The sequence below is a fragment of the Eulemur rufifrons genome, chromosome 19 (genome assembly GCF_041146395.1).
Source record: "Eulemur rufifrons isolate Redbay chromosome 19, OSU_ERuf_1, whole genome shotgun sequence".
NCBI lineage: Eukaryota > Metazoa > Chordata > Mammalia > Primates > Lemuridae > Eulemur > Eulemur rufifrons.
This window is the reverse complement of record NC_091001.1, coordinates 10,089,503-10,161,591: the sequence shown is the minus strand read 5'-3', so window position 1 is coordinate 10,161,591 and position 72,089 is coordinate 10,089,503. Positions and strand designations below refer to the sequence as shown.

The following is a 72,089-nucleotide window of genomic DNA, read 5'->3' as shown; positions in this document are numbered from 1 at the left end:
ATAAGCCCCAGCAAACATTACCAGGTGTCCCTGGTGGCATGTCCATCTCTGGACACAAACATTTTCTCTCATTCCATAGGTTTCCTTTTCCTCTGTTGATTGTTTTCTTTACAGTTCAGAAGCTTTTTAGTTTGATGTAGTCCCACTTGTCTGTTTTTGCTTTTGCTGCCTGTGCTTTTGTGGTCATATCCAAGAAGTCATTGCCCAGACCAATGCCATGGAATTTGGGGTGTGTTTTCTTCTGATAATTTTACAGTTTCAGGTCTTACATTTAAGTTTTTAATCCATTTTTAGTTGATTTTTGTATATGGTGAAGTGTCGGGGTCTAATTTCACTCTTCTGCATATTTGTATCCAGTTTTCCCAACAACATTTGTTGAAGAGATTGTCCTTTTCCATTGTGTATTCTTGGTACCCTTGTTGAAGATCAGATGACCATGTATGGGTGGATTTATTTCTGGGCTCTATTCTGTTCCACCAGTCTAAATGTCTGTCTTTAGCTAGTACCACACTGTTTTCACTACTGCAGCTTTGCAATATGTTTTGAATGAGGAAATATGAGGCCTGTAGCTTTGTTCTTCTTTCTCAAGATTGTTTTGCTATTCTCAGTCTTTTCTGATTCCATATGAATTCACTCATTGATCTTATGCTTGGTAATTATAATTAGAAATCAAAATATTATTTGAAAAATGCATGCTATAGAAGAATTATAATGATTGTAATGCTTATTACTAACAGAGCATTCCTCAAAAATAATAAAACATACACAACACTTCTCGAAGCATACATCAAATGTCTGTGGTGTATAGATTTGAAAGAAAATCTATGAAAATTCTTCAAGGAGGTACGTGCCAAGCTTTAGTTGGGGCACTTATTCTACCACTTATATAAACTGCCCATGTCCGTATTCTCCTTCCTCTGTTCTGCTTTGTGCACTTATCAAAGTGCCTAGACTCAATTAGGCACTCAACAAGTACCTTATATATTTAATATCTTAGAGGGAATTCAATATCACCATGCATTTAGAAACATCCCCCTCCACATTTTGATAATACCAGAATAAATATTATTGGTTTATGATTAATAAAACAGACATGCTACATTTTAAAATTCAACTTGTTTTAAAAGTTTTTTTAATGATACATAAAGATTCTGCCTTACTTATTGTTCTAGGGCAAAATCTAGAAAAATATCATTAGTGACTCTAGAAGTTAACTTTAGCACAACTAACAATTTTGAATAGAATTATGACAAATTCTTTCTTATACCTCCACTTAGCATTCACACTCTGCCAACAGTGGGCATTAAGAGGTTTATTTTTAAAATGTTTTTTAAAGCTCAATTCTGTTGTCAGAAACGTTTAGAAATTGGCCTGGATTGGCAAAAACTTTGTTGGCTGGCCTTCTTTAAATTCTTTAACCCAGTCATATTTATCATTTAGAAATGGCAGAATAGACTAAATAAATGAACATTTTAAAGCATTTCTTCCAGATATAGCTAGCTCAGTTCTGAAGTACAGGAAAAAGAGCCGTTCAAGGAGAGATGAGAGTCTTTCACAGCAAGACGAAGGAAGAAAAAAGTTGCAAGCTGATGTGGATAATGGGGCAGATTACTGAAGAAGGTGGAAAGGTGGAGAGAGAATTTTGAACAGAGCAGACGTGTGAAAATAGAACAGCTGTGTCCTGAAATTTTCAGGAAGAGAAAAATAATGAGGACATATTTAAAGAAAAGTAAATGATAAATTTAGATCTTTCTTATTTCAAAGTTTTCTCTTTTGCTAACTCTTCAAGTAAAATCAACAGCAAATAGATAAAAACTACATGACTGGAGGGAAAATATTGGAAGCAGTTATTTGTATATTATGCTAGTTATTAGTATATACGTCTCAAAAGGCGTAGATGCTTCTTTCAATTTCCTTTACTCGCTGTGCTCGGCTGAGAAATTGCTGTAGAGCCTTCAATACACAGAATGCAATGAACGAGGAAAAGGATAAACCCACTGCGTCTTGATGCACCGAAGGGTAACAGTGTTGCCCTCTCCAAGGAGGTCCTGTGCTTGAACCCCAGCTGGACTTCTCTTTTCAGAGCAGAATTGCATTTGCTGGGATAGGACAGTACTCAGCAGCCTGTACTCTCCTTGGTGAGGGAGAACGTGACACTCACCACAAGTAAGGAATAGCCTTTTCTTTCTATGGAACAAATGCAAGCTTAACAGCTGATGGTAAATTGCTGCCATGCTCTTTAGGAAGGACAGCTCTTGGCTTATTTGTTCCTTTAATTCATTTATTGAGTTTTTTCTGGGGAAGAAAACAGAGCTAGCCCAAGTGTTAATGTCAGATAATGACATTTGTCAGGTTAGAGCCTACTCAGGCATTATTTGGCCAGTGATTTGACTCTGGTATTGGCAAAAAATTTCCAGTTAACAAGGATTTATTGAACATCTACTTTGCACCATGAAAACGAAACAAAACAAAACTGTTTTAAAAGGCAATATATGTAACCTAAACATTTGTATTCCCGTAATATGCTGAAATTTAAAAAAAAGTATATACTATCCAGAGACAAACATATATCTTAAAATAAAATTTCATTTCTTTGGGATATGGTTCATAATACAAACATGAAGAGACTTCTATAGAAACAAAAAAGGCAAAGTTTTCTTCTTTCCTATCAAATTCAAAATAAAATCATTTTAATTAATTTGTCACAAGAACCTTCTCTGCTTCCCCTCCAAATTGTCCAAAGTATAATTTTTTTTATTACACCACCTACTCTATGAGGTAGATATTATTCTTATTTTAAAGATGAGCAAACTGAGGCATAGTTAAGTTAGTGAATTTCCAAAGTCTACACAGCCTGTTAGTGGCAGAGCCAGTTTTGGAAGTCAGGCTGACAGGTTCAGATTCTTGGCTTACCCAGTAATGACGAGACTTCCCTCAAAGTCCTGCCTTCAGGTGACAAAGCAGAGCAGACATGTGCCAGTTTTGGCTACTTCTTGGCTTTCCATTGCAGGTCACTGTTCTGCACGGTCACTCCGTAAAACCTAAACCTTACAGTGGGTGTGGTGCTCAGCTAGTGATTTATTATTTCTGGTATCACAATTAATCCTTAAATCTACTCTGCAAGTTACATATTATTTTCTCATCAACAAATGAGAAAATAAAAGTAGTTGTAAATCATTAATTTGCTTCAGCCATTCACTCTAACTTTATGCTTATTGTACTTTTTCCTTCCTCAAAAGGTTAACATTTCTGAACATGTTTTCTCTCTTATGTATCCATTTATTAAGTCATCAGGTATTTTTTTGAGAACATTATAGTCCCAACTGAGCCCTGAGAACATAAATATGAACAAGGCAGGTGTGGCTCCTACCCTCATAGAGGCAGTAAGAAAATAAACCAAAATATAGATTATTATCATACACATTAGGAAGCCCAGTTCCAAGTAGCTGCTATGACCTTTCCATCAATTTTCCCTCCCTTTATTTGTTGCATTTTCAATGTATATTTCCATTGTTTCTATTTTCTGTAAACTATTTACTGTAGCTTATAAATGCATCCAGGTCTCTCTTTACTATAAAGACAAACAAACATGCACAAAACTTTCTATCAATTCTGCTCCAATGCTGAGCCCTTTCCCCTGTCTCTCTCCCCTTTTTACCACCAAATATTCTAAAGAATACAATGACTTCCTTAACTTATCACTCAATCACTCTTGAATTCTCAGAAGATTTGGCTGCCATTATAACTATTAACGTTTCAGGATGATTCTGCGTTTTTACAAGGCTCTTGAAAACATTATCGTATGCTATTCAATTTACTTTTTGTGAGTATATGTGCAATATATGTTTTCCATGGTATAGGACTCACCAAAAAAAGCTCATATTTCCCAAGGATCAATTATACTTCTTTTCATCAGGTCATAAAAAGTCTATCATTGCTCATTCATTTACATCTTTTGCTATTCAAATTACAGAGTTAAGTGCACTAGTTTGTTAAAATAACAAGAGCGTCCTATGTCTCAGGCATAATTTTCTAATCTGTTTTACTGTTCATTATTGCCATTTAAGCCTCTTTTCAATGTTTTCAATTTTCAGTGTTTATTCTCTATATGTATTCATGTGTACTTTATGCATTTCATCCATGTATTCCAGCCCCCAAGAGAAGAAGCCCTAGGAAATTTCGCCCTAGCTGACCTTCCCCCGCACCAGACAGTCCAGGACCTTGGTTACATCCTGTCATCAGTGGGTCCCAGCCATTGCTCGGCTCAGGCAGGACGAGAAGCTTGGTGTTGGGAGCAGAGGAAAAGGGAGCCAGGTTTCCAGAATTCTCTTCTTCAGGCAAGTTGTTTCCAGTGTCAACACCGCATTACCTATATATTTAAACTAGCATTTATTGGGTTGTGTGATAACCGTATGTCCCGCCCGCTATCTTATGTATATTGTCACATTTGAGTCTCCTAATAAGTAGGTGTATATTTTCCTTCTAACAACTAAGAAAATCAAGGTTTAGAGAACCTAAGAATTTGTTCAATTGCATACACCTAAAAAGGGGCATCCATGGTATTTAAACCATTTTGGTCTCATCCCAATTGCCATTACTTAGCTGTTACGCTATTTTGTTTCCCCATTTGTGGGAAAAAGTGCAAATAGAGAGAAGGAATGGAGTGGAATAATAAGGACATGAAATTGACCTCTTGCAGGACATCACTGCCCTCATCACAAAATAGACAGCTGCCTTCGTCACCACCCTTCTGACCTCTGTGGTAGTCGTCATCGAGAGCAGTTCACTCTTCATCTAGTCACCATGTGGACCTTATTCCTCACACTCATCTGCCTCGTGCCGTCCCACGGACTGTGCCTGAGGTCGTGTCCCGCCTGTATGAGTGCAGTATCTCCTCAGCTGTTTCTGATCTCCGCACCAGCCAGACTGTCTTATACTAGAGACGCTAGCGTTCCTGCTTCCTGAATAGTCTACTTATGCCATTTCTGTGATTAAAAATTGTCATTAAATTTCTATTATCTGTGGGATAAAGTCTGAACTTTTTCCCAGCTATGTAACTTTCTTTGTGATCTGTGCGCTCCACAATTCTGCCTCACTGCTCACTTCCCTGCATGAGTCCCACCAAACACAGCTGTTCATGATTCTACAAAGACATCCTGTAGTTTCCTGTTCCTCTGCCTTCTCTTATTCTATTTCTTTTACCTTCATTCACACATTTCCTTCAAAGCTGATTCTCAAATATGACATTATCTAGGAAGACATCTCTGCTTCCCCATCCCTCACTTCCAGCCAACGGTGACCTTGTCCATCAGTTTGTACCTACCTGCTTGCTGCCCAGCACTGCAAAATTACATAAACCCACTTGTCCTGGTGTTGGCAGATAATTGCTTCATGACTTTCTTACACAAAAAATAACATATATGAATGAAAATCATATACTTCAAATGAAATCATATGGTCTTAGACACCACTGTAAATCCCTGCCTTTTGCTGCTCATGGAAATTCATATTTCCTAGATAACAAAAATTATACATATTAAACATAGCTTGTTGGAGAAATTAAAGTCTAGGGAAAAATTGGATTTAATTTCTTTGTGCATCTTGCTACATTAGATTGTCTTTATATATTTCATATTCAGCAAGTCAGCATAATTTGCACAAAATTATTTGACGCACCAGCCATCAAAGATTCAGCAGGGTCCACCTCAGAAAACTGAGGATGAGGTGAATACTGTTGATTGGATTTTAGTCTATTATGTTCATATTTTATGAGCACTGTACAAATGAACACAAAAACATCACATAGACTACAAATACACCTTCACATCTAGCAACACAAAAGACAGTCATATATTGTTATGTTGAAGTGTCACAAGGCAATTGGGAAACACTCAGAGTTTATTAACATAATGGATTTTCTTCATTTTGAATTAATATAATTCCTTAGTTTTTAAATGCTTCTGCTGTTATCCATTTATACAATAGTCTGGTGAAGTGAGTGAAGTGTTATTAACTACCTAGGAAAAAATGAGAAAATGCAAATCCAAGCTTATTAAAATTCTCTTAAGTCAGCATGAAAATGAACACCTAATGTCCGTAATAACCATTTGACGACAGTCTCGATTAATGAATGCACTTGTCAATGTGGTCATAAGGAGGTCTCAGTTGTGTCACTGCGCTTCTAAGTGATGAGATCTGTTCAAAAACAGAGATATATTGAGTTGAATGTTTTAGGGCTTTTAAGACTGAAAATTTCTTTGAGTTGAAAAGTGAACTTAACATGCAATAAAAATCTCTATTTTTACCTCAATTTCCTACTTTTTTCCATCTCATATTAATAAATGTCTTCTATGTTAATTCAAAGGATTTAAATTTTTAAAAATTCTTGCAAGATAAATTATGGATATTTTAACAATTTTGTCTTCAAATAGTCCTGAAACATTAAATAGTTGAACAGACAGGTAACAGAAAAGAATTTTTTTTGTTGTATCACAAAGGGAAAACTATTGTGAAATGGCACACAAGTCTGTCTTATGTGTGGTCTAAGTGACCATTTAAGTCTATCATCAGAATATTTCCAGTGTCAATAATCTAAAAATTAGAAATCTAGCTTTTTTCCAGTGTAAACTTTTATTTAATTGTTTAGTGAATGTATTATACTTTATTTATAAAGTTTTATATGAGAAGTAGGTGTAGTAGAAAATAAAGTAAAATTAGTTTTGTCATATTCCACTCCTGGTCTTTCAAAAGACCACCATCTCTGGTTTTTCAAAATCCTTTATGAATTGTGTTTAACTGAATATTAGTTCAAGCTAACACCGAGGCCAGAGACAGCCACTGGGAAGACAAATATAAGGGATTTTGTTTACGTATTCTTAAAAATAAATATTAATTCATTACAATTGAGATTTATGGAAGTTAGGGATGATTTATGTGCGTGAATGGACTAAACTCTGAATATCAAATGTCATTCCTGTACCTTCTATGTACTTGCATCAGAGATACGTGAGGCACAGAAAATATCTTTGTGTTTCCGCATAGTTACAGCTTTTCTTTTTTTAACTAAAATTTTACTGAAATTTTGAATCCTAGACTAAAAGCAAGCCCTGAAAATAATTTACAACCGTATAGATAGTGAGAACTCCAGAGAGAACTAACAATTCTGGAGCTGGGTGTTTACATTTTAAAGGGGATGTTAAGGCCTCAGAGTTTGGAAATATCTCTAGGTTACAAAATTAAAGAAATTGGGATTATTTGGCCCGTAAATTTATTTATACTCCAAAGGTTAGAATGAGAATATAAAATCCTTTTCATCCCATCTCTGAAGAGCAAAGGTTTAATTTCTTTTTATTTTCTTTTATTTTTTAAGTAGAGAAGGTGGAACAGCTGCTTCTCTCTTCTGTATAAATAATAAATACCCAGCTTCATTTTTTCTCAGCATTTGTTTATGTATAGGACACTTGGCCTAACTTTATTGCATCTCCTCAAGGGTGAGAACTGTGATGTGGGGAACCACATGATTAATACCTGCTTTTAATCAAATGGTGACAATCTATCTCTGATTCAAAAACCTTATGCATGCACTCAGGACAAAATTAATAAAGATAAAATTCTAAGTGAACTATAACCCTAGACATAACACATTTCATATATACCACAATCCATAAGTATAGATATTTACTATGAGAATCTAAATGGTGGGGAGATCGGGGGAAGATACTGGATCTAAGACCATAAAGTCGAAAACCACAGGCAGTAGATTTAGGAGACTATTTAAGAAAAGCCACATTTCCAATCATCCCTTCATTCAAATAAACAGAGATTATTATTTTTGGGACAAAAATGAGAATTGGTAGAGAAGCTAGAACTTAGAATTTTCTCTGCCCTTAATAAGAGGCTCCTTCATGGGATGGATTAGAATTAATGAAGCTACAAATAGGTTAAGAGCTCAGGCAGCAGAGAACGCTGGTGCTTTGCTTTCTTGGGTGCAGCTGAGAAGGCAGCAAGTCTCACAGCAGGCTGCGGTGAAAGCATAGTCACGCACAGTGTCCAGGCAGATTAATCAGACAGCTTCACAGAGGGCCTGCTAGCGTATAAATGTGTGTCACAAAGTTCATGTGTTGAAACTTAGTGGCCAATGTGAAAGTTTTAAGAGGCAGGCCTTTAGGAGGTGATTAAGCTATCACCTTCATAGTTGGTATGACGCTCCACCTTCATAGTTCTGAGGAGGGCCCTTAAAAAAGAGCTTGAGGAAGGGAGTTTGCTGTCTTCTGCTCGTTTGCCATGTGAAGACATAGGATTTGTCCTGTTTTTGTCTTCTGTCCTTTCACCATGTGAGGACACAGAAACAAGGTACCATCTTGGAAGGGGAAACACTGGGCCCTCACCAGTCACTGAATATGACAGTGCCTTGATCTTGGACTTCCCAGCTCTAGAACTGTAAGAAATAAATTTCTGCTCTTTATAAATTACCCAATCTGTGGTGTTTTGTCGTATCATTGCACACAAACTAAGACGGCCTCCATCTACTCTAGGACAGGCACAGAAATAGCAGCATGCTTTACTAAGTTTCTGAGAGGGAAGAGGCTCTCATACAAAGTAGCTAGTGGGACCAAGAAACCTTGAGGTAAGATCAAAGATATGTTGGCAATCTGTCTCTACCAATCACCAAGAGCATATGGGACAAGATGTCTTACTAGGTGGCAATGCAGAGAGATGACAATCAAGGACCCCTCACGTGACACCATGGCACTATATAAAGCTCTCATCTTCTGACCACTAATTTAAACACAAGGGAAAGACAAGGGAAAACCATAAAGGAGATTACTCTGAATAGGCTAAAATGACCAGAACTGGCTAGGATTTAATTTCTGTCTTCTGGAAGAATGGGGCCCAAGGTAGAAAGTAAACTGAATAACAGAAAAATTAATACAAGCTATTATTTTTATCATTATTGCACCTTGAGATGGCCTGAATATCAGATCACCAAATTTACACAATTATGTATCTTCCCCACTAGACTACATTCTCTTCCTGAATAAGAATCAGTCACTGTGTATTTTTCTTGCCTTTCCCCCTGTGGAATCTACTTGTTAAATGAATGAATAAGGCAACAATGAGGGGAGACTAAGAATTAAGAAATTAGATGGCACGGTAGGGAATACATATTTAGGTACAATATATCTTTTCCATCATAATGTTCTATAAAACTTAGAACTTCTTTTTGTTTCCACATTTCTCAAAACATGTAGAATTGAGAAATTAGATGATATGATAGGTAATACATGTTTATCTACAACATCTCTTTTCTGTCATAATATTCTACAAAACTTAGAACTTTGTTTTTTCTTCACATTTCTCAAAATATGTAGTGTTAACATGACCCTCTGTCCTGAAATTTTTGTTTAAAATGATTAATGATGGTAATACTACAAGCTGTTCTCCAATTAAAACAAAATTTTCGCTTCAGGAAATATTTCTAGAGTTAATATTTTTCAGTTCCTTTAGTCACTGTTGTGAAAATATGAAAAGAAATTCAGAAAACTGTATTTTCTGTAATACTTCCTTACTGTTTCAATTTAAGTTGGAATCTTAGGCCCTTTCAAAAGTTTCAGCCACAATGTACCAGTTTTCTAGCTTGTTGCAGGAATAGGTTCTTCTTGTGCCCCTATGGACGTAGCTAGGACTCTCCAAATGACACTAACCTGAGGCTCACTGAACGTGGGTATGTGGTGTGGGTGTGTGGAGGGAAAGGAGGCGCATGCACACGCATGTAGTAAAGACGGGTGTGCACAGCAACAGAACTCTATTAAAAATGTAATAAAATAACTTTGAAAGAGCAAGTCTTTTCACAAATACAATATTGGTTTCCATATGCAGCACAGTAGAACTTGTGACAATTTTGTTGAATGCATTACTTCCCACACTTAGAGTATTTCTTAACTAATGGAAATTTTCATCAGAATAAGAACAAATAAAAACACCATGAAATCAAATGTGGGAATTTTTTTTTTTTTTTTTTTTTTTGCTGTTTGGAATTAAAATTAACCATTTATGACTCATTATAGCTAATAAGTAAGAATGTGAATAGCAATTGATTGAAAATCAGTGAAGCAAAAATAGCTCATTTAAATCAGTGCTATTGAATCAATCAGAGTTAATCACATTTCAACCAACATCAGAGAACAGCGTCAGAAATGTCCCATTGTGAAGAAGGACAGATTCAGAATCTTCCTACTGTCTCAATATCAAATCATGATAAATGACTTTTATTTGCTATACTGGAATTTAGGGCCTTATTAGGGGACCAAGTCATAAAAGTGTTGCTGAAGTAGTGAGGTGACACCTGGTTCACTGAATAACTCAACCACAACAAGACACAATCTCCAGATCATCAATACTACAAGAACTTATTCTGGGAATAATACAAAGGTCAACTCTTCCATTAAAAATGTGTATGGGGCCGGGCGCGGTGGCTCACGCCTGTAATCCTAGCACTCTGGGAGGCCGAGGTGGGCGGATCGTTTGAGCTCAGGAGTTCGAGACCAGCCTGAGCAAGAGCGAGACCCCATCTCTACTAAAAATAGAAAGAAATTATATGGACAGCTAAAAATATATATAGAAAAAATTAGCCGGGCATGGTGGTGCATGCCTGTAGTCCCAGCTACTCGGGAGGCTGAGACAGGAGGATCGCTTGAGCTCAGGAGTTTGAGGTTGCTGTGAGCTAGGCTGACGCCACGGCACTCACTCTAGCCTGGGCAACAGAGTGAGACTCTGTCTCAAGAAAAAAAAAAAAAAAAAAAAAACAAAAAAAAAAAACAAAAAAAAAAAATGTGTATGGGAGCGGGGGGGGCGGGTGGGAGATGGTAGACTAGAAGCACCCTGCACAGCACGACTCTCGTGGAGAGGATCAAAAGTGTCTAGTAGATGTCCACCTTTTGATTGATCATCCGAGCGAAGCACTGGGAATCCAAGGAGAGGCAGCGGGAGTAAAGTGAAGAAGGTAGAAGTGGGACAACCTGCTCAGGAGGCCTGGGAGGTAATTAGGGAAGATGCCCACACATGGAACAGGGACAGAGGGAGAATACTGGGCTCCACACTTCCCCTAAGGATACTGCAGCTGGAGTGATGGGAGGGCCCCTCCACTGCAGCAGGCCCCCAGACTGATACAGAGAATGGACCGGAGGCTGTGCAGCTGTGTAGCTCTGGAGAGAAGGGGTGGCTGGCTTGTGAACCCTGTGTGCTGTGGCTAGTGCTTTGTAATGTCCCAACCTCGGAATGCTATATCTGCCCAGGAGTCAGATCTGCGACTGCTGCCTCCCCCTTGCCCCTGTCAGGTGTGGACAGAGTAGGGAATCTCAGTGCCTGTGTGTGTCCTGTGGGTAGGTGATGTGCACTCTTGCTTCTGCTGGGGGACCTAGGCAGAACAGAAGCCCGTGAGCCCGGTGCCCGCTGCTAAGGCCTGGGCACTCCCATTCAACCACACTTCCTGCAGGACTTGAGCAGAGAATGTGCCCATAGCTCTCAGTGCCCAGTGCTCACTCTCAGGGCAACTGGACTGCTGCCACCACCACTACCCCCCGGGGGACGCTGAGCCGCCACCATTGAATCTGGGTAGACTGCATGCCATGCACCAGTGCTACACCCTCTATGTGATGTCTTGCCCTGTCTGTGTGCCCTGTCTCGCTGTTACCTTGGCCCATATGTGTGAATGCTGCACACCGTGGACCTGCTCCATCACATGTGGGTGCCCTGCCCCACTGGCCCACTCTACCCCATGGCCCACTGAAGCCTGTGTACCCACTATACCTTGTGCATGTGTCATGCCCTGCAAGTGCTTCGTCTGGCCCATGTGCCTGGCAGCTTGTCTGCCCAGGATGACACATCAGTGTACCATGCCCAGCAGACCTCCTCTATCCTGCATACAAGCTCTGCCCAACTGGGACAAGCCCCACCTTGCATGCACACCTTGCACCAGGGGCTGGCACTGCCACAGTGGCCCAATGACAACCACAGGGGAACACGGAAGGCTCACTGTGCATCTGCCCTCCTTCTGCCTGTTCAAGCTTCTGAAGTAGGACCCAAACACACCATCCAGAGACCCATCTCTATCGTCACCAAGCAACAGAAGTTCCAGTAGAAGAACAGGTGTACTGCATCTGATGTGAGCTAAAAGAAGAGGCCCCAGGTGAGAAGGAACCAGCATAAATACTCTGGTACCATGAAAAAACAGGCTATCTCGACACCCGCAAATGATCACAATAGCTCTTCAGTGTTGATCTCCAACCAAAAGGAAATTGCTGACATGACAGATATGAAATTCAGATTGTGGATGGCAAGTAAGATGAATGGAATTGAGGAGATAGTAGAAAACTGTCTCAAAGAAACTAAAAACGTAATTCAGAACATGAATGAAAAATTCACTAAAGAGATAGATAACATTAGAAAAGAGATAATAGAACATAAAGAACTGAAAGAGTTATATAGGGAATTTCAAAATACAGCAGAAATCTTTAACAACAGACTAGATCAAGTAGAAGGAAGAATTTCTGAGCTTGAAGACAAGGATTTTGAAGTAATCCAGTCAGTAAAAAATGTAGAAAAAACAATAAGGAATAATGAACAATCACTGCAAGAAACATGGGATTATACAAAACAAACTAATGTAAGAATTATAAGTATCCTTGAGAGAGAAGAAGAAAAAGCAATAAACAAAGAAAACCTAGTTGAGAGAATAACAGGAAAAACTAACTGGTATCACTGGAGGCTTAGATATCCAGATACAAGATGGTCAACGAACACCTGGAAGATTCATAGCAAATAGGACATCACCAAGACATACAATCATCAACCTGACCAAAGTCAAAGTGAAGGAGAAAATCTCACAAGCTGTGATATGAAAGAAACTAGTTACTTATAAAGGAAAACCATCAGAATACCAGCAGATCTCTCAGAAGAGATCTTCCAAGCCAGAAGGGATTGGGGTCCCATTTGTAGTCTTCTTAAACAGAATATAAGCCAGCCAAGAATTTTGTATCCTGGAAAGTAAGTTTCATAAATGAAGGAGAAATAGAGTCTTTCCCAGGTATGCAAACACTAAGAGAATTTGTCACCACTAGATCTGCCTTACAGGAAATGCTTAGAAGTGCTCTATACATGGAACAAAGCAATCAATACCCAGCAGTGCAAAAACACCTGAAAGTTAAAGCTCTTAACTCTTATAAAACAATAATACAAGGGAGAAAAAAAAAGCAACTAGGTATCATTCAACATGATGAATAGAACAGTATCTCACACATCACTACTTATATTGAACATAAACAGTCTTTTTTTTTTTTTTTTTGACTGAAATACAATATTTATTAGATCACAGTAGAGGCTGGCTTATTCTAGACAAAAAGCAAATTGTTTGATAAATAAGTACACTATCCATATCCTTAGTGTTGACAAAAAAAATTAATCAAAAAGGATTCATTGTTGAAAGAAGATACTTTTAAAATTCTGATGTTAGAAAAGCATCCTTTAAGTGCATGAGGGAGTTGGAACTTTTTTTTTTTTTTTTTTAGCATTTTCTCATTTGATTTTTTTTTTTCCCTCTTTTTTTTTTTTTTTTTTTCATCTTGATATGGGGGATACAGAATTTCAGGTTACATACGTTGCTCCTGTTCCGCCTTTCCATTATGGAGGTATCTTAAACAGATTCAAGTAGACCTGCCATTTGACCCAGCAATCCCATTACTGGGCATATACCCAAAGGAAAAAAGGTCATTCTTTAACAAAGACACATGTACCCGAATGTTTATAGCAGCACAATTCACAATAGCAAAGATGTGGAAGCAACCCAAAAGCACATCAATACATGATTGGATTAGTAAGCTGTGGTATATGTATACCATGGAATATTACTCAGCTATAAGGAATGATGAAGATACGACATCTCTATGGTTCTTCTGGAGAGAATTGGAACCCATTATATTAAGTGAAGTATCCCAAGAATGGAAAAACAAGCATCACATGTACTCACCAGAAAATTGGTTCCCCTGATCATCACCTAAATACACATCTGGGAACAACACCAATTGGATGTCAGACTGAGGTGGGGGGTGGGGGAGGGGATAGGGGTATGCCTACACAATGAGTGCATTGCGCACCGTTTGGGGAGTGGTAACACTTGAAGGTGCTGACTCGGGAAGGGGGGGTGGGGAAGGGAGGGATATATACCTACATGATGGGTGCAATGTGCACGACCTGGGGAACAGACATAAACAGTCTTAATGCTTCATTTAAAAGACAAAGACTGGCTGAATGGATGAAAAAACATATCTCAAGTATGTGTGTACTCTCCAAAAACTCATCTAAGCCACAAGGATACTCATAGACTAATGGTAAAAAGTACTCCAAACTAATAGAAACCAAAAGTGAGCAGGAGTAGCTATTCTGATATCAGATAAAATAGACTTTAAATCAACAATGATATAGACAAAGATGGTCATTATGTAAGGATAAAGGGTGTAATTCAGCAAGAAGATATAACAATCCTAAACATATATATGCACCTAACACAAGAGCTCCCAGATTCATAAAACAAATTCTACCAGAGCTAAACAAAGAAAGAAACAGCAACATCATAATTTGCTGGGGACTTCAACCCGCCACTGACAGAAGTGGACAGATCATTGAGGGAGAATATCAACAAAGAAACACTGGACTTAACCAGGACTCTAGAACAAATGGACCTAACAGATATCTACAGGACATGTTACCCACAAATTTCAGAATGTACAGTCTTCTCATCAGCATATGAGACATTTTCCAAAATTTATCATATGTTAACCCACAAAACAAGTCTCAGAAAATTTAGAAAAATTAAATCATTCTATGATATCAATCTTTCTCAAATCACAGTGGAATAAAACAAGAAATCCCCTCCAAGAGGGACTCTCAAATCTACACAAACTCATGGAAATTAAATAATCTGCTGCTGAATGATACTTGGGTCCATGATGAAATTAAGATGAAAATCAAAATATTTTTTGAACTGAATGACAAACATGACCCAAGCATTCAAAATCTAAGGGATACAGAAAAAGAAGTTTTAAGAGGGAAGTTCATAGCCTTAAATGCTTACATCAAAAAGACAGAAAGATCACAACATTAACAACCTAATCTCACACCTCAGGGAACTAGAAATAGAAGAACAAACCAAACTCAAAGCCAGAAGAAGAAAAGAAATAACAAAGATCAGAGCAGAACTAAGCAAAATGGAAAACAAAAACAAAATTACAAAGGATCAATTAAACAAAAAATTGCTTCTTTGAAAAGACAAAGAAAGTTGATAGACATCTAGCTCCATTAACCAGAAAGAGAAGAGAAAGGACTTGTAAGGTTTTTTGGATTGGCCGACACCAGAGAAAGAAAGACGAGCAGAGTTGAAAGGAGTAACAACAAGGCTTTATTGGGGTGCTCCTGGGTGAGGGCAATAGGTCCCAAGAGATGGGGGCCCGGGCGAGATTCTCGGGTCCCAGAAGAGAGAGAGAGACCTGAGAAGTCAAATCGCCCAGAAGTCTGAGTGGGTTTATATATGTTTTTAGGGCTGGGGATAGGGGTTTCTTTGGCAGGAAGATTTATGGTAGGGAGATCAAGGAATTGTCCCTTGCAGTTTTAGGACAGGTATGTGGTATGTGTGGACTCTAGGAACTGAGACTCTTATCCGGGTAACCATCCAGGTGTGGCTGTCCTTTAACTTAGCTGGGCCTTACAGGCATTGTCCTTGAGGTCTTGTGGGCTTCTTCTTTTTCCATTAGGGAGGGGAGGGGTGCCCACCACCAGCCTTACATTCCGGCCTTTTAGTGATAATGGGGTGCCACCATCTTTCTGGCTACTTCCTGCTTTTGAGGGGTGTAGTGGGGGCTATGACTGGAGTCAGCTTGTGGAGGGGTGACTGGAAGGGGAGAGTAGGGATGAAGAAGTATCTGATTTACTGTCACTCTGGATAATTTTTGCAGGTGGCGTTGGAGAAACTGAGCCAGAGAAGTCAGTTGTCTCTGCAGGAAAGCTAGTGACATGGACATGGTTTCCAGGGATAGCTGTAGGCGATCTGCAAAGTCTTGGGCAGAAATGACACTGAGGGTCTATGAGTTTAGGTGGGAGGGAGTACTTGTAAGAGAGAGTTGCGAAGTTTTAGGAACCCATGGCAGACAGCCTGAGGGTTTAAGAGAGGGCCAGCGGAGGCATCACGTGCCGCCTCATACAGGGGTTTGGCAAGCAGAGAAAAGCTGGGGATCCAGTGTCAGAAGAAACCAATGAACCTGAGGAAGGATAGAATTTGTTCAGCAGTGGTGGGAGGCTGGAGATCGTGAAGGGCCTGTTGGCGATTAACAGTGAGAGGACAGGAAGTGGGGGGTGAGACTAAGTCCAAGGTATGTGACCGTAGGCTTAGGCAGCTGAACTTTGGAGGGGGCCTGTCATAGACATAGTAGCAGCATTCCTCCTGAAGGAAGATGCAGGTCCCTCCTTTTTCGGCTCAGTAGATCTAGAATCAAAACACTTTTGCAGTTTTATTAAGAGCAAACCAGTATTTCAAGAATATCTTGTGATTTTAACTAAACTTTTCTTTCTTTAATTATAGCTGACTCAACTATACACAAAATTTTTTCGTAAATTCTTTTTACGAACTCCATCACAACCTACACAGACCATCTACGACATATCTGGGGTTTATTTTTGTCTTAAATTTCCTCTTGCTCATATAACCAGCCATTCTGTTCCAGGAGAAAAAGTCACTACACAAGATTCTTCTCCACACAAATTATTCTCTCGCTGATTTTTCTTAACAAAAACACATTTCTGCGCTCATAGCCTTTCTACATCTTTTTTCTCCTTACTAGTTATCTTCTATCTTGGTTTTATTTTTCCTCCAAATCCATGCTTTGAACTAATCTCTAAACAACCTCTGAATTAGACAAAATTATACACATAATTTTTTTAACGTAAACTTGGGGGTCTACCAGTTCAGACAGGAGAGGGTATGTAGGGCTTGGTGAGGCGAGAGAGGCTATGGGCGGAGCTGAGGAATCTGGAGAGAGAGAGAGAGAGAGAGGAAGAAGGGCGGAGGCCCTGGAGGAAAAGTGGAGGGTGGTGTTCACTTTGGTTAATAGGTCCTTTCCCAATAGCGGAGCAGGACAGGAGGGCATGATAAGGAAGGAATTGGTGATGGGACGGTCACCTATCAGGCAGGTTAGGGGACCGGTGAGGGGGGTGCTGAGAGGGATTGCCGTCAATACCCATGACCGACACCTGGGAAGGATAAGTAGGGCCTGAAAAGGAAGGCAGGACAGAGTAGGTAGCCCCCGTGTCAATCAGAAAGGGCACTGCCTTACCGGCTACCTTGACTGTTACCCTGAGCTCGGGGAGGATGGTCAGGGATCACCGAGTCGGGGCCTCTTCAGTCTTTGGCAGCCAGACCCAAAGCTGCCATCGGCAGGTCTAGGGATGGAAGGACTGACTCTCCGGACTTCTGTCCCAAGGGGCAGTCACTTTTCCAGTGTCTCTCTTGACCACAGCCAGGCAAGGCTTGGTGGGTGAACATGGCTGTGGGCACCGCTTGGCCCAGTGGCCTTCCTTACCGCAGTTGAAGCAGGTGCCTGGTGGAGCGCGGCTGGTCGCTTTAGACAAGGTCGATGGCTTCGCGGCCCCACTGGTCGCAGGGCTGCAAGGCTTGGGCCTGCAGGTGTGACTTTTGGTGGTCACGGGCCTCCTCTTGGGCCTCTGCCTGTTCATCTCGGGAATTAAAGACTTTAAATGTCATGTTTGCCAGGTCTCGGATAGGGGGCTGAGGGCCCTCCCCTGTCTTTTTGAGTTTTTTTCCTGATGTCAAGGGAGGACTGAGTAATAAAGTGGGTTGTAAGGACAGTAGTCCCCGCAGGGGAGGTAGGATCTAGGCGGGTATATTGGATAAGGGCGTTTGTAAGGCGGCTGAGAAAGGCCGTGGGGTTTTCATCTGCCCTTTGAGGGATTTCCCTGAGTTTGTCATAATTTACAGCATGGTGGGCAGTGGCCTGGAGGCCGGCAAGGACACACTGCAACATGCAGTCCCACCGTTTCCTGCCTTTCCTGTGTCTGGTGGAGAGTTAGAGGGAGAAGAGGCAGAGGGCGGTGGGGGATCCAGCACAAGGAGGACTTGTGCGGGGTGGCAGGTCAGACAGAGAGAAGGCCGGGAGCGCAAACAGAAAAAGGCTTGGACATATGGGTTCTCCGACCATTTGCCATTCCTGCGACAAAAGTTATCAAGGTCTTACAGAATATTGAAACTGAAAGTCCCATTTTCAGGCCATTGGGAGTCATTGTCCAATTTACACATTGGCCAGGCAGTGTTGCAGTAAAGAATGAGGCTCTCAGGCCAGATACCTAAATCCAGGGCCTTCAGATTGGCCAGCAGACACCCCAGGGGTGTCTCACGGGGAATTCTGGAATTTTGGTTACCCATGTCACCTCAATCCAGATGGGGAAACAGCCAGGAAAAGCAAAAGTCTGGGAGGACAACTCTGTCCGAGACTAGAGTGCCGGCTCAGAAAGGGGTGAGAGGAATTCATGTGTCCCCGAATAGCCTCAGCCCCTGGAAGGGGGAGCCTCTGATGTGGGCCCATGGTTTAATGGACAGGGAACAGCTTCCCGGAGGGAACGGAGGCTCCTGGGGGATCTGGGTTGGGATAACATGGGGTGACTCACCCAGGCCGAGGTCATCAATCAGGGACTTGAAGGCAGTCAACAGAGGCCCCGGTCCAGAATGTGAGAGTTCGCAGAATGGGGTGGTGCAGCCAAAGGCCCCAAGTGGGCCGGCACAGCCAAATGCCCCTCCCAGTTTTTGGCACCAAATGTAAGATTTTAAGACTGGAGTTTATGGGAAGGGTGGTACAGCCAAAAGTCAAAGCACCTTCCTGGGTTTCGGCACCAAATGTAAGGTTTTTTGGAGTGGCAGGCGCCAGAGAAAGAAAGACAAGCAGAGTTGAAAGGGATAAGTGAAGAGGCTTTATTGGGGTGTTCCTGGGTGAGGGTAACGAGTCCCAAGAGAGAGTGGCCCGGGCGAGATTCTCGGGTCCCAGAAGAGAGAGATCCGAGAAGTCACATCACCCAGAAGTCTGAGTGGGTTTATATATGTTTTTAGGGCTGGGGGTAGGGGTTTCTTTGGCAGGAAGATTTACGGTGGGGAGAGCAAGGAATTGTCCCTTGGAGTTTTAGGGCGGGTATTGAGAAATAGGAGGGGCCGGTGGTATGTGTGAACTCCGGGAACCGAGACTCTTATCAGGGTAACCATCCAGGTGTGGCTGTCCTTTAACTTAGCTGGGCCTTACAGGCATTGTCCTTGGCAGGTCTTGGGGGCTTCTTCTTTCTCCATTAGGGAGGGGAGGGGTGCCCACCACCAGCCTTACAGGACCTAAATAATTGATACCATAGAAATACAAAATATAATCTGAGACTATGATGAACACCCCTATGCACACAAACTAGACAATCTAGAGGAAATGGATAAATTTTTGGAAACACATGACCTCCCAACCTTAAATAAGAAAGAAATAGAAATCCTGAATAAACCAATAACAAACAGTGAGATTGAAGCTCATTAAATAAAAACTCCCCCACCCCCCCAAAAAAAGTTCTGGATCAGGTAGATTCACAGACAAATTCTATCAGTCCCACAAAGAAGAATTGACACTCATTCTGCTGAAAGGGTTCCATCACATCAAGAAGGGCAGAATCCTCCCTAACTCATTCTATGAAGCCAGTATCACCCTGATGCCAAAGCCTGGAAAGGACACAACAAGAAAAGAAAACTACAGACCAATATCTGTTTTGAACACAGATCCCTTTTCAGCAATGTACTGGCAACAACAAAAATAAACAAATGAGACTTAATTAAACTACAAAGTTTTTCCACAGCAAAGGAAAAAATGAACAAAGTAAACAGACAACCTATAGAATGGAAGAAAATATTTGCAAACTATACATCTGAGAAAAGGCTAATATCTAGAATCTACAAAGAAATCAAACAAATCATCAAGAAAAAGCCAAGCAAAACCATCACAAAGTGGGCACAAGACTTGAACAGACTCTTTTCAAAACAAGATAAACAAATGGCAAAAAAAAAAAAAAAAAAAAATGAAAAAATGCTGATGTCACTAATTATCAGGGAAATGCAAATTAAAACCACAATGAGATTCCAACCTACCCCTGTCAGAATCACCATTATTAGAAAGTAAACAGCAATAGATGTTGGTGTGGTTGTGGTGAAAAAGGAATGCTTACATACTCTTGGTGGAAATGTAAACTTGTATAACTGCTATGAAAAGCAGTATGGAGATTCCTCAAAGAACTAAAAGTAGACCTACCTTTCAGTCTAGCAATCCCTCTACTAGGTATCTACCCAAAGGAAAAGAAGTCATTTTATAAAAAAAAAGACATCTTCACCTGAATCTTCATCATAGCACAATTCACTCTGGCAAAGATATGGAATCAACCTAAGTGCCCATCAATTGATAAATGGATAAAGAAACTCAGTCATAAAAAGAAATGAAATAATGTCTTTTGAAGCAACTTGGATGGAAGTGGAAACCATTATTCTAAGTAAAGTATCTTAAGAATGGAAAAACAGATGCCACAAGTTTTTGCTTACAAGAGGGAACTAAACGAAGGATATAAATGGTAATCAAGAGCTGCAATGGACATTGGAAACTAAGAAGAGGGAGGGAAGTGAGAGATAAAAATCTACCTACTGAGTACCAATGTACACTATTCTGGTAGGGGGTACACTGAAAGCCCTGACTTCAGTATGACACAATTCATCCATGTAACAAAAAACACTTGTACCCCCCAAAATTTTTGAAATTAAAAAAAGTAAAAATTTGTGTACAACAAAGGATTCCTGATGAGAAATATTCTTTTGCACTGAAGAAGAAAGTAATGTTGTCATTGAGAAGAGATTTTAAATAAATGAGCATTTAGAATACTTTTTAAAAATTTAATTATACTATTTTCCAAACTAGCCACAATTTACTTTCTAGGATTATAATACATAAATAGTCTGATAATAGTTCTTCCTAAACACACTTTACCAGATGGATTCATTTTTGATCTTTTAAACACAGCTAGCCTTTCCACACACCACCTCAAGATCAACTTTAATACCTGTCCCAGATATTTGCTGAGGACTTACTTTCAGCTTTTAAAATGTCAATTCACTCAGGAATTCTCCTTAGAAGAAGAGTTTTAACTAAAGTTAAAAAAACTCTCAACTCTCTCTCCTGGACTAACAGTATTTATCATATGCATAATGTATAATGATTTAGGACATTTTATCTTCCATAGTAGAGAGTGATCTATTCAAAAACAAAGATGAACTCTTCATTTCCTTTGTTTCACTGATAATGCCCAGCAGAGTGCATACATAGTTGGAAAAATAAAAGTTTATTAATGTGACTAATTGATCTGTCAGTATCATTAAAAACTAATTCACTTTTAAATTCCTGAAGCTTCAATTGCTTTGTCCAAATACAACTCTCAAGAAATCCAATTGAGAAAGCAAATTATGGGACGTGAACTTGGAGAGTGGAAGGATGGTCCTAAATTCATTTGGAAGATGTCTTAGTCCATTTCCGATGCAATAACAAAATACCATAGACTAGGTAATTTTTAAATAAGAGAAGTTTATTGTTCACAGTATTGGAGGCTGGGAAGTCCAAGATCAAGATTTGGTGTCTGGTGAGGGCTTGTGCCTTCTTGCTGCATCCTCGCTTGCTGGAAGGGGCGAGAGGGATGACGACTGTGTGCTCACGTGGCAGAGGAGACAGAAGGTCAAAGGAGTGAATGTGCCTTTACATTTCTTTTATAGTCACTAATCTTATTCTTGAGGCGTTTCCCTTATAAAGGCTCCACCTCTTACTACTATCACATTGATGACTAAGTGTCAACACATGACGTTTGGAGAGACACAAACATTCAAAGCACAGAAGAAGCTTTAGAGGCTGCGTGGTGTTGTGCCAAAGTCATTGCGATTGCTGCCAGGATGATCGGGGTTGCGATATTGCCTCTGCTGATTGTTAGCGGTGTGATTATTGACAAGCTCCATCTCTGACAGTATCTCACACTTTAATTTTCACATAGCAATCACTTATTTATCATTTCCGTATGCCACACACCATACAAGGTACTTAGATTAAAAGAATAATAAGGCACTACCCTGTAGCTAAAGGAACCTTGGAGTATTACTCTGTGTCTAGCTAGGAAGCCCAGACATTTTCTTGTAAATCATTGGTTTTTAAATGATGCCTCTTGAAGTCTCAACGTTCTTTGGAGGATCTCCAGGGCCTCTGCTAATGCAAGGATGTGAGGAGGGGACGGCGAGGGCGGGAAGTTAAACTGGTTGGAATCTAGGTCTTTCACTTTGATCATTTTAGCTCTTCTTTTACCTGTTTTTATTTGGGAGTTTTGCATAAGATTGGGCTTGACAACCAATATTATTTTAAAAATAAAAAGGATGACAAAATTCTGCCATGAAATATGAAGAATAACGTGCAGGGCCTACGCATGAATGAGATTGTGTCTCATAGAAAGTGGCCGGAGAGGGAGTGCTGGATTCTGCAGAAACTGAAGTGGTAACAATACGACAGACAGCATTGGGATGGATACTCGTGTTCTCTGATATGATGGCATGCTGAGCTCAGAGACTCGGAGCAGTGTTCAGCATTTGTTCTTCCTCTTTTTGGCCATTTTCACGTTTCATTAATTTCTCTCTACTGCTGACGATGCCCTCTTCTCAGCAGTGTGGCTGTCTAGTCGATACTGCGTGCTGCTGATTCCTGGAGACTGGGTGGTCTGGCTGATTCTTACCCACCAGCCCACACTGCCTTGTTCACTCAGGGACTGCAGCCCTCGCAACATTGATATCAAAAGGTTACCAGGATTCTTCCTTATAAAATACCTATTCCCACATGTTCCTGTGAATCTATCATTCTCCAGCCTGTGGATATAAAGGAATCATTCAATTCATCCTGTAGTAATCCCTTTGGGCTCTCAGTCGCCACTTGGTATTTTCCTTGTTCTCACTCTATTTAAATGGATTACAATTTTTGTTTTGCTAATACATTTGAATGCTAGAAATTTTGGCAGCACATTGGAAGGAATACAACTTCACTAAACGATCCATCAGTCATTGTTACACAATCACCACTTAACTATAACGATGTCTTGCTAGGACTATAAAAGCATCCACAGACCACCTAGATCTAAATTTAATCTTCACGATACACTGAGTAATTGTGATCAAGATCTATGAGTTTTTAAACTTTCAAAATCTTGGTATTCTTTGAAGTTTAGATGAAATAATCCATGTAATATACTTTGTATAATGTTCAGCACATATTTGGTGTTGAATAAAAGTTAACTATTTTATTTTCAAATTATCATATCATTATTATTTTTAGAACCCAATAATTTGCATTGTATTACCTTTTGGTTTCCCATCCAGATTTTCTCCCTTGGATATTCTTGAGGAAAACTTTTTATGAAGTTTAGTAAGTCACAGGCTTAACACTTACTCATTTGCAGCTACCTCGCCCTGCAGGATGCTGCCTGGCCCACACAGCTGGTCTTCCGTTTGATGATCCATATACATTCATGATCAGTGTGATAAGACAGCCTTTCACACTTTGGTTAGAATTAGGAGGTAAACCAGCAAAGTTTTAGATAATATCACATGTCATGACAGTGGGAGAAGAAATACTGGGCTATGGTATGAAATCTCTGAGTAAAAGCAGCAGCAGGGATTGTTGATAAAACATTGAACTGAGATTGAAGAAATTGGAATTCTACCTTAGCCCTCAATATTTTTTTATTTCAGAATATTAAGGGGGTACAAACATTTTGGTTACAAATAATGCCTTTGCCTCACCCAAGCCAGGGCTACAAGCATGCCTTTCCTCCATACAGTGTGCTCCGTATCCATTAGTTGTGAGTTTACCCACCCTCACCCCCCAACCCCCAATAGATATTACTACCATGTGAGCACCTTAGTGTTGACCGGTTAGTACCAATGTGATGGCGAGTACATGTGGTGCTTATTCTTTCATCCTTGTGATACCTCACTTAGAAGGTGGAGCTCAAGCTCTAACCAGGATAATATAAGAGGTGCTACATCACCATTGTTTTTTGTAGTTGAGTAGTACTCCACGGTATACGTATACCACATTTTATTAATCCACTCATGGATTGAAGGGCACTTGGGTTGTTTCCACATCGTTGCTAGAGTGAATTGTGCTGCCATAAACATTCAAGTGCAGATGTCTTTATTTTAGAATGTCCTTTATTTCTTTGCGTAGATGCCTAATAGTGTTATTGCTGGATCAAATGGTATTTCTATTTTTAGCTCTTTGAGGTATCTCCAAATTCTTATCCACAGAGGTTGCACTGATTTGCAGTCTCACCAGCAATGTAAGAGTGTTCCTATCTCTCTGCATCCATGCCAGCATTTGTTGTTTTGGGATTTTTTGATAAAGGCCATTCTCGCTGGGGTTAAGTGATATCTCATTGCATTTTCTTTTGCATGCTTTAAGCCCTGCTTGCCTTTTAGATATTGCTAGTCTACTGTAATATTTGATGATCTATGCAAGATTTTGTCCATTTAAAACTTCTTAAAGAGAGATAGACCTATTCTTATCCAGTGTTTGGAAATAAGGTGCGTAGAGTATTCTAGACTCCTCCACTATCCATTTAAGTTCAAGCAGAGTCCATCTCCTCATCTACCCTCACCTTTGAATCTTGTATCTGCATAGATACAACTTTCTGAGCCAAATCACAAATGTAGACCAGCCTTCTCTAGTGTCAGGATCTAAGCCATACCAGGAAATTAGAGAAGACTCTTTTTCATCTCTGCACAAGTGCAATATTATAAGCCATTTTAAATTAACTGGTGAGTTATATGTGGCAGTAATAAGTTACTGTTGCTGGATCAGTTAATTTAGTCTTTCTAAATTCCAATGTTCTTTCCTTTACAATGGGAATAATAATTTTTATTCTAGAGGCTGGTTGCATGAATTAGGTGAGTTCATATTTATAAAGCATTTATTCTAGTCTGGTACAGAATATGTATTCAAAATTTATTTGATTTTTATCACACATATTATTTTATAATATTTAGTTTTATAACTTGCAGAAAGGCCTTGGATTTTAATACAAACTTCTTCTTGAATTTTATAATTATATCATTTGTGGAATTGGGTTGTAAAATAAAAAAAAAGAATTTTATAATTATAATAAGATCTACCTTACCTCTAGTTAGATGTAGCTGTGCTCAGCATTCTTGCTGCATCTATTTCATATGAGAAACTAGCACTGATGGTAAAAGTGGAAACTGCAAGTGATATTGCTGCTATAAACTCAGAGAGTACAAAAGTGAGTTCAAGTACACAAAGTTATTTAGAAGAATTTAATAACAGATTTTAATATATGAGTTCCAAATTATGATGTTACATGTAAACTAAGGACAAGAGGAGGTGTGCCTGGATCAGTGTTCAGTGAAAAAGTCTGCTTCACAGGAGCTCTGGTCTGATGTAGTATATTTCACAGGCAGAATGACACATAATAGTATTTTAAAGTCCCATTAGTTGTTAAGTTATAAGTCATGTCTGCATCTACTCTGCAGCGAGAGAAATGGAGTTTTAATGGCATGTTGAATTGTACTGTAAATCTTCCAATGTGATCACAATTAATTCATAATATTGTTTGATTTAGCAGTATGACTGAATATGTTTGTGTATCATCCCAATTTTATGGGGTAAGTCTGCATATAAAGTTAAACGTCAATGACTTCTCTAGAGATTTAATAGGCTCCTTAGCTAGAATAGATTCTTGCAAAATGCACAATGAAAGTTAAGCCCTAGTTTCCCATGACTATGCAAAGAGGACCACGCTAGACCACTTTCATTCCCTTCTATGACAGAATCACGGTGAAGAAAGGTTTATAACTTTTTAAATTCAATTTCACTTGCGATTTCGGCATACCTGATATATATCAGCAAAAACTGTAAGATCTATTGTCTTCAAAGGAAAAAACATAGCCAAACCCAAATATGTAAAATACGTAAAAGGAGAACTATTTTGATGACCTCTGAGTAGATAATCCAAATCCCCTTCTGCTTGCCTCACCCAGAAAGCCCTGAGAGAGCTATTCAGGGAAGTTGGAATATAAACTCACATGTTTCTTAATTGAAAATGGGCCAAAGAAAATTACAGAACTCTGTGTTCCACGTATGATTCTGTTTCTCTGGAGTAATTTCAGCTAGCATTTATTCAATATTTGTTACAAAAAATATTATTTACTTACACTCCAGTGGTACATATACTTGTATATCTTTTTTCTTCTTATTAAAAAAATCATAAGAAGATCATATGCTACTGTTAGACGTGGAAACATATTAGTATTATATATTTCTTTAAGCAGTTCCTAAAGTTCTCATTGAACTTGTTCTGCATCTTAACTATATCACTGTCAAGGTCAATATCCTGGTTGTGATATTTTACTATAGTTTTGCAAGATGTTATCCTTGGAAGAAACTAAGTTTATGGTACACAGTATTTATTACAACTGCCTGTGAATCTCTAATCATTTACAAACAAAAAATTTAATTTATAAAAGCTTACCAGTCACTAGCTGCATGCCAGAAATTTATTTTACGCATAATTTGTTATTTATTTTTAAATAATTTTGACATTAAAAATTTAATATAGTTTAGAAAACTTTAGGTCTCTTTCATAAATTAGAAGCTTTTTAAGTATGCCTGTAAAAATTTTCCTCCTCCTTCTTCCCTCCCACCAAAAAAATGTGATGATAGATTGAGAATGGACTATAGACAACAACCCAATTTTGCATGCTTTTGTTTTACATAAAAAATATAAAAGTAAGGTGTTGTAAACCAACTTAAGCGAATTTGGTCTGCACACTTGTTATATTATTTTTTGTAGATAATGACAAGCCCTTAAAGATAGTTGAGGAAAAGATTAGTTTCTTCTCTAAAATCCCATTATAAGGTATAAGAGTAAGGTCAGATCAAATTGCATCAGTCACAAAGCCATTTTTTACACAAACATTTTATTGGTAAGCAAGAATTCAACTTGGTCATTCAACCTCTTCTGTGAGCTCAATGAATTTTCCCTCTCTCTCTCCGTCTGCCTTTTTAGTTGTCCTGATGATATATTATATGAAATTGTTCCATTGGGCAGATCCAGTAACATTCTAGAAGCAGGATGTGGAGTCCCTTTGATTGATAAATTTGCTATTAGAAATCTTCCTAAACCAATGTTTGTTACAGCCTCAATTAAGGATCAAACCTCCTTAAAAGTACAGATTACAGACCTCACTGGGTTTTCTTTAAATAATATGTTTATTAAAGGTGTTGTATTGTCTCTAAATTACTTAAGCCAATCCACCTATTTTGAATATTTTTAATTTTGCTAATGCAATTTTTAACTCCAGTATGTTAGCCAAATGTCTGTTGCTGATCAAGAGACAGACAGATAGAAGGACTTAATTAGTGGCTTCTACTGAAGGGTCACATATTACAGATCTTCTTCCATAGGACACTTATTAGTGTCAATAAAATACAAAGGGCGGAGAAGTGATACTCCTAACATGCAAATATATTCTACATTGTAATGAGGAAAAGGATCTAGACGAGATCTACACAATGACTATGTTCCAGAAAATAATATTCTATTCATGTCAATCGGAGAGATCATATTTCATATTCAACTTGTGAATAATGAAGAGATTTCTGCCAGAGGAAAAAGGGTGGAGAAGGCGTTGGAATGCATGAAGTCAGGAATGAGTGATTCAGATTCGGTGCTAGGGGAAGAATCCTTTCAAAACAAAGGATTCCTGAGTAGATTGGCAAAGACAAAGAGCCCAGAATATTAGGATTGGGGAAAATAGGAAACAAAAGGCTAAGAACTGTGAGACTGAAGACTGTATAAAAGTAAGACTTCTAAAGCAAGAACCCAGGGTGACAACAGCTCGAGGGATAGTGAAAGTGGCCACAAAGACAGCCCTTATTTCTATGTGCCAAAAGAAGGTAAATCTGGGATTAGGGGAAAAAAACTCAATCTGAGACAGTAAGGGTATAAAATAATACTGACTGTGTCCCAGACATTAGAAGCAATATGGCCTCTTGGAAAATAAGGCCGTAATTCTGAGAGTCAATTGTTAGAGATCTAACTGGTGAATAAGGAAGAGAAACTTCTGGAAGAGTATGTGTAATTATCATCTGAACCTAAGGACTTTTCTTAAAGTTTGTCAGATTTCATTTAATTCAGTTACTCACCAAAGTTACTAAGTGATATTACTTTGAACTAGATGGTATTACCTAAGTTAAAAAGTTGACTTTGAAGACTTAGATCAACAAGTATGGTTTTAACAGTGTAATCTATTCCACTTTTATAATGAGGAGGTAATAACAAAAAGTACATTCACCAGGATGAAACTGGAGACCTATTTTGTCTTTTATCTGGCTTTCTGAAGGTTGCTTATGTGAAGTATTGTAGTACTAAATCTTTAGCCTTTATTTTGTTGCACTGACCAATAGACAGGACAGACATATTCTCCTAATGTCTTAGTCTCTTTGTGCTGCTATAACAAAACACCACAGACTGGGTAATTTATAAAGAACAGACATTTGTATCTCACAGTTCTGGAGGCTAGGAGTTCAGGATAAAGCTACTGGCAGGTTCAGGGTCTGGTAAGGGTCTGGTCTCCGTTTGTAGGATGACTTCTTGTAGCTGTATCCTCTGGAGTGGAGAAATGCTTTGTCCTCATTTGGTGGACAAAACAGAAGGGTGAAAAAAGGGTGAACTCCCTCCATCAAGCCCTTTTCTAAGAGGGCCTAATCCCATTCATGAGGGAAGAGCCCTAATGACTCAGTTACCTCCTAAAGGCCACATGTCTTAATACTGTTGCATTAGGAATTAAGTTTCAACATGAATTTTGGAGGGAACTAAAGCATTCAAATCATAGTGCCTAATATTATGACTCTGCTCTAGGACTACCCGAAGCTTTCAGGCAACCACCTCCAAAATGACCCCAAAGCATTTGCCCAGTTGACTTGAGCAGGAGATCCCTTAAATACTCTCGTCACTTGGAGCCAAAGTAAACATGCCCTCCCTGGACCTGTACTGGAGTGATGTGCATGGGCTGCCCCAGCTTTCAATTGCAGTCACACTGTGCCACCTACCATGGGGACCTTGGAACCTTGTGTTTAGCCGGATTCCTGCAGCTCAGTCGGCAGCTAGCACAGTTATAGACAGCAGCTACTTCGTCTATTAGTTATAGACAGCTATTTCTGTGAAGTAGACATTAATATTTCCATTTGTAAAATATTCTAGGAAGTTTTGTACACTATAGGCCTGCTTAATCTTATGCCTATATTGGGCCTGGACAGATTGCCTAAAAATTCAAAGGGAAGACTTGAGTGACATCATTTAACTAGAACATTTAACCGAGAGGTTTAGCCCAGGGAGGATCCCTTTAGGGCCATTATATCTTTATATAGATTTCAGAAGGTTAGAGAACCATCTCCAAAAACTATCAGAAGACATTCTGCAAAAAAGTATTTCATTGTCAAATAACTGGGAAATTCTAGATACAGCTACTTTTCTGAAGGATTGTAAGAACTATTATTATACTCCATGTATTGAGAATCTCAAAGAGGAGAATAATTTATATGTACCACCTGTTCCATACTTAAATGATTATAAAATACCTTTTTTGCAAAGGCTTATAAGACTAGATTTCTGAGAATCATCCTTCAAGAAACTCTAGGTAAGAATATCACTCTGTTGTTCTAATGATGCCATGATATGTATTGGACCATCATTTTGATTGGCTACAAATTCTCTAATCTTGGCAAGCAATCATGAGTATGTCACTGTTAAGAATTGTGGCTTGATAATCAAGCAATCACTCTCAAATAATGTCAAACAAAATTAAACTCCAACATTATTCATCATGCTTCCTGCCTTCAAGAAGCACAGATTGTACTGGGGGAAAGATGTAGACAAATTATGGTATAAGGTGATACAGATATACGTAATAAGGTGGCTAAGCAAATGGAGCACGGTTTGTGCCTGGAAGAACCATGGAAACGTTTTGGAAGACTGCAAGAGGAAGTGGATTTTGTGGGATAATAAATACTCAGTTTTGGACATATTATACTTGAGGATGCTCATTTATCATTCAAGTGGGAATGGTGAGAAGACAGCAGTATTAATGAGTCTGGAGTTCAGAGAAGAAGTGTTAGATGCAGAATAAATTAGAAATCATTTATATGGCTTTAAAGCCCTCAGACTAGAGAAGTAGGTGCATTCTAAGAAGGGAAACATCCAAGGACTACAGCTCTTCAAGACCGAGCAGTTAAGAGAGTGAGGCGACCAGCAAGGAGAATGAGAAGGAACAGGTAGTGACGTGGCAGTGAAGCCGAGATGATGCTGAGTGTTTGGAGTCAAGCAAAGAAGGAACATTTGTGATTATCTAACCAGTCCTGCTCTCTAATCCAACTGTATTCGGCAAATATTACCCAGGCAGGCTAAAGGTACCTGTATCTGTTCCTAATCTGAGGTCAGGATAGAGTTCCGGCAATTTTCAATGATCTTCGGATGATAGTAGATAGAGCAACACAGATCCACAATCCCTAATCTGCCTTTCCAAATCGAAAAAGTTCTGAAAATCAGAAAGAGATTTGCCATTCACTGGTAACAACCTCATCTGCTGTTTACTATTTTTGGCAACACAGCCTGGATTGAAATGGTATCAGACAATTTATAATCTTCATTTACCACTTAATGAGACTAGGCACACATTTTGCTGCCAAAAATATTTCTGGATTTGATTTTGGTGTTGCTGCCTCAGGCCTTTCAGCAGGTGCAATGTAACGTATAGTGTAGGAACCTTACTATCTTTTCCAAACCTGAAAGTTTTACATTCTGAATGACATCTGACTTCAGGGGTATTAGAGAAGTAATTGTTCTTTTCTATAAAATTATTCAAGCTCTACATACGTTTCATATAATGCAGTCTAGTTTTGCTGAAAATACATTAAGACTGTGATAGCCTGCTGTGTAATAAAATAACTTCATTTCCTACTCCATCCTGGATTTAATCTACTTTTTTTTAAGGAAGAGTAATTTCCTAATTGCAAACCAAGATATAAAGAACTTTTTAACTTATGAGAATATATCCTGAATTTCCCGGCTCTCAGATCACTTGGAAAGAAAATTTATAAATTTCTGAACCTTATAAATGGAGGGGGTGGGAAGGGGGCAGAGAAAAACTATCCCTTCTGCCCCAGAAGTTTTACTGAAAGGTCAACTCCCAATATGCCAATTAATAGGAGAAAGAGATTACACATTTGTTTATCACAGAGAGAATCGTAGTGTGATTGCCCAGTGTCCCAGTGGGGTCCTCATTTTAGACAGAGGGCAAGACAGGAATATAGGTAATTCTGTTGAGGGGAAATAAATGATTACTAGGGATGTTGAATAGATACTTGGGAGAATGAATGGATGGGGAAAACAGATCGACTTGTAAATGACTCTCTCTGGAAACTAACTTAAACTGAGAGACAGGCATTGTTTTAAAACGGTTGGGCCAGATCTGGTTGCATTCTTGATCACCTTTCTGCAATAGACATTGAGATAACAGGGAGGGGACAGAACATCTTGATGGGTCTCCATGGTCTTTATGGAGATAGAGGGAAAATTCCTTCCAACGCCCGTGGATTTCTGAGGGCCTTTAATTCAAAATATGTATCAAGGAATCATATTTTGGAGTAAAACTCCTGTATATAATCTGTGTGAAGATGTGTTTGATCAACCTTATGTATCATTTTTTCCATAGATATTTTGAACCTGCTATGTGCACGGTACTATAGTAGGACCGGAGAGAAAAAGACTTTCCTGATCTCAATCTAGATGCCTTAATTTATACTTCCTACCCTATTGGTGTAGGGATAAATGTAGGGCTCTTGAGAGAAAATCCTGACAGATGAGGAAGAATGTTGGAAATAGGTGCATCTGTACAGCAGCATGGGCTCGAGGGCACAGAGTCTGTGTAAATATAGGGCACTTCTTGGTCACCAATGATGCAAACCTGCTCTATGCCCTCCCATTAAGAAGGAGGCTGCCTGGCATACAACAAGTGCTTAAGATTTATTACTTCAATAGATGAATGACTTTCTATTATAGGAAAAAGTTTATTTAGGGAAGAAATTGCATTTAAATAATCCAGTATTTTATGCATGTCAAGACATTTGTCAAGTTTCTTTGCCCATAATGCTGACTGAAAGTATTAAATGACACATGGTTATGAAAACTGCCACAAAATTGAAGGCAGGAGACTTGTATTCTCATTTCACCCTTCTTACTAGCAGTGTGAACTAGGGTACTCTCATTCCAAATTTTATCCTCTACAAAGCAAGAATGAAAGTACTGTTGGCTACTGCACAGAGTGAGTGCAAAACTCGGATGAGAAGATATAAAATGAGAGAAAATATAAAACAATGCAAAAATAAAACTGCAAAATACTTTTTATTAGAATTAAACAACAAATTGGGGATATGTTTGATCCACCTCCATATTCTATTAATGAAAGAATTCTAATATAAATTAAAAGCCTTGCTTATAAAAAGCTAGACAAGAAACAGGAAAGCAGAGCAGGGACACTGGAGACAGTGGCTTACAGGTCAGGCCCCTGAGGGAGACGCAGCAGGCTGGGAAATGCAATGACACTGCATAGCAAACCAGAAAAGACAACAGCAGGGTGGCAGAGCAGCTGTGCTGGAGCAAGGGATGTCAATGCCGCAGCAAGCAGCTCTGATTATGCGTGACATCCCCAAGGACCTTCCGTGACCCAGCAATTCCAACAGGGAAAAAAGTTTTACTTAGGATCTTCCACTGGAGGATTTTACAGGATCTGAATTCAGTTCTTTGTCTCAGTATCACTGAGGATTCCAAAGGAATATTTAGAAAGAAGAATACTTGGAGATAGGAGGATCTTCTCGTAGAAAAATTGAGATTTAGATTATAAATCTGTAAAGTTATACTCAACAATCGGCAGGGTTTGTGGCATCCCAGTTATACTGTAATCTATAATACATTGATAAATAATTTTGCATTTTTAATCATTTATGCATACATTTTCTCCCTTTCTTTTATGAAAATAAAGTGTTACACCTTTATGGTAAGCTCATAATGGCAAGGAACATAACTTATTCATCTTTCCATTCAAATTGCTCATGGTGATACTGACTCATAATGGGACTAAATAACTTTCTGATAAATAAGACATTGAAGCAGTTAGTTCTGTAATTGCAAAGATAAAAAAATAAGTGATTTTAACCAATTCCTTTGTGTGTAAAAAAGCACTGACCTGGCTATTGATCTTGATAAAGTGTTAGTTTTTGTTTATTTGTTTACCAATCATGTGGTCTTTAACAATTACTTTAATTTCCAGATCATCTTCAATTGCCCATGTATACCTAAATAAATGCAACCTGAACTAGATATTTTCTAAAATATTTTATACCAGAAACATTTCATGTTTATATTTTGAAACCAAATAAGCCTATGTTAAGAAGGATGTGTGTTTGTGTGTGTGTTTATGTATAGATGTATGATATTATAAAGATAAAGAGTACAGCAAATACCTCAGCCCAAACGCTGGGATGTCAGTCTAATCAAAGAGCAAATTCCCTATTAGTATTGTATCTGTTCTTTTAAGAACACTCTCCTTTTGTTCTTCTCAAGATGCTGTTGTTACTGAAAGCTTGGCACTTGTCCATGAGGCCACCTCAGAAGAACAAGAACAAATGGTTGAGGAGAAGGAAAGAGAAATATGTTACTTTGCCAGCAAAGGAAGAAAAATGGCAGACTCTTATCTCAAAATCCAAATTCCTGTCCATACGCAGAAATACAGAGCTTTAAAGGGAGGACTCCCAGTTCTAGGCTATTGTCATTAATGATTCTAATCGTCCCATGTCTGCCATCTCCTGTAACACAAGGAACAAAAGACATTCCCCCACCCCTCCTGACCCAGCCCCCAGTCCCAAGGCAGGGATGCAGGCCTCAGTTCCCAAAAAGAGTGGAGGAAGTTTTAAAGAGACAGAAAATATCTTTTTGGTGTTTTTTTTCCAGGCCATTCCCTCTGTTACCCTCTTGGCTGCCAGAAAAAGATTTGTATTGTCATGGTGGCAGGAAGAATCTTGAATCCATGTTTAATATTCTTGTTTAGTCTATTGACTCTTGTCTTTATGCCAAAGTCTGTCATCCCTTAATTAGATTCTGAGACTTCCTTATTCTGACACTGTACCTACTCTGCCAATTGTTTTATTTTATCAGCTACAAGTGTATCACTAGGTATTAATATATGAGAACCTCATCACACCATGTGTTGGTTGTAGGGAACCTGGGATATTATCTCAGCCTCTGTGAATCTAAGAGAGGGCACGCATCAGGTGGAATGTGGCATCATGCTGAGCATATAAATTTTCCAAAGGTTTATCAACTTTCCTAGGATATGGCAAAGAAAGCAAGGAGCAAGCCTGACACTAATCTCTCACCTCAAAACACATGTGCATTAGTTTCCTCCATGAAATCCATCTGGATGTGTCTACCGTCCTCTCTCATTAGGTTGACTTCCAGGGTTGACCACCAGGAGAGGTTGAGACTGGGTACACCCATATCTGAACTCCTGTTTTTCTGCCCTCTTTTTCCTCATCTTTTAAACAGTAGAGGGGCTATCAATTTTTCATTCATGTTTTGTAGGAACTTCATCTACATTCTCTTATCTACCCTTATTGTTAAGATGAATATCTAAACTAGTCTTGAAACTGGGACAGTTTTGAAAGTAAAAAAAGAGAAGAACAAATGCTAAACTGGATGGGACAACTGAGCAAAAGGCAAAAATCAAGACTGTCTTTGCTATCACACTACTTATAATAAGATTATATGACTCAAGTCAACTAAGTTTGACTCTTGATATATTAAAGGGAAATTTGTGGAATTTAGAAGACTCCTTTCTTAATAAAGTATGACTTTCAAAAGTATTTTTTCCCTAAAGACTCAAAGAGGTCAGCTTTTAGGCTGCACACCAAGTGACAATGTCTTGGTCTAGGCAGAGCCATGTTTCCCTGAAGTAACACTTGCCTTTGGTGGGATTGCGGGTGCAATGTAGGGTGTGGTGATAATTGTGAGGCTGGCATTATAGAAATAGAAAAAAAATATTAATATTATCATTTGATATTTTAGAAACATTTTTTTCTTTACATATAGTAAGAGATTAGAGTGAAAGGTAAAATTAAAAAGTAAATTGTATCAATATTATGAATTGAGAGTTTGAACAATAGTATATGTTTCTTTTTCTATCTTGTTTATAATTTATGTTACATGTTTATCATCATCATTTTGAAACTTTGAAATAATAGAATGATGTATTTAATTGCACATGTATAATGAGTTAATTGTGCTTTAAGTAAAGATGCTACTTTAATACTAGAGGTGACATACAAAAATATTTTATTTTTATTCACATAAAATGAGGGGCTCTGTTATTTCAGTTTTAAAGACAGTAGACAGCCAAATTGTTAATTTCCAAACTATGATATATTCCAAATTCCTGTTTTTGATACATGCATTATCTAGATGTTTTATTTTCTTCCTAATAGTGGTAGCCAGAACTATCTGGAATGTAAGTTTGTGAAAAAACACAATCCTTTTTCAATTCATACACAAAAAAGCCTCTAGAATTACCAATAGAAGGAAATGCCATGGTTCATTTTAACAATACTATTTATAGCTGTCTAGGTGGATCATTTACCAGAGTAAGTGGCAGAGAATTTTAGTTTTCATTATATAGTTTTGTCCTTTGTAAGGTGATGTCATTAGTTTCCAGATACACATAGATTGTGTTGGAAGACTATAAACAGGTTGAAATTGGTGGACTTTAAATTCTGAAGTGTCCAAAAAGTGCTTCAGAATGGGAGAGTGGCAAAAGCAGAGAAAAATCTAGGTTTAAATATTAATTAATGAAGAATTTGATAGTTAACAATATCTAGATTATTATAAAGTTTATTAAAAAAATTATTTAGAATTGGAGAGAATTACAAAACAATGCCAAATCAAAAGGTACAATTAATAGCAACTCAAAGCAGAATTATTTATTTTTTTAGAGCAAGCAAATTAGACTTTCAAAAGGTCAAAACCATTGTAAATTAGAGCAAAAAAGCAAATGTTAAAGACAGACAATATCAAAAGAGCAGTCATCTGGAAGATACCATGACAAGGTAAAAGATCAGAACAATATCCAGCTTCCATTTGGACATCTACCAAAAGGGGCAGAAGTTTTGAATAATGAGCATGCATGGTTACTTGTTTAAACAGGCTAAGAAAATCCAGGGGAACAGGAAAGGCTGGGATAAGAATATGGGCAGAGGGGAGTGTTAAAAAAATTCCATAGGTTAAAATGGAAGAAAGATTTGGCAAAAGAAAATCCAAAATTGGACTTTTCATCAACAGTTTCCTTTATCAAGTTCACAAAAAATAGAACACTAATGTAAAAAGATTGGCACAAGATTCACCCACAAAACACACCATCATCCGCTTAGAGCCAAAGCATATTGATACGAAGTCCTCACAGAACTAATTGCTGTCTCCCATGCAATTATGAAACCAATTTTCCAAAGAAAATTTGAATCATAAAACCAACTGCATTCACTATTAATAAATAAGAAAAAGAAACAATGTTTATTTTTAAGTATAATAACACATTTCAAATTTGGGCAAAGGCAGGCTCCCTAAGACAGTTCCCACATATCTGGCGACAAATTTTCAGACCTGATAAAATGTTTATGAGCCCTCTGCATAACTGTGAAATGTACAAGGCTTAACTGTTTTCTTTTTAATCAGCAAAGTTGTAACAAAATATTTATCTACTTCCTTAGGCATTTCAGAGCCATCAGAAGATAATGAAAGATAGAAAATGGAAAGTAAAAATAAGAAAATGGCAAATATAATTTCCCATGAAATAGCAGCACTAGCAAAATGTATACTTAATTTTGGATTTTGTAAGCTGATGATGGTTTTTTTTTTAAGTGATTTGTATTCCTAAGAGCTCTACATGGCTTGTGAAGACAGATTGTCAATAGTAGAATGGAAAATCTAAGAAGCTGAATTCAAATGTTTCCCAAGAAGTTAGAGATAAGATATGTAGTACATTAAAATAAATACTGTATATAAGGAAGAACTGATGCACATAAAGCTGGAAGCCAAATGCTGCTACTTGACAAGGTCATTGAACGGATATATGCGGATAATTCCAGAGAGCACCATTGGAGTAAGCCATGATGTAAATGACACCTTCTACAGCTGTGCTGTGCAAAAACTTACCAAGTAAAAATGCAGAAATTGCCTGAGAAAACACATATCCAAGTCTTCTTTAACTAGGGATTACAAAATATCACAGCATTTAATTTTTATTTTAGAATTATATTGCCTGAACTAAATAGGATAAATTCAATACAGCTCACTCCCAAGGTGTCTCCTGGCCATGTCAACGAATATTCTAGGGCCTCCGTTGAATGCAGATGAATCCTGTGAATCCTCACATCGCTTCACTCCTCTTTGCACATCTTGCCACTGTATCCTAACCTCAGCTTCTGCTGTGGTTGATATGGTGGCCCCTCTACTCTCTTAACTACAACTGCCATGTCTCCATCTGTCTCTCTGGGGAAGAAACTCAGCGCATGAGAATTATCCCAATTCCAGCTCTCTACAGCCAAATTGAAACTAGTGTTGACTTTAACAAAGCAGAAGGTAGGTAAATGGCAGGAAATAAATAAGTTAACCAAAAACTACTGCCAAGGGTAGACTTGTCCTGGGGTTTCTTGCTGGACCAGTTCTTTGGTTTATATCAGTTCTGTGTAGTTTAGGGAAGATAACACTATCCCCCTAATCCTTTGACATCTAGAACCACTTGGAATCTAGAAGGCTTCCTTTCTCTTCTCCATCTTTTGCTTCCACGTAGATCCACGGAGCAATTTTTTCCCCCTAGCTTTTGAAAAGGCCGGCCAACTCAGGATCTTATTTGTCCAGGATGAGTGACAAACAATGGAAGTATCAAATCTCTTAAAGAAAAACTGCAGCAACCTAATTTATGGGGATGTGTTCTGGCCCCACCTCTCCTAAAGACAATTAAAAGATATATTATTAGTACAACATAAGCCTATTGTGAAATGTATCAGGCTTATCCCTAGTCTCTTCATTGAGGCTAGTGTGTTTATGATCACCACGTTTGTTTTGTATTTTGTAAAAATGTTTATTATCTTCAGCGGGATTTGTGTCTTTGTTCTACTGAGTGTATTATGGTGAATGGTATTATCTTGAAAAAATAAAATGCCAATTGGCCAAGTTAAGGCTCATTATTTCAAAAGTCTATAAAAACCTAAAGGCTTAAATATGCTATTTCCATACCATGAAGTTTAGGGAGAAATATTATGTAGGCATAATGAATAGAAAATAGAAAAAAATTCAATTTGATCTTTAGGCACTGCCATCTATATGACAACAATCAACATGTTTAAATTCAATTATCTAGAAAGGATGCACTTTCTCCCTGAAACAATAACTCATGAAACTACTGTCATAAATGTTAGTTTCCAGAATGATATCTTCAACATCTAGCATGGTGCTTGGCACTCACTAAATATTTGTTAAATGCATATGTAGTACTTTGAAAAAAATTATGACTGTTAATAACTACATGTATAGCTATTTATCTAATTGCAAGTACATAATGTGGAGTGTGGGGGAGTATGCTGGATTTCTTTCATGATGATAATCTCAAACATGACCTTCATGCAAGAATAAAGACATATTTCTTAATTTACTATTTATGTTTTTAGTTTGTTTTAAACTTTATTTTTAAAACCTCCCTTGTATTCATTTTGAGAGGCTACTTATATTCATCATTGGATGAAGATAATTGTTGGGTATGGGGAAAGAGAAACTTGTGTGCTTTCTTTGTTACCATATAGTAAAATCCGCCTCTACCCTCAAGTCCTACTTCATGGTTCTTCTGGGTTGGAGTATAATTTTTTCATACTTCTGTCTTATAAGAGATTGCTTTAGGCTACTTTTAGTTAAATACTTATCTTCTTTGCTTTTGTAGTTTCCAGGGTGGAGTTAACATGGAGAAGATGTTTACTTCGTGCTTGTAGAAAGTAGGAATGAATGAATGAATGGATAGATGGATGAAACTTTAATGAGGTAAAAAAAAAATGCCTTCAATTTTCAACATACAAAAGGATAAGGAATAAAATTCTTTAACATCTAACCTTATATTCTTTCATTCCTTAGCACTACCAAGCTATTTACAATGATTTAAAATTATGCTCTGATATTTCGATGAAACATTAGTTTCATCTTTTATTCTATGAGAAAAATGTGTCCATGGAGGAAAGGGCTTCTGAATGGAGGGGCTGAACTGACAGCTTTCACAAGGAAAACATAGATTTCTTTTTTCTTTAGCAGGCATCAAGGACTTGGCAGAACTAGTATAAAAAGAAAAAAATGAGTTTGAGCTTCTGCTTTTGTTTGTGAAATACATATTTTATATTACAGTGATTGCCAGGAGAGCTCTGAGAGGCTGAAAGGTATTAAAAAATAATACACGTAACCTTCAGAACAGCCCTTCTCTAAGAATCCTTTCTTCCACACAAAGATATTATTAACTGTAGAGTTAATCTGAAATTGCAAAGATTGCAATAAGAAAGATAACTGTCAACATTTCCATTACAGAAGTAATGTTTAACTTTCCTAGATTTAATCACATCATTTTAAGACCATATGGTGCATAAAAAGTAAGGATGGAGATTGGCTGAAGATTTGGTCCTTGAAATATAACTGAGAGACCATGTTGGGGTAGTTTTTGCCATAAATCCTCCCAATGATATATACTGTTTACCAAGCCCCTAATGTTATAAAATTCCTGAATGTTAATCTTTATTAGTTAGGTAACAAAACGTTTCATATGAATGAATGAGATATGTTACTTGATGTTGAATATAAAATTTCTGGAGTGGTTAAGAGAAAACAAGAGCAAAATGTGCAAAGTGAAAATGACCATGTATAAAAGTGTTTAAAGGACTCGTGACGTCATCTGCCAAGCCAGGACTTCCAACCTGCAGTGATACCGGGAGTGCCCATATGGTGGGGCCTCAGTGCATTTCAGGTGTCTGCATCAGTCTTCTCACTTCTGTTTTCTTGGTAACAGTCTCCTGTTACTTCCTTAACCACCCCAATAGTGGTCCCAGCTGCTGTTGAAACCTAACTTCTTTGATTCATCAGGTGTATTTTCTCTTGGGACCCCAAAGATACACTGTATCCAGTATAATGGAGAGAATATCTTCTCCTTATCCACTTTTATTTTTTTAATTTCAATTTTTTTATTGACACATAATAATTGTACATAATTATGAGGTGCGGTGTGATGTTTTGATATGTAGACACATTGTGTAAAAATCAACTCAGGGTATGTAATATATCCATCACCTCATACACTTATCATTTATTTCTGGTGAGAATATTAAAAATTCTCTCTTCTAGCTATTTTGAAATATACAGTACAATACTGGTATCCACACTCAACCTACTGTGCACTACAACACCTAAACTTATTTCTCCTACTTAATTGTAACTTTGTATCCATTAACCAATATCTTCCTATCCTCTCATCTCCCCTCCTCTCCCAGCCTCTGGTAACCACTATTCTTCAGATGTCACAGATGAGTGCGATAGTGTGGTATTTGTCTTTCTGTGCCTGGCTTATTTCCCTTAATGTAACATCCTTCGGGTTCATCCATGTTGCCACAAATGACAGGATTTTATTCTTTTTTATGGCCAAATACTAATCCATTTTTTATATATATATATATATATATATATATATACCACATTTTCTTTATCTATTCATCTATTGATGGACACTTATGTTGGTTCCATATCTTGGCTACGTGAATAATGCTACAATAAACATGGAGTTCAGTTACCTCATCAACATACTGGTTTCATCTCTTTTGGATATATATCCAGGAGTGGGATTGCTGGATTATATGGTAGTTCTACTTTTAATTTTTTGAGGAACCCTCATACTGTTTACCATAATGGCTATATTAATTTACATTCCCACCAACAGTGTATATAAGAGTTCCACTTTCTCCACATTTTCCACATTCATGCCAGCATTTGCTATTTTTTTGGTCTTTTCGATAATAGCCATTGTATCAGCTATGAGATTATATTTCATTGAGGTTTTGATTTTCATTTTTCTGTTGGTTAGTAATGTTGGACATTTTTTTTGCAAGTCTTTTTTTAAGAAATGTCTATTCAGATCTTTTAATCATTTTTAAAATCAGATTATCATTATCATTTTTTTGAGTTCCTTTTATATTGTGGATATTAACCTCATATCAGATACATAATTTACAAATATTTTCTCCCATAATATATATTTCCTTTTCACTCTCTTGGTTGTTTCCCTTGCTGTGCAGAAGCTTTTTAGTTCATGTAATTTAATTTGGCAATGTTTGCTTTTGTTGCCTGTGGTTTTAGGGTCTTATTCAAAAAATCCTTGCCCAGATCAATGTGAAGCATTTCCCCTATGGTTTCTTGCAGTAGTTGTATTGTTTCAGGTCTTACATTTAAGTTTTTAATCCATTTGGAGTTGATTTTTTATATGGTTAGAAATAGGAGTCTAGCTTTTTTCTTCTGAATGTGAATTTCCAGTTTTCTTAGCACCATTTATTGAAGTGACTGTCCTTTCTCCATTGCATGTTCTTGGCACCTTTGTCAAATACAGGTTGTAAGTGTATGGATTTATTTCTGGATTCTTTATTCTGTTCTATTGGTCTATGTGTTTGTTTTTATGCCAGTACCATCCTGTTTTCGTTACTATAGCCTTGTAGTATATTTTGAAGTCAGGCAGCATGATGCTTCCATCTTTGTTCTTTTTGCTCAAGACTGCTTTGACTATTTGGGGTCTTTTGTGGTTCCATAAAAATTTTAGGATTGTTTTTTCTATATCTGTGAAGATTGTCATTAGTATTTTGATAGGGATTGCATTGAATCTGTAGCCATTTTGGAAATTTCTAATTGTGAATTAACAAAAGGATGTTACATGAATCTGAGGTTTGATTATTTTTCATTTTCCTAGGTGATAAAGGATAAAGGATATTTATCACCTAGGACACTTATTGTGGAATATGCTTGACCCACCTCTTGTGCCCTTTCCATGGATTCAGCAGAGTGTGGTGGTTAATACATGGTCTCTGGAATCAGATTGTCTCTGTCAAAATAACAGCCTTATCATTTAAGACTGTGCAACTTTGGATGATTTTCTTATTGTATCAACATTTCAGTTTCTTTATATGTAAAATAGGATATTAGAAAAGAGATCCTAGGGTCATTGAGAGGCTTGAATAAGATAATGGAGAGTGCTTAGAACAGTGCCTGATGTGCAGGACATGATCCACAAGTATCAGCTATTGTTATCAGGCCCCATGTTTTCACTCTGCAATCCTGCCCCTAGACAAGAGTTGACTGGCTGAGATTCCAACATCTGAACAATTTGGACCATTCAAATCTTCATCCCCCTCTCTCTGTCTCTCTCTCTTTCTCTGTCTCTTTTTCTTTCTTTTGTGTGTTCATATGCTTGTGCACATCCTCAAAAATTTCATCCGAGAGGAAGGAGGAAGGGAAAGGCTAAGAATTGGGAGCTAACTCATGTTAGCAAAGTTCTAGTTGGAAGTTCAAAAGTTCTGCTGTTGAGGTCTTGGGAGCTCCTATGGTAAGATCATGACAGCTTAAGTTTTTCTTTAGCTTCAGTGGTATTTCCCCAGTATTATTCAATTATATTCTTAGTTTTGGGGATTGAGTATAAACTGGCTCAGTGAAATTGCTCCTCTTTGGAATTAAAAGAAAGAATGTGTACAGATTATATGTGTTATTTAAGTAATTCAGTAATTACTAGGTATAGTTCAGGGTACAAAATATATGGCAGTATTTTTTCCTCATAAGCTACTAATTAGTTCAAATTGGAATAGATACTTATGAAATATTTCAAGTTACAATATATTCTACCAAGCAAATAAATTAATTTATGAAAACACTTATGTTCTAGAAAAGCAGGCAGAGTGATATTGGTGAAATATGAGAAAGAAACAAATAAGGAACTATACTGTAGCTTTTTAAATTAGTTATGAAGGCAATTTGATTAAATCTCAAAAGTTAGCACTTATCTTTTAAAGTAACAACACATGTTGGCATGGATGTGGAGAGACAGGAACACTCATACACTGCTGGTGGGACTGCAAACTAGTGCAACCCCTGTGGAAAGCATTATGGAGGTATCTTAAACAGATTCAAGTAGACCTGCCATTTGACCCAGCAATCCCATTATTGGGCATATACCCAAAGGAAAAAAGGTCATTCTGTAACAAAGACACATGTACCCGAATGTTTATAGCAGCACAATTCACAATTGCAAAGATGTGGAAACAACCCAAATGCCCTTCAATACATGATTGGATTAGTAAGGTGTGGTATATGTATACCATGGAATATTACTCAGCTATAAGAAATAATGAAGATACGACATCTCTATGGTTCTCCTGGAGAGAGTTGGAGCCCATTATATTAAGTGAAGTATCCCAAGAATGGAAAAACAAGCATCACATGTACTCACCAGAAAATTGGTTTCCCTGATCATCACCTAAATACACATCTGGGAACGATACCAATCGGATATCAGACTGAGGTGGGGGTTGGGGGGAGCGGATGGGTGTATGCCTACCAATGAGTGCATTGCGCACCCTTTGGGGAATGGTAACGCTTGAAGGTGCTGACTCGGGAAGGGGGGGTGGGGAAGGGAGGGATATATACCTACATGATGGGTGCAACGCGCACTGTCTGGGGAACAGACACGCCTGGAGCTTTGACTTGGGGGGGACAGGCGGTACATGGGCAACGTATGTAACCTGAAATTCTGTATCCCGCATAATAATAAGATGAAATAAATAAAAAAAAATTATCTTTAAAAATTTTAAAGTTTAAATTTGGGATTAAATTTTTGCATGGAAATTTAGGTTTTTGTTTTTTTCAGGAAATGAATGGCTATGCACATATTTAATTAAAATAATTTAGTTATAATTAATTGATATTTTATTTTCATTGAGACATAATTATGTTATTGTCATTTTGATCACTGTATATGTTTTTGATCTCTTAAGTATAAATTTTCTGTAATAAGTCTGTGAGGTGGAAGATATTGAAGTTTGCCTGATTTAAGTAGCATTAGCCAATGTGTAAAATGTCTTAAAGTGGGATTTTATTCTAATACTGAATTCATAAGTATAATTTTTTGTGAAGATTTTCATTTATGTGAAACAGAATAATTGTACCAAGTTGAAACATTTGTCAGTAAAGAAATAAACTCTATTACGGGTTAAGAATATGGTTTTTTCTCAGTGGTTATGTGTCTAGTTATTATTCTTTTCATGAAATGCATTTGTTCCAAACAGGATTATGTGTGATTTCATCTGGGCCAAATCCAAACAGAAATACCATTGTAAGTCTAACACCTTTTTATTCCATTCACATTTGGAAATGTTTTATAATAGCTTCACTTATTTGTAGAAATATGGGGAAAAAGTTTTTTCTCCCATTCTTTCAGATACATAGAATGGACACATTTAAAAAAAAAAACGCCTTTTGAAAAAGACATAAAACAAAACAAAGAACATTAGAGTATTTTGCTAAGTGAAAGCAAGGATGACTAATGTCTATAGTCTTTGTCCCCTAAAGATAATATTTGTTGTTACTTAACTGAACTATGTTCATGGATTATGTACAATGATCCAGGCTGGGCACTGGGGATAGGAAGGGAAAAAGGCACAGTGCCTGCTGCTATGACCTCTAAAGATATTTCAGGGCAGCAAAGATCATTATTGATATTGCCAGGAAGGTTCGCTGAGAACATCAAAAATTGATTATCTCGGAGTCTAGGAAGGGATAAAACAAAACAAACAGGCAGACAACAATCCCAATTATTTAAGATAAAAAATTGCAAGCTGACACCATTGAATATGAGAGAAAACTCTCCTATTTCCCAACTAATTTAAGTAAGATTGTATTCGGGCTAAATGCTATGGTAATTCAAAGTCATCACTAAAAAAAGAAGTAACTCTAAAGTCACTTTTTGGTAGCTGTATTTCCTTTGAAAACATTAATTTAACTAATATTTATTGAGTGATTATTTGATGCCAGAAACTGTTCTAGCAATGAAAATTAGTAAACTAGACAGAGAAAGACCTCTGTGTTCAGGGGGTAAATGTTCTAGTGCATTTAAGTCTATATAGCCTATTTAAGAAGACAAAAGAGAGTTTAATATATTATAACTGTTTTCATAAGTACCTTGAATTTTCCATTGGTTATTACAAATTTTATGTTGTTTGTTTTCTTCCCAAAATATTGAAAATATGAATGATCTCATTTAGAAACACCTTAGCACAGATTGCTAGTGGCTTAAATGACTTAAAATGAATTTTAGAACCAAATCTACATAGGATTTGAAGAGATTTATGATTTATTATAGCAATGAATCATTTTGTTTGAAATACTCATTTAAATATAGGTAGGAAAAAAGTAAATATTTTGAAGATTTAATTCCCTGTCCAATCCAACTTTATTTCTAAAACACTGCTTTCCATAATTGTGTGCATAGATTTATCCCTTGGCAAAAGTTCATATTACCAGTTCTTAAAAATTCTTTGCGTTCTAGATATATTAATATTAAATTTGCCAATCCCTGGCACCAAGTTGGTGGGGGCTGCTAGAAGTGTCTGCTGCATTTCTCCCTCTCTCTCAACCACAATAACAGATTGTAAAGGTCATCATTGGTGCTTCACACTCAAATAACCAAGAGGGGAGATTTGCTCTTAGATACTGGAGGCAACGCAGCAATAGGGCCACGAAAGAAAAGTGTTAAAATATGTGTCATGAATAATGAAATCCTCATGGAAGCAATCAGATGAACCAAAAGGCCTGTATAAATCAACTTTCATTTGAAGTGCTTTGCCTTGTTTTTTAGGTAACTTCCTTTGCAGGACATCACGTGTACGGGATGTCTTTCCTAGAACTAAAGGAAGCAATGATCCTGTACCTGAGAGTTGTGAAGGCTGTGGATCTCTGTGCAGGGCAGTCTCAGGAATACATGCCAAGTGGCTTTGCAGATTCCAGTTTGCTAACACTGTTGGAGAAGATGCCAGACATCAAACAGCTAAATGGTCTTCACCCTAGATCTCTTGAGAGATGAAGAGTACCTGACCATGAGGCTATTAGCATTCTAGGAGTCCTAGAAGCTTCGCAGGTATGTCCAAACTTAGTGGGCATGGAAAACTATCATTTGGAGTTGGTAGAATTCATTTGTACATATATGCTACATGTTCATATTTGGGGAAATTTTGTAATTGTAATGGAGCATTTCCAATTCCTCCTGAAAAGAAACTGAAAACTCCTATGGGAGCCAAAATGCAAATTTTACATTTAGTTGGGGTAAATGTTTCTGAAATTCCTTATAGCTCAATCTTAAGGCACCTTTATATGAAGTGGGTAAGACTCAACTAAACCATAGCCTTAATAAAGACTGTCTCTGCATCAGCTTAAGAATTTTCATCATGAGGAACTGCATAGATTCCACAAATTTCTGGAAATATGTCCTTTTAGTAACAGATTTAGCCTCTGTTGGAAATTTGGAACACTTAGAAATGGTTCAAGTTCTTTTCCTTGGAGGTTTCATCTAATATGTAATTGGAGATAGTTGGAGATTAGCTGGTTTTAGAAATTTGTAAGACACTATTGTTTGGGGATCTTGCATGAATGCTCTTGAAATAGACCTTGGTTACCTCATTTTATCACTGCTGCCTGTAGGTTATATGACGTTTGGATTCAGCCTTCTCTAACCGAAGTCGAAGTCTTTTCTGCTCTAAAGATGGCAGAGGCTGGAGTTCCCCCAGTTTGAAACCATCTGTCTGGATATGTAGATGAGTTCTCGCTGAAGAATGGCTGATGCACACCTGGCAATGTATGGTTTGACTGATGTGGTAGAAAATCCCAGTGTCGTCACTGACATAAGGATGAAGGTGTTCAATGAAGTTTTTCCTGCATCAATTATCTGTAATTTATAATTGCTTCATCTATATAACTCATACAATTGGATGTCAGACTACTCAAGATGGAATTAATTGGTTAATATCAACCTAGCATGATGCTGTACTTTGAAGCTTGACTTCTTTGGCCAGTTTATTGAATTGTTGTCCAGTTTGAAGTTTATTTCACTGGACCAGATGTTTTGTGAACCACTTATGCGCTGTGCTGGAGTTGGTTTGAGCACAGGCACAGGAATTGGGGTTTTCTCAGCCCCTATTAGCAACCTGGACTCCAACAACAACAATGAGAATAAAGCCCAGATTAATAATGCAAACACCCACAACAAGAATTGCTATCACCCAGAGAACTCAGATGAAGAGAATGACCTTCAGCAGGATCTGCAGCCAGGACAGCAGCAATTTGTAGCTGATATACTTAGCAGAATGGAAGACTTGATGCAGGAAGATAGAGTGGTGTTGGCGAGAGTAGAAATGATATTCCAGCTCACAGTTATGCAGTTACTCTTGCAGACATTGATAAGGAAGAAGCAGGACCCAGTGGTCTTCAGTGTGTAGTAAAACAACCTCTATTACTGTTCATGATTCAGAGTGATGATGATGAAGACACTCTAGAACTCCAAAAAGCCTGGATTCCCAAGAATGGTGTTTGATGTTATTCTGAACACGAAGAAAAAAATGGAGAGTCAGTAAAGTCCAGGAAATTGTCAGTGATTGCCAAAACAAAGCACCATGATGCCATGAAGCAGAAGCATGTGGCATAGAAGTCCACCAGTATTAGTGATCCTATGATAGAGGATGATCATGTGCAGGTCTTTGTATTAAAATTCAAAAATCGTGTTGTAGTCAGCATGACCAACTATAGAGTAACAGATCTAGTGCTATAAGACAGTCCCCAAATGATGTTCATCCACTGCTACCAGATGCAAGATACTGAAACATTTAAAAGTAGAAAATGTAAAATTGTAAACCAATTTGACCATGTAAGAAACCAAATGTCAGTTTGACAATGCAAGAAACTGAATATGGATTAGGTACAAGGTCAGGTACGAAGGATGCCTCCTGCCCAGAGTTGGCGTTGCATCTATATACCCATGCCTAGAACAATGAGCAGATTTGCAGCTGGATGGACACTATAGCGGAGATCAATCAAGAGCTCATTCAGTATGAATTCTCCCCTGAAACCACATGAAATGAAGGTGAATTTACTTCTGGTACCCCCACATACTCCTGGAAAAGAGAAATCTATATTTTAGAATGTGTTGTGGATAGAGCTCCATAGTCCATGATTTCTCACTTCTCTTGGCTGAGATAACCATGGGCAGAAGAGCCCAATAGCTTTGCCTGATAGAACATTGAAGATAATGAAGAAAGCTGTATCTATGCTCCTTGAGGGAAAGGCAGCTGTCTGCAGCATGTGCATGGAAACAATAAGAGAAGAAATTTCAGGAATGCATCAGATGAAGATGGGTGTGAGCAAGTGGTGATAATTTTGTTTTAAAAATTTATTTTTAGTTATTACAGTTACATAATAGTTGTCCATATTTATGCAGCACATGTGATATTTTGATATAAGCATATAATGTGTAATGATCAGGTAAGGACAATTGAGATATCCATCACCTCAAGCATTTGTCTTTTCCTGGTCGCAATTTTAATCTAATGTTATGATGTCAGTGGAGAGCCAGTTGAAGACGACTACATTTAATTTGTTCTTCCTATTTTCTAGCTAATCTGGCAGAAAGCAGCTGGGATCTTCCAGTTGCCAAAGTACAGTAATTCTTCACTTAACATTTAGGATGCAGCCAAGGGATGGTTTGATAAGGAGATCAGCACGAATGGGCCAGGTTTTATTCACCAAGACAAGGGAAGAATGACCCTGAAGGCATTTTGAAGATCATTAGGGCTACCACACCCATTACAGTCCCAGAATGTAAAGGACTAGAGTGCAGATGATTTTAAAGGAGAGACTGTGGACAGCCGTGGGACCTCTACAGTTCCTGCTGGTGCTTGCCTCAAGGCTTCAATCTCTGAATTCCAGCGCCGCACTCCTTGGCAACCTAGGCCTGCTTCAGCTGGCCCAGGTGTATCACGCACAGTGATGACTGCCTCTGCAGAGGGCACGGGCAGTTAGCCCTGATGGCATCTGTGTGGTGCCATTTCCACTGGCAAGGAGACTATACAAAGTGTGGGGGCATAGCTATCTGCGTCTAGATTTTGAAGGATGGAGCTGCTGGAGCCCCAGGTGTGGGACTCAGAAAGAGGGCCATTGCAAGAGCAGGGTCACCACAGTGAGTCCCTGTTAAGGCAATGCTTAGTGGAACCATAGGGGAAGGACCACTCTTCAGACCCCAGACTGGTAGAGCCACCAGCATGTGATTCCAGCCCAGCCTAGCCACAGGCACATGACTAAAACCTGTGAGAGCTTCAGCATGGGCTGTGCTCAACAAAGTGTCAGGGCGACAGGGCTACCCAGATCCCTGAAGGCCCAACCACTGCCCCAATGTATCTGGAATGCAGGACGCTGAGTCAAAGATGATTATTCTTAATCCTTAAGATTTAATGTTGTCTGCCCTATTGGGTTTCAGTGTTACTTGTGATCTATTACCTGTATCTTCTTTATTTCTCCCTGTTGGAACAGGAATGTCTATTCTATACTTATCTCATCATTGTATTTTGGAAGCACATAATTTGTTTGATTTCACAGACTCACAGCTAAAGGATTATTTACCTCAAAATGAATTGTAATTTGAGTTTCATCCATATCTGATTTAGATAATATTTAGATGAGACTTTAAATTTTAGATTTTTGAGTTGATGTTGGTATGAATCAAAGCTATTGGGGCTTTTGGGATGAAATGAATACATTTTGCACAGGAGAAAGACATGAATATTGGGAGCCAGGTGCAGAATTCTCTCATCTAAATGTTTGTATCCCTCAAATTCATATATTGGAACCTAATTACCACTGTAATGGTCTTAGGGGCTGTGGCTTTTGAAAGGTCATTAGGTCATGGGAACACAGCACTCATGAATGAGATTAGTGTTTTTTAAAAAGAGGTCCAAGAGAGAGAGACCTCTTGCTCCTTCCACCATGTGAGGACATTGCAAGAAGTTATTACCTATGAGAAAGTGGGCCCATACCAGACAGCAAATCTGCTAACATCTCGATCTTACACTTTCCAGTCTCCAGAACTGCAAGAAATAAATATAGGTCATTAAGTATGGAATGCCTGATTTTGTATGAAAAGTGTAGTTTATTGTATCTCAAACAAGAAGCAGTACAATTAAAGTATGTGCCTAAACTATAGACACAGTTTTGCCATCTTAATGCTAGTTTTTTTTTATGCCAGCAGCAAAGAAGCCTCGAGAGAGAGTGGCAACGAAATCACAAAAGGCATTTTCCACAGCTTGTTGAGAATTGAATATTTTTCCTTGCAAGAAGTGGTAAAAGCCTGGAAGAAGTGGTAGTCAGTTGGTGCAAGGTCTGCTGAATATAGTGGATGACAGAGGGTTTCTAAGTTCAGCTTCTGTAGTATGAGTAGTGTTGTTTGTTTGACATGTGGTCCAGCGTTGTCTTTCAAGAGGATTGACCTGTCTGTATTGACCAATCTCAGCTGCTTAATCACAAGCATCATCATAATTGTATCCAACTGGTTGCAGTAGACATCTGCTGTAATTGATTGACTAAGTTTCATGAAGCTATAGTGGATAATATCAATGCTGGACCACCAAACAGACACCATTAGTTTTGTTTGATGAATATTCAGTTTTGGACCGTGTTTTGGTAGTTCACCTTTATCCATCCATTGTGCTGAATGCTTGTGATTGTCAAAAACAATCCATTTTTCATCACATGTAACAATATGGTGTAGAAATGGTTCACCTTTATGTCGCGACAACAAAGAAAGGCAAGCTTCAAAATGATATTTCTTCTGATGCTTGTTTAATTCATGTGGAACCCATCTATCCAGCTTCTTTACCTTGCCCGTTTGTTTCAAATGATCTAACATTGTTGGAATAGTAATGTCAAAACTTGCTGTTAATTTACACATAGGTTGAGATGGATTCACTTCCATTGCAGCTTTCAGCTCATCATTATCCACCTTGGTCTCAGGTCACCCATGTGGTTCATATTCAAGATTAAAATCACCAGAATGGAACTTCTGAAACCATCAACATACTGTGTGTTCATTATCCACATCCTTCCCAAACACTTTGTTGATATTTTGAGCTGTCTGCACTGCATTGGTTCCATGATGGAACTCATATTAAAAAATGACATTAATTTTTGACTCATCCATGGTTTCACAAAAATTACTGTTAAAAAAATTGAAAGATAATCACAAACCAAAGCATGCATTTGAAAGACTGAGGATGTACCTTCACCATAAAAATAAAACAAGAATTGTCAAAGTGAAATGTCAGAGATATCAACTGTCAAATTTAGTACTTAAGGAAACTAGACATTTAATACTTAATATCTGTTATTTATAAGCTGTCCAGTCTATGGTATTAATATTTTGTGATAACATCCCAAATGGACTAAGACACAGAATAACTGAGGTAACCTAATGTGTAGTTACAGAGGATTAAAATCTTGCTGGGGACCAGAATACAGAGAGCATTCTAATCCAGTGCTATTCAAGAGAGGTGTTAAGAACGCTAATTTTAACTTGAAGGACTTTTGATAAGGTATGAGATTAAAAGGATGACTTTATAGGTCTCTCGTTTTACCACCAAGATGCAATCGTTTTTAGTTCTGTGATGATGAAGTATCCTGACATCACAGAAAAAGTTTTAGAATCATTAACTTGATCTAGAATTCTGGAACAACCATTTAACAGGATCCATTTGGAAATTGTATAACGCCATTGAGCCACAGAGTCTTCATTTGTGACAGTAGCAGCTCTTCTAGAATGGGTATGACAAAGATTAAAAGAGATAATTTATGCAACAAACAGAACGGTAGGTATTGGACTCTTACTTCATGCCAAAAAGAGCATGCCAATGGTCCATAACAGAAAACCCATGTAAATTGTCCTAGCACTTATCAATACAAATAAGGGGGCAAATGAATAATGTTCAGGAATTCAGAGTATCAAGAGGTAAAGTATTCATCCCTTCATTTCTCCTACTATGCCTAAAAGACTTTATACATATTTATTCACCTGTCATTACAGACTCACACTGTATCAGTCCCTAACAGTTTTTATCTCAAGTACCTTCCACCTGGGAATGGAATTGCTAATATTAATGTAAAAATGGTACTCATTAATTAAAATCAAGAAGTATATGTATTGTGGTAAGGTTCTGCTGTCTTTACGAAACAGACACTAATTTTAGACAATTTAAATAAAAAGCAAAATTTATCAGAGACAATTACAAGCACTTCCTGCTGATCCCAGGAAGAAGCTGAAAAATAACTCTGAGAGAAAAAAGAATTGGGTCGCCATGGGCCCCAGAATCGGGAATGCATGGATCTTACTTGAGGAGCAGCTGTTAATATGATTCAGCTGCAACAAGCCCCAGTTGCTGCTATCAGTTCCCGAATTTCTAGCTATTGGTAAAGCAGTGTGATAGGCTTTCCATGAGTTCCTGCCTGAACTCCTACCTGAGGTTCAGTCAACTGTGGACGTGATGGTCACATAGACAACGAAGGCTGTTCTTGTGGTAACAAGGGGATTATGAAAGAGAGCTATCCTCAGGAAAGTTAAACAAGGAAAAGGAAAACAAACTTATTTCAAAAAAAGCAAGAAAGTTGGGGTGGACCAGTATAGGGGGAGAAAATAGGAAACAAGTAGGAAATTCATAAAATATGAAGTAAATAAACAAAAAAATTACCTATAATTATAATAAATGTAAATAAACTATTCAGTTAAAGTACAATTATTGTCAGATCAATTATAAGAAGATTCTGGGAATAGGCTGAACCTAAACCATGAAATATTAGAAAGGCTGAAAGTCAAAGGGCACACAAAGTTATACCAAGCAAGTAATAACCAAACTAAAGTTCACATAGCTAAGTCAATGCTATACAAAATATACTTTATGGACAAAAGCATTGCCAAAGACAAAGAAGGTGACACCAGGATACCATAAAGGTACAATTTACCAGGAAGGTAGCTAATTGTAAATTTGCATGCATGTTATAACATAGCATCAATCTGTATGTAACAGAAAAATTGACAAATGTACTAGAAGATAATTTTAACATATTGCCATTTAATAAGTGATAAATCAAGCAGAGAAAAAAATCAAGGAGGATACAGAAGAGTTGAACCACATAATTTATAAGCTTGATAAACAAATTTACCTAATGATATATCTGACTCTGGAATTGACTTCGATAAAAAGGTAAGTTCCTAGTCAAAAACCTAAAATTAAGAGAAGAATAATATTCTTATATTTAATACTTTTAGGAGAATATTGACAACACTAGAATTCACTATACACCCTTCCACTAAAAAATCAATATAACCAATGATAGTTTATAAGGTGGCAGCTGCATTCCAGGACTTAGTTATTTCTCTCCTTTCCATCCTTCAAGTCCCTGAGAATCACTTCTAACTGCCATACTCAGTGGCCAGAGTCAGTCCTTCAACAGTGCTTTACAGGGATCGCCAACTGCATGAGACATATGCACACGGCTAAGTCAATTAGTTTGCAGCTAAGGCAACCGTGTCCTCAGGTAGGAGTATTTGTAAACTATCAGTTTGAAGAAAATGTGAGGTGGTGAAAAGATGCTTCAGGAAGGTTTGTGTTTGCAAAAAGACAATATGAAAATATGGCCTAAAGGGATAGTGAGTTTAAAGTTGTTTAGTTTGGGATTTTAGACAATTCAGTATATAACACCCACTTTCCCCAATGAGTTCTCAAAAGCTACTGGAGACAAAATGTAGGGAGGAAAATATCATCTTCTTTAATAATAAAGGCTATGTTGGGGAGCATTCCCTTATGTCTGAGATTAAAGAGGATTCATTAATACTGCACCTCAGATTAGGGAAGACCTGCCCCTCTGCCCAGGAAGCATCGAACAATAGAGGCTCCTATGGGGAAGCCAGACAGTATCAAACTTACGTCACGGAGGAGCTGACAAGAACACTGTCTGCAGGTAGGCAGGGTCCCAAAAGATGGAAAGGAGGAAGAGTATGGGCATGCATCCTCATTTCCTCTCCCAACCTCAACCTCGGAAGCAAGGAAGTATATGCACATAGAGTCACCAAGGGTGTTACACTAGTTGATAAACCTTTATGTGGAAGCATCACACAAGGAAAAGGTAGCTCCTCTTCCTCACAGTGGGCTGGTATTCTAGTGTATTCTGCTATTACAGCCACTAGGCAGGACTCTGGGATTCGTATGTCTTTTTAAAATGCTGTGGTAATCAGCGCTGCTTCCATAACTTGCATAAATTCACTTGAGAAAACCCTTATCATCCCTTTATGTGTTTTGAAATTCGACCCATTCTTTAGTGTTCTGCCATCTAAATTGCATGAGACACTCTCTCCTTTCTCCTGCGCCCTGGAATCTCTGTCTCATAGGAACAAATGCCTATAGCGTAGTTGAGGGCAGGGAACAAGAGGTAAGCGAGCAGACTTCAGAATCAGGCAAACATAACTCCAAATCCTGACTCTGCCATTCATGAGCTGTGAAAATTAGGGCAAATGGATTAAATTTTATAAGCCTTGGTTTCTTCAATTGTGAAATAGGGTTGTATTAGTTTTCTACTGATGCTATGGCAAATTATCACAAACTTAGGAGCTTAAGACAACATAATTTATTATCTTAACCGTTCTGGAGGTTAAAAGTCTAAAATGGATCTTACAGGGAAAAATCAAGGTGTGGACATAGCTGCGTCCCTTCTGGAGGCTCCAGGGGAGAATTTGTTTCCTTACCTCTTCCAGGGTCTAGAGGTTATATGTATTCCTTGGCTCTTGGCCCTTCTTCCTTCAAAGCTTATTATTCCAATCTCTGCCTCTATTATAACATCTCCTTTTCTAAGCTTTGGTTTAGAAATACACTTATAAATTGGGCCCATCTGGATAATCCAGGATAATCTCCCCATTTTAAGATGTTTAACTTAATCACATTAACAGTGTTCCTTTTTGCCATAAAAGAAAAAATATTCTTAGGTTTTGGCAATTAGGGTGTGGACATCTTTGGGGAGTATTGCTCAGCCTAACGCACGGTTATAGTAGTATCATCTTTCAGTCTTACTATAAAGGCTAAATGAGCTGGTGCATGAGAAATATTTATAATATAGTAAGTTTTAATTAATATTAGTATTTTAAATGTTTTAAATTTATTTTTAGTTGACAACCATTGTATGATTATGCAAAACATGTTTTCAAATATGTTTATATTGTGAAATGGCTAAGGTGAGCTAATTAACATACGCATTACTTTACATACCTATTTTTTTGTGGTGAGAACAATTAAAGCCCACTCTCTTAGTAATTTTGAAGAATACAGCATGTTGTTATTAACTGTAGTCACCATGTTTTACAATTAATCTCTTGAACTTATGGCTCCTACCTAACTGAAATCTTGCATCCTTTGAGCAATGTCTCCCCCGCCCCCTACCTGCACCAGTATCCACCATTCTACTCTCTACTTCTAGGAGTTTGGCTTCATTAGGTTCCATGTATGAGTGACATCATGCAGTGTTTGTCTACCTGAGTCTGGCATTTTTCACTTAGCATAATATCCTCCAGGTTCATTCATGTTGTTGAAAATGAAACAATTTCCTTCATTTTTAAACCAATATTACTATTCTTAAGATTCTGCTGCTGATTAAAACCACAGAGAACATATAATTTAAGCCACAAAATTAAGCATTTCATTTTATACTGTAATATAATGGGTGATTTTATTTAATTTGCCCTAGTGTTGTCTAGCGAATATTAGTTATCCCTCTTTAAGTACTCTTTCAGTATTTGAGGAAACTCGTCTCTTTGTAAATTCTTACCATGGAAATCAAATGCTGACATTTCCAGGCTCTCTTTTGGCTAAGGTGCAGGTATATGGTCTGGGCTCAGACAACCAGATGCATCTGTGCAGATTGTGAGTCCAGAGACAACGAAGTGCAAACCAAGCCTCTGTGTGGGAACCATTCCAGTGATGGCGGCAGCCCCATCTAGTCTCCAGAACAGTGTGGAAGAGGCTTGGGCAGGAGAATCTAGGGTCCACCATCCCAGGACTCCAGCAGTAAGCCACCGTGTCTGGCCCTGTGGTGGCTGTAGCTCCTCCTCCTGAACAGCACTTCAGTGTGATTGGGGCACTGTTTCTGCTTTCACCACCCCAATCTTGGCTTCTTCCATAAAACAGATATGTCCTTTTTTTCTTTAGCTACTATAGACTCAGACATTTTAATCTTAAGTCTAGTATTAAAATGATTTTACTTTGAAGACAGAATTCTGCATTTTTCTTTGTATCCTCTGTATAGCCTAAAAAAATGATTGTCTAGAATATTCATGGAAATTAAATACTAGGAGCTTGGAAATTGATAATATAAAATTGGATCTTCTATAGGGACAAGTAAACAAATATAACCCAAATTATAATAAAGAACTTTTCTAGACACATATCAAAATATGATCAAGTGAAGGTAAAGTTAATGAAGATCGGTATGAACACACAATCAACTGATGACTCAAAGCTAAGTGCAACTTGAGTATTTCTGGTCTTGCAGTACAGTAATGAGTTCCAAAGTGGTTAAGTAAATGGGTTCCAGAAAGAGAAAACATGTATTAAGATGTGGCATTCTCTAACGTCAGTGCTTTTTCTCTTTGTGACCATCAGACTACCCCTTAGCTGAGACAGCAGGGTACTGTTAAGTGCTTTGGACAAAGTAGCCCCACTTGTGTTATTTTGAGAAATAATTGGATAAGTGTCATTTCTTATGATGTTACAAGTTTAAGAGGTTCAAGTTATTGATTTGAGGTAGTTGAAATTGCACAAATGAAAGCAGGAAATTTTTTTCCACTTTCACTGGAACAAAATTTTTAAAAAATATCATTATAAGGTGACATCCTCAAACTTCCTACTTCCTACTTAGAAGTGTTTAAAATACATTCAGTTGTAGGTCTGTTTAGGCTTTTATCTTACAGAAATGGGAAAGTCCTAATACTATGTTTCTTTTATTACACATCATCCAGGCCTTTTCTGCGGTCATCAAATCTTGGCCTCAGTTTATAAACATAAATTAATTTTAGAAGATAATAATCCATAACAGAGTTTATGGTCTGTGCACTAATTAGGAAAAGAATATGGAACAGACATGGTTAGAAATGTTGTTTAAACTTGGAGATAAAAGAACTTTTTGTCGAAGAATACCATATTAATTTTGTCCTGACCAGATCATATAAAAATTTTCTAAATTGACCTACCATTAGGCCACAAATTATGCCTATACGGAGACATCTGAAATAACCTTTTAATGCTAACCTCTCCTTCAGCAGAATGTTGAAGAAAATGCTCTTAAACAGGTAGCTTGGTTAACGTCCTAGTTCTGCTATTTTCATTTTTTCTTTACACCTTTTCCATCTTTTTTTCATATTGTTGTCTTCTGTTGTGGTGCATTACGTGAGAAATGGAGAAAGGAGGAGAGATGACTTTCACATTGATTCTGCAATAGGCAGTGCTCAGTAAAGACTGTTTCTAATAGGGAGGCTTTAATCAAATCCTCGTATAAGGCAAAGATCTGGGCTGCTCAGAGGTTTTACGGAAGGAATATATACAGGTCTCCTTAAGAGCTGAGGAATTCATACTCTTAAAAAAATGAATAAATATAACTACTATTCGGGGGAAAAAGGCATGTCAGGGTCATAAACAAATGCTGTCAGATTATTTGCATGCCTATTTCTGGGAGATGTGGCTTAGGAAAGTAGTTGATTGAGGGAGTCTTGGCATTAGAATTACTTTCCCTCATCCTTTCCCCCGTTTTCCCAACCAGAAGATAAGTTATATGTAGAAGAAAGAGAGGAAATAGGACATGTGATAGAGCATGGGAATTTAGTGTGCATGAAGGTGAGAATTAATGGCTCCCAACACAGGAAAGCTTGGGTTAGGATGTTAAACATACTACTACTTAGTTAAGAAATCTGGGATAAATAATGTCACCTCCCTGTGCCTCACTTTTAATATCTATAAAATAGGGATAATAATAGTAACTCTTTCAGATCACCTAATAATGACTTAAATTTTTAATAAATATATGAAAAATATTATCTTGCGAAAGCAGGTGCACTGGTAAAAGACACTCAAGCATGAGCAAACAGTGTTGGGATAACTCCCGGTGCATCTTCTGCTTCAGTAATTCAGTTTTGTTATTTTCCTTCTTCAGCAGCCCTTTTGCAATGCAAGCAAGGCCAGGAGGATTATTGCTGAATGAAGGGGAGGGTAGCACCACTGGAGAACGGAGAGTGGAGGAGAGCACCACGTGGAGAAACATTCACTCACCAGGAGAGGAAAGTTGGAAGCCTTTCCTCTACTGATCACAGATATTCATGGGGAGATGAATAGTGAAAAAAATAGATGCCAGTTAAGTGCTTTTTTTCTTTGAGTTAAATGTTGAAACTTCTGAAGGCGAATTACCAATAAGGTGTTTAAAGACTCAGATTTTATGTTGGAAAAACCCCAGGGTGGGAGGCTCGCTACTCATTTCTTGAGAGTATTTCCCTGGAAAGTTCATCAGAGAAACCACTTGGTCAGCATTGTGCATCAAAGAGATACAGGGGGTAAATTAGAAGTGGCTGAGGGAGGTGTCCATGTGGGTGTTGAGCCCCAATCTCCTCGGACCCTGCACGGAATGGTGGATATCCTGAAGTTCTCGAGTACTCCGAAGAGCGATCTAGGATAGGCTCACTGTGCTGGCGGTGTCAGAGGGGTGACCACCACAGGAGTGAAGAGACCCTGAAGCAACGGGTGTCAGACTTCCCAAATCTGGATTGCAAGAGAGTCATTGCCATAACTTGGGTCATCTGAAGTCAGAGAAAAAGTGGGGTGCCTATTCAGAGGGAGATGGCCAACCTCCATGAGAAAAACACCATACCTTGCCCTTGTCAAAAATAACAGACCATGAGTTGAACAATTCACAGACACCCCCACAGAATGAGCATTAACAATAGAGGCTAAATTACACAGACATGTTGGGTGTCCTCAGGCAGAGGAAGATGACACGCAGATGCCAGCCCAGCTCCCCAGTGCCATGAGGTTACACATAGTTCTCCCTATACAGAGATGTGATCTTGGAAATAAGGATGAGATGAGGCAGCCCCTGAAGTGAGGAAAAATAATCCTCATGAATTTTTTTTTTTAAGTTTCAGAATATCATGGGGGTACAAACATTCTAATTACATATATTGCCCTTGCCCCACCCAAGCCAGAGCTACAAGTGTGCCCATCCCCCAGACAGTGCACTCTGCACCCATTAGTTGTGAATTTACCCATCCCCTCCACCCACTCCCACCTGCCTGGCACCTGATGAATATTACTTCCTTGTGAGCACCTAAGTATTGATCAGTTAGTACCAATTTGATGTTGAGTACATGTGGTGCTTGTTTTTCCATTCTTGTGATACTTCACTTTGAAAAATGGGCCCTAGCTCCATCCAGGATAATACAAGAGGTACTAGATCACCATGGTTTTTTATGGTTGAGTCTTACTCTATGGTATACATATACCCCATTTTATTAATCCACTCATGTATTGATGGACACTTGGGATGTTTCCACAACTTTGAAATAGTGAATTGTGCTGCTATAAACATTCTAAAATGACTTTTTTTCCTTTGGGTAGATGCCTGGCAGTGGAATTGGTGGATCAAATGGTAGTTCTATTTTTAGTCCTTTGGGGTATCTCCATATTACTTTCCATAGAGACTGTACTAATTTGCAGTCCCACCAGCAGTGTATGAGTGTTCCTATCTCTCTGCATACACACCAGCATTTGTTGTCTTGGGACTTTTTTACAAAGGCCTTTCTCACTGGAGATAAGTGATATCTCATTGTGGTTTTGATTTGCATTTCCCTGATGATTAGAGATGTTGGGCATTTTTTAATATTTTTGCTGGTCATTATTCTGTCTTCTTTTGCGAAGTTTCTATTCATGTACTTTGCCCATTTTTTAATGGGGCTGTTTTATTTTTTCTTGTTAATTTTCCTAAGTTCTATATGAATTCTAGTTATTAGCCCTTTATTGGATGTGTAGCCTGCAAATATTGTCTCCAATCCCATAGGCTGTCTATTCGCTCTAATGATAGGTTCCTTGGCTGTGAAGAAGCTTTTTAATTTGAGCAGGTCACATTTATTTATTTTTGTTGCTGCTGTGATTGCTTTGGGGGTCTTCGTCATAAAGTCTTTCCCTAGGCCAAAGTCTATAAGAGTTTTTCCAACATTTTCTTCTAGAATTCTTATGGTTTCATGTTTTAGGTTTACGTTTGTTATCCATCATGAGTTGATTTTTGTGAGAGTTGAGAGGTGAAATGTTTGAATTTTAAAATGATTGAACATTTACCTGAAAGATACTGTTTTAAAATGCATTTAGTGGAGTCATGTTTACTTAAGAATTTTAAGTATGTTTCTTCCAATGGAGAATTGGAGTTCTAAAGCAAAAGGAGATGGATGATGGAAAGTAAAAAAATTTATTTATTTATTTTTCTGGTTTATCTTTTCATTTTGATGATAGATGTTTTAATTAATAAACAATATGGAAAGAGAGGTCTACTGGTCAAGGACTTAGAGTGCAGCAGAGTGGAAGAAAGGGCTGTTCAGCCACACTGGCTGATGGCAGTGATCACCAGTGTGGGGAGACAGCAATCTCTGGGTGCTTACTAAGGATGATGGAGTTGCTTGGAAAAAAAAAAAAAACTAGCACACAAACATCAGAAATATACCTCCTCTATCACAGAAGCAAAAGTTTCCAACGTGGCAAAGTCTTCTGTGCTGAGAGGGTGCAATGGGCACTGTCTTAGTAAGTTTTCTATTGCTTAGAACAGAATACCTGAAACTGGGTAATTTATAAAGAAAGTGAATTTATTTCCTGTAGTTACAGAGGCTAGGCAGTTCAAGGTCAGTTTTGTGAAGCTGGTGAGACCCTTCTTACTGGCGAGGACTCTCAGTGGCATCACAAGGCAGTGCGTGGCATCACAGGGTGAGGGGGCTAAACATGCCCTGTGCTAGCTCAGGTCTCACTTCCTCTTACGAAGACACCAGTTCCACTCCCATGATAGCACATCAATCCATTAACCCATTAATCCATTAACCCGTGGGTGGATTAATTCATTCATGAGGGCAGAGTCCTCATGAACCAATCACCTCTTAAAGGCCCTACCTTTCAATATTGGCACATTGGGGATTAAGTGTCAACATGAGTTTTGGAGGAGAAATATAAACCACAGCAGGCACATATCAGGAAAAACAGTCAACAGTCTAGTTCTGACTGTTTCTTGAGGAAAGTAGATACACAAAGATCCAAGAGAGATTCTTCACTGTTTGATTTTTGTCTCATTTCCCTCCCCACCCTCGACTTGGTTAGCATAATTCATAAATATATTTATTTTTCTTCCCAATACAATATGAAATATTACCATGTTCAATTAAGCAAACTTGGAATATACAGATGAACAGCAAACAGAGTAAAAACACGCAGTATGATTCATTACCCTCCACTATGATTTGGATGCTTGTCCCTTCCAAAGCTCATGTTGAAATATGATCCCTGATGTTGGCGGTGTGGCCTAACGGGAGGCTTTTGGGTTTTGAGGGCGCACCCTTCGTGAACAGATTAATGCCCTCCCGCGGGGGTGAGTGACTTTTCACTCTCTTTATGCCCACAATAGCTGGTTGTTACAGAGAGCCTGGCACCTCCCCCCTTCTCACTTGCTTGCTCTCTGTCATGTCATCTCTGCCCACGCCAGCCTCCCTTCCCCTTCTGCCGTGTGTGGGAGCAGCCTGAGGCCACCACCAGATACGGAGGCCCAATCTCAAACTTTCTAGCCATCAGAATCGTGAGCCAAATAAACCGTTTTTTCTTTATAAATTATCCAGCCTCAGGTATTCCTTTACAGTAACATTCGATGGACCAAGACACCTTCATTTCATGAATGCTGTTTTACACAGCTGAGATCATAATTTTAATAATTGTTATACCCTTTTTAAGTCCCATTTTACTTAACGCTACATTATGAACATTTTGTCTTTTTCATTTCATTTTCTTTTGGCGTTCTCCTTGAGAAGAATTTTTAGTAGCCAATTCTAAGGCAGGTTTTACAAAGGGTATCAGTGCTTGGGTTTTCCCTGGAATTTCAGAATCATCAAACCATGAAGCTGAAAGCATGCTGATTTAAGAATAGGTTCTCCATGATATTTTGGGCTAGACATCAAGATTGTATGAACATGCATGGATGATATTAACAGAAATGCTTTTGTAAGAGAAACTAGGGAGGGAGCTTTGAAAGACTTGGGAAGTCATGTGACCAAAATACAGGTCTGACACATGAGAGAGGGAGAAAAGTTTGGGGGAAGTGTCCTTGACTGCTGTAGAGGGCGGTCCTGGAGCCGGGAGAGGAACTCTGGTCTGCCTTGGTATCTGCCACCCCCTACCTCATTAGCTGGTGGTAGCCCTGTGGGAAGAATGGGCTCTGGGCAAACCAGCTGATGGATTTGAAAGCTCTGGGTCTCTTGGTCAATTATAGTCCCTGTATTTTGGTCTGACAGGGACATTCTTATGGCCACCACCTGGCCCTTTATATAATAGCTTGAGAAAGGGCATTTAATAGTTTCTCACAGATTTCTATTTATAGAAGTGGTGCCAATTCATCTTTGGACTAAATATCCTTTACTTTAGAAAAATCATCAAAATGATCTTTAATGTTGGTTGAAGCCATTATTCAAAAATATAATATTTGGCAAAGTGAAAGAATTTATCAGGGCTACATAGGGCTTGTTTTAAATTTAAGACTAGTAGAAAGGTGACTTTGAAGCTCAATTCTAACCGTCTATATCGTCATTTGTACATTTCAAAACCTACTGTGCATTTTTATATATTCTCAATCTCCCTTCTACACCTTTATTTTAGACATTATGCTTTTTAACATATTTTCTCTACTTTGGGGCAGGATTTCTCTCCTGCTGGCTTAGTTGCTGCTGGTGTTTGTGTATAATTGTAGCTCTTTCCTTCAAGAACCTCTTTGGGTCTATAAAATTTTTCAGTGTTTTCTCTGTGGTTGAAGTCTATTGTTAAGCCATCCAGTACAAAGAAAAGCTTCTGGGGTTCTGCTGCGGAAAGGCATTACACATTGCATTCTTTTTTGTTTAAGGTGATTTATTGCTCTTTAAAAGGAGTTTTCTAATGGAAATGATTTTTTGAAGCTGGAGAAAGGGGATTTAAATTTGTTACCAATTTCCGTTTATAGGAAGTACCAACTTATTTTTGGAACAAACCTCTTTCACTTTGGGAAAATAATTAAATCATTAAAATGGGTCTTTATTTACAAACATGTTAAAGAAATAATACACCGTTGTTCTCAGAAAGAATTATAAAGTCTAAACTAATCTGACAGCAGATAATTGAGACTGAAAATATGGAAGCGTTTGTTTAAGTCATTTAAATATGATGTATATTTAGCAGGCATATGTCCTTGAAGATTTTAAGAATATCTATTTCCCTAAATATGCATATAGATTTAACACTCTCCCTGAACTCTCTGCATTTCCTTTCCCCCTTCCTTCCTTCCTCCCTCCCTCCCTCTCTCCTTCCTTCCTTCCTTTCCTTTCTTTTCTTTCTTTTCTTTCAGTTGTCTGCCTTTGATATTAGGGTAATGCTGGCCTCATAGAATAAATTAGAAAAAATTCACTCCTTTTCAATTTTTTGAAGTAGTTTGAGAAGAACTGATGGTAATTCTTCTGAATAAGTTTGGTAGAATTCAGCAGTAAAGACATTCAGTTCTGGGTGTTTCTTTGTTCAGAGCCTTTTTAATTACTGATTCAATCTCATTATTTGTTATTGATTTTTCTCTCTACTAATTGTGGGTTTTGTTTGTTCTTGCTTTTCTTGAGGTCTATCATTAGGTTGTTTATTTGAAATCTTTCTACTTTTATTTTGATTTTGAAAATAGGATTATTTAATTTTAGTTTTCACAATGTAAAAGTTAATTTCTGGGCTTTGAGTATAAATTAAAAAGACCTTTATTAATCCAAGGCTTACACATATTTTCCAAGATTGTGTTATTATTATTGTTGCTGTTGTTACTTTTTTTTAGAGAAAGGATCTTGCTCTGTTGTCCAGAATGGAGTGCAGTGGCTTGATCACAGCTCACTACGACATTGAATTTCTGAGCTTAAGTGATCCTCCTGTCTTAGTGTCCTGAGTAGCTGGGACTAGAATGCCCCCACACTAGATAATTAAAAAGAAAATTGTAGAGACAATGTCTCACTATGTTGCCCAGGCTGGTTTAGAACTCCTGGCCTCAAGCAATCTTCCTGCCTTAGCCTCCCAAAATGGTGGGATTATAGGCATGAGCCAATGGGTACAGCTATATTATTAATTTAAAAAAATTGAATATTTTAGCCATTTGAGATATATTTTGGTATATGATGTGAGACAGAGACCAGAATTAGTTTTTCTAGATGTTTACTCAGTTGTTCTAACACCATTTATTACATCTTTCCTTTCTGAATTAAAGAAGTTCCTTTTTGTTCTTAGTTTGCTGAGACTTCTCTTTTCATGAATGCATGCTGGATTTATCCAATTATTTTTCTTCATCAACTGATTTGATCACATGATTTTTCATTTTGGCATATTGATGTGGTAATTCTATTGATTGAATTTCTAATGTTGATCCTGCTTAGCATACATGGAATAAATCCCATTTGGTTGTGATATATAATATTTTTATACATTGTTGGATTTGATTTGTAAAAATTTTCTTGTTGATTTTTAATCTATGTCCATGAGAGATATTGATCTGTAATTTTCTTTTCTTGTAATAGCTTTATCTGGTTTTGATATTAAGATAGTATTGGCCTCATACAATGAGTTGGAAACTGTACCCTCTGCTTCTGGTTTTTGGATTAGATTGTGGGAATTTGGTATCATTCCTTCCTTAAGTATTAGGCAGAATTCACCAGTGATACCATCTGGGAATGGTGCTTTCTTTTGTGGAATGTTATTAATTATTGATTCAACTTTTTTAGTATATATGGACCTATTTATACTTTTCCTTGTATGACTTTGGGTAGTTTGTGTCTTTTAAAGGAATAGGTGCATTTCATCTAAGTTATCAAATTTGTGTCCATAGAGTTATTCCTAGTATTTCTTCATTATCTTTTTAGTGTCTGTAGGATCAGTAGTGAAGACCCTTCTTCATTTGTAATGTGAGTAATTTGTGTTTCCATTCTTTTGTTTTTGGTTAACCTGACTAGTAGTTTATCAATTTTAGTGATTTTTCATGCAACAGGTGTTGGGTTTTTCTAGTTTGTTTTCTCTATTGTTTTACTGTTTACAATTTCATTGAAATTCATTTCATTGAAATTCATTTCATTGATAGCTGCTATAATTTTTTTTTCTGTTTTGTTTTAGGCTTAAATTATTCTTCTCTAGTTTCCTAAGAATCTCATATTATTGAGTTGGATTTTTCTTCTTTTCTAATTTATGCATTTAATACTACACCTTTTCCTATAATAACTTTGATCACTTATACAAATTTTGATAAGTTTTATTTTCATATATATAGTCAAAAATATTTCAAAATTTCTCTGACTTATGTGCTATTTAGAAATATGGCATTCATCTCCAAATACTATGGGATTTTCATGTTATTTATTTCTAGTTTAATTACATTGTATGGTACGAGAACATATTTTGTATGATTTATCTTCCTTTTTTTTTTTTTTTTTTTTTTTTTGAGAAAGGTCTTTGCTCTGTTGTCCAGGCAAGGGAATCATCATAGCTCACTTCAACCTCAAACTCTTGAGCTCAAGTTATTCTCCTGCCTTAGCCTCCCAAGTACTGGGACCACAGGAATGTACCACCACACCCAGCTAATTTCTGTATTTTTCGTAGAGACAGATTCTTACTGTGTTGACCAGGCTGCTCTGGAATTCCTATCCTTATCCAATCGTTCCTGCCTTGGTCACCCAAAGTGCTGGAATTACAGGTATGAACCACTGAGCTTGGCCTTCTTTTACATTTGTTCAAGGTGTTTTTATAGTCCAGAATGTGATCTATCTTGGTAAACGCTCCAAGAGAGACTGAAAAGAATGTTTATTCTACTATTGCTGAATAACTATTTCATGAACGTCAATTAGATTATGTTGACTGATAATGATTTTCATGTCAACTATATCCTTACTGATTTTCTGCTTGTGTAATTTATGAGTTATTGAAAGATAGGTGTCAAACTCTTTAGCTATAATAGTGCATTTGTCTATTTTACCTGGCAGTTTTTATCAGTTTTTGCCACACTCATTTTGATGCTGTTGTGAGGCCTATTGGAATTATTATGTCTCTCTGGAGAATTGACTCTATCATTATGCAAGGCTCCTCCTTATCCCTAATAATCTTCCTTGTTCTGAAGTCTGCTTTGTTGGAAATTAATATAACTATTCTAGCTGTTTTTTGATTAGTATTAGCACAGTATATCTTTCTACATCCCTTTATTTTTAATCTATATGAGTTTTGATACTTAAAGTGGGTTTTCTATAAAGAATCTATAGTTGAATCTGACAATATCTGCTTTTTAATTGGTTTATTTATTTATTTTTCTGGTTATATCTTTTTAAATCTTTTTAAAATTTACACACAGTAGTTATACATATTTATGTGGTATATAATGATGTGATGCATATGATTTATAATGAGCAGGTAAGGATAATTAACATGTCCATTATCTCAAACATTTATCATTTCTTTGCATTGGGAACATTCAATATCCTCCTTCTAGTAATAGCTACTTGAAACTATGTAATATATTATTGTTAACTATTCTCATCTCACAATATTACACAATTATAAAAATTATTTCTTTTATCTAACTGTAATTTTTTATTCTTTAACAAATCTCTTCCTATACCTCCTCCCCCCTACCCTTCCCAGTCTCTAGTATCCTCTGTTCTACTTTTTACTTTTATGAGATCAACTTTCTTTTATCTTCCATGTATGAGTGAGAACATGTAGTGTTTAATCTTTTCCTGGCTTATTTCACTTAACATAATGTCCTCCAGTTCCATCTATGTTCTCGCAAATGACAGGATTTCATTCTTTTTTATGGCTGAGTAGTATTCCATTGTGTGTATATACCACATTTCCATTCATCTTGTTTTTGGACACCTAAGTTGATTCTATATTTTTATTTATTTAATTCATTTTAATTTTTTATTTTTTCTAACAGTTTTATAGCTTTGGATATTACAGTTAGGTCTTAGACACATTTTGAGTTGATTTATGGGGTGAAGTAGGGGTTGGATTTAGTTTCATTCTTCTTTATATGGATATTCAGTTTTCCCAGCGCTGCTTATTGAAGAGACTATCTTTTCCCCAGTGTATGTTATTAGTGTCTTTGTCAAAAATCAGTTGGCTGTGGATATGTGGATTAATCTCTGGGTTCTCTATTCTGTTCCATTGGTCTCTTTCTCTTTTTATTTTTATTTATTTATTTATTTATTTATTTTGAGATAGAGTCTCACTCTGTTGCCCAGGCTAGAGTTCTGTGGCATCAGCCTAGCTCACAGTAACCTCAAACTCCTGGGCTCAAGTGATCCTCCTGCCTCAGCCTCCTCCTCAGTAACTGGGACTACAGGCATGTACCACCATGCCCAGCTAATTTTTCTATGTATATTTTTAGCTGTCCATATAATTTCTTTCTATTTTTAGTAGAGATGGGGTCTCGCTTCCTTGCTCAGGCTAGTCTTGAACTCTTGAGCTCAAATGATCCGCCCGCCTCAGCCTCCCAGAGTGCTAGGGTTACAGGCATGAGCCACCACACCCAGCTTTGTTTCCATTTTTATGCTAGTACCAGGCATACACATTTTTAATTTTTTTTGACATGGGATCTTGCCATGTTGCCCTGGCTGGCCTTGAACTCCTGAATTCAAGTGATCCTCTTGGCTTAGCCTCCTGAGTAGCTGGGATTATAGGCATGTGCCATTGTGCCCATCACCCATTCACATTTTTAATTGGTATATTTAGACTATTTACTTCTTAAGTTGTCTTACTATTTTTTCCCTAAGCTTTTTAATTTGTGCTTTGTGTTCTTCTTAGAAATAATTGTTTCATTATTTATATCAATTTGTGTAAGCAGGGTAAATAATATTTTTTTCATTGCAAGCAATATATTTTTGATAAATGTGTTTTAAAAATCTGTTTATACATTTTTTTCTTTCCTAAAGATTTTTTTTTCATTCTTTCTGTGGATAAAGTGGCAGATTTTTTTTTTTTTTTTTTGGCTACCCACCCTTGAATAAATTAGATTTTTCTGGATCAGCTACTTACAGGATACTGCTATACATCGGTGAAGGAAAAGTCGAAAGTCCTAATTCTCCGTCCAGTTTACCTAAAATAGAGGAGCCTGTTTTTTCTGCTGCCACAGAGGCAGTGTTTAGCTAACGTCCTCTATTCTCTGACTGCAACCATATCCAGGATATTTTTTGCCACTAAACTTCCATCCCGAAGTCTATCAACAACTTCAGTAAACAGACACAACCTATGACCCTAAAGATGAATCCTTGCTTGACCTTCAAGACTTGTATGTGCCTCTCATGGTGTTTGTGGATGTTTGCCGACACTGGGTTCTAGGCACGCTCTTTGCCCCTCGCCCTCTAACTCCCCTACATTCTGATTCTGCTGCACGTCATCCTTGCTCATCTCAGCTCTTGCTACGGTTATCGTAAATCCAGGGTATTTCTTTAGCTCTGTGGAGTAATCTTTTCAGAACTAGAGAGTGTATTATGGTTCTAGGAATATTTTTAGAAGTATTTTAAGATCTGTTGCTTCCAGATACCTCCAGACATTCCCCATTCTTCTTTCCTCATGGCGTGGCCAGTTTCAGCTTATTTTGACTTTTGAAAGTCAAATTTGCAAAATTTGGTCAGTTGGTTTATTAATTGTTTTGTTTGATTTCCAGGAGAAGGGGAAGCCATTGAAATATACCAAAAGCACTTGTACTAGAGACTTCCGAAGAAAATTCAGAAGCCATGGTTGTTCTTTCTCACATTACGGATTCAAGCTATACTCATCAATGAGAAATATTGGAATATTTTGAACTGAAATAGTCTGGGTTTGAGTGGGAGGGAGAGGGGTCTTAATTCTATCTCCTTTTACATAGGTGTCTTTTCCACCCCTGTGGAAAGTCAAGTATTATAGATTATAAATGTGAGGGAATAGCACTGCCAAGCTTTGAACTGAATGAAAGTGTATACATCAATACCCAGTTTACAACAAACATCAAGCTCCAATACACCAAAAAATAAAAACAGACCTCTTGAGAAAAATCATTAAGCATGCCTTAATAATTCAAAATAAGGTAGCATATCAAGCTGGCCTAGAGAGCTACCTTACAGAGAATTGTGATGCACTCTTCAAGTTGAGAATCATCATGTTATTATTTGCTTTTTATTGTTTAAAACAGGAAACATTCAAATCTTCTCAATATTAATCTCCATTTTCTCAACATGTTAATATTTATAATATAAATTAGAGGAAAATATTCTTCATGAAATTCCCTTTGTTGCCTTCACCTATTGTCAAAATACCACTTTGTCTCTCTGGTGCTCTTTTGGCTGTTCAATAGAAACAATCTCCGAGAATCCCAAGCGTAAAGCAGAAGTAATATGGATTTAGGCTAACAAATTCTAGAAAGAGATTTATTTTCATTTTATTTTTCTAAACTTATTTGAAAGCATACTTCCTGGTAGGCGCACTCTGTTGTTATTTTTAGCTTAATAGCTGCTGAGTCCTCTTTGGAGAGAGGAGAGTGATTTATGCAAACATCATATGAAAAGAGTAATAATTTTTATTAAATAATATAGTTTAAGTAAAAACACTTCTGAATCAATAATAATAAATAATTCATTATAAGGAGCATAGATTAACAATCTATTTGATAAAGTGAAAATTCTATGACTTAAAAAGAATTATACTTTATATGTAGGATTTTGCCATTTCTATCCAGGTCAATAAATAGGCATTGAATTCAGACACTGAAGAGAAGTTATATTTTAAAAAAACCTTGCTACGATGACAATAAAAATGAATGTAGTTTTATAGATATTATATAGATATGTAGATTATTAGATAGATGAATAAATAGATGGATATAGAGATAAGCTTCCTATGCTTATGCAGATTGAGAGCAGTTAAGAGTGGTTGAGAAGAACTTATAGATCATGAAGTTACAGAACTAAAGCATTAGGTGGCACCATGGTTGCCACGTAGCCTAATACTTTACTAAAGATCAGTGCCAACAAGTGATTTTTCAAATTATGCTTTAAGATATTGCTAATTACCTAAAAGTTATTCCTTATATTAGATTGAATTTTGTTTCTTAGAAACTTTTATCTTTTAACCTTGTTTGTTGCCCCTGGAGCCACATGTACTAAATGTAATTTCTATTTCTAATGACAGTACATGAAATACTTTAAAGGAGCTTTTGTTTCTGACTTAAAACTTCTCCTCTCCAGACTAACATCACTAGATCATTCAGTGATGTCCAAATGACATGATATAAGTCAATTTCCATTCTAATCATTTTCTTTTCAATGTCCTCTAGATTGCTAGTGATCTACTTTTTTAATTTTGATGTCCAGTGCTAAAGAAAATTATCTGGGTATGATTGATTAGAGTAAGTTTATTTTATAGCCATTTACTGAAAATATTTCTAAAATTAGAATGTCTCTAAAGAAAATCTTGCTTAACCTTGACTATGCTCTGTCATTTAAAATATTTTTAGGGCACAGAATATTAGAATCTTATTTTTGACTAATATACTGATAAGAGCTATATTATTATCAATAAACAGATTTTAAATAAATATATTAAGTCCCTTGGGTTAATAAGTTACTCATATGACAGGTCACCATTATTATTTTTATGTTAGGCTAAAAATAACCTAATGTACCAAGAAATGAAGAAGAAAAAAATTGTTCTACAAAAACCTCAGTAACAGGAGTTTGATTTTTCTCCTTTAAAGTACCTCAACAAGTTCACTCAGAGGAGCACAACTTCTGTTAACAATTCTTTAAAGTCCTTCAAATTGATTATAATCAAATATCCTATCAACCAGGTTTAATTGAACACCGTCATGATGTCAGCAATGTACCAAATAACAAGCAGAGCTAAAAAATGAAGCATAAGATTCAACTTTGTCAAAATTTGGTGGAAGGACAAGGATATAAATGAAACCATTAGAAATTAACATAGAATTTCTTTTATACTACTAAGTATTGTGAAGGTCTATAAAATACAAATAGATTGTGTAGATGTGATGACCTGTTTTGTGTCAGGCTCTATCTTATACCCTCAGTAATGTTTCCCAATAAATAAAAAGTCATTCATAGCATGGTATAATAAATAATACGGAAGATGGCATTAACTGGAATAAAAATCCTGGAAAATGAAAGCAATTGAGGCTTTTAATTTAAATGCATTATTTTAATTGAATTATTTTTCAACTTGATTATTCAATTTATATTTTTTTTTTACCTTTTTTTCATTGCAGCATATTAGAGGGGTACAAATGATTATATTGCCCTTGCCCCACCTGAGTTAGAGCTTCAAGTGTGTCCATCCCGC

General features: G+C 37.5%; 1 pseudogene; it reads left to right on the top strand.

The window, feature by feature from the left end:
• Positions 1–37,390: 37,390 nt before the first annotated feature.
• LOC138400087 (F-box only protein 38 pseudogene) lies at positions 37,391–47,158 on the top strand (annotated as a pseudogene).
• Positions 47,159–72,089: the final 24,931 nt, after the last annotated feature.